This window comes from Euleptes europaea, chromosome 5 (genome assembly GCF_029931775.1).
Source record: "Euleptes europaea isolate rEulEur1 chromosome 5, rEulEur1.hap1, whole genome shotgun sequence".
Lineage (NCBI taxonomy): Eukaryota > Metazoa > Chordata > Lepidosauria > Squamata > Sphaerodactylidae > Euleptes > Euleptes europaea.
In genome coordinates this window covers 9,386,387-9,458,475 of record NC_079316.1, presented here as the reverse complement: position 1 = coordinate 9,458,475, position 72,089 = coordinate 9,386,387, and the positions used below count along the sequence as shown (strand labels likewise).

At 45.1% G+C, this 72,089-nt stretch overlaps 1 protein-coding gene across 1 annotated transcript; it reads right to left on the bottom strand.

Moving 5' to 3' along the window:
- Positions 1–29,704: 29,704 nt before the first annotated feature.
- On the bottom strand, positions 29,705–63,994 carry LOC130477884 (cytochrome P450 2J4-like). The gene is made up of 10 exons (XM_056849966.1): positions 63,985–63,994; positions 59,911–60,068; positions 47,227–47,389; positions 44,642–44,785; positions 38,246–38,406; positions 36,706–36,885; positions 34,664–34,805; positions 33,995–34,182; positions 31,725–31,866; positions 29,705–29,883 (listed from the first exon to the last, which is right to left on the bottom strand). The coding sequence occupies exons 1-10, from the start codon at positions 63,992–63,994 to the stop codon at positions 29,705–29,707; spliced, it is 1,467 nt and encodes a 488-aa protein (XP_056705944.1).
- Between the last annotated feature and the right edge of the window lie 8,095 nt (positions 63,995–72,089).

The following is a 72,089-nucleotide window of genomic DNA, read 5'->3' as shown; positions in this document are numbered from 1 at the left end:
TTTCTGTGAAGCTATGGAGACACTTTTAGATTTGATACCTACCCTTTTAAAATCCTTTTTAAGGTTGCAATTGCTTACTATGTTCTGGCAAAAGCTGTAAATAAATAAGAAGAGTTAATTTTTTATATGCCGACTTTCTCTGCCACTTTAGGGAGAATCAAACCAACTTACAATCACCTTTCCCTCCCCACAACAGACATCTTGTGAGGTAGGTGAGGCTGAGAGAGAGTGACTAGCCCAAGGTCACCCAACTAGCTTCATGTGTAGGAGTGGGGAAACCAACTCGGTTCACCAGATTAGCCTCCACCGCTCATGTGGAGGAGTGGGGAATCAAACCCGGTCCCCCAGATCAGACTCCACCACTCCAACTCTCTGGTAAGCTGGTTTGATTCTTCCTTAAGTGGTAGAGAAAGTGGTAGAGAAAGTCGGCATATAAAAACCAACTCCTTCTTCTTCTTCCAATGCCTTGGAAAGTAAACAGAAATATTTTATTTTAGCCCACAGTCATGCCCAAATATCTCAAAATTAGAACGCTCAGAAAGCTATTTGGGTTCTTTGTTATATTTTATTCTTAGCCATGGGAACAAACGAGAAATCTGGGGCTTTCTTGCATGAGAATGAGAAAGGGGTTAGTTGTTGAGGCCAGATCTCTGGAAGACTTTTTTCGTTCAACCTTCATACCTTAAGCAGAATGAAGGTACAGAGGTTCTTTGTTATATTTTATTCTTAGCCATGGGAACAAACGAGAAATTTGGGGCTTTCTTGCATGAGAATGAGAAAGGGGTTAGTTGTTGAGGCCAGATCTCTGGAAGACTTTTTTCGTTCAACCTTCATACCTTAAGCAGAATGAAGGTACAGACACAAATGTATCGTTTATCATTTAAAAGAGTTGTTGATTATATATGTTGATTATGTATGTTGATTGCATACGTATATAATATATGGGAGCATCGTTTTGTAATTTTGCCCTTCAAAAAAAATGGGCATTTGGCCCTGCTCAAAGACTGCCAGGGATGGGGGTACATTACTTCCCTAGGCAGCTGATTCCACTGCTGAACTACTCTTATACCATTTATGCATAGGAGGTTTTGCCTTGGATTTGCCACTCTTTAGATGCACATTTTCCCCATCCAAATTCTCAAAATTCAACAATAAGCCTCCATGCAGAGTTTTGAGAATTCGGATGGGGAAAATGTGCATCTAAAGAGCGGCAAATCCAAGGCAAAACCTTGGAGGTTTTGGGGGTGGAGTCTGAGGAGGGCTGGGTTTGGGGAGGGGAGGGACTTCAATGCCATAGAGTCCCATTGCCAAAGCGGCCATTTTCTCCAGGTGAACTGATCTCTATCGGCTGGAGATCAGTTGTAATAGCAGATCTCCAGCCACTACTTGGAGGCTGGCAACCCTATAAGCACATCAAGACCAACAATAAGAAACTCTTTGACCATTTATGCATGGAAGGGTTTGGCTTGGGTTGCCTCTCTATAGATGCACATTTTCCCCATCTGAATTCTCATGTCTCTACATGGGGGCTTATTTTTGAGTTTTAAGAATTTGTATGGGGAAAATGTGCATCTGGAGAGCAGCAAATCCAAGGCAAAACCTCCCATGCATAAGTGGCCTTTAAGTACATTAGGGCCATTTATGCAGGGTCAGTTTTGATGCTGGCTCAAAGCTGTTTTTTTTTTTAATGCGGCCTTTAAAATGCCCATTCACGGTCCCGAAGCAAAAGGAGAAATTCCACCCCACTCCCACTCGCCTGCTCCTTTGTTCCTCTTTTTGCATAGCCATTAGTAGTAGCCATTTCAATAGCTAACGCACAGCTGTTACTTTGCATGCTTCTTTGACGGGATTCTTCGCTGTGGGGGCAGAGCAAACACAAAAGGTAGTGTTTAAGGGGCTCTTAAGATATGCGAAGCAGATATGCGCCGGCTTCACAGTGACTGCTGAAAAAACATATGCAGGGCAATTCAGCCTGGAACGCGCTGCTGATTACCAAGCATAACTGGCCTAGGAGTAGGAAACCAGCTAGGGAAGCAGTTGGATCACTGGATGACAATGGGAGCAAAGGAACACCAAGGGAGGGTGAGAGATTCAAAACAGATAAAAGGAAGTATTTTTTCACACAACACATAGTTAAATTGTGGAACTCCCTGCCCCAGGATGTGGTGGTGGCTGCCAGCTTGGAGGGCTTTAAGAGGGGACTGGGCGTATTCATGGCTGTTAGTTAGAATGGATACTAGTCATGCTGCATACATATTCTCTCTAGTATCAGAGGAGCATGCCTATTATTTTGGGTGTGGTGGAACACAGGCAGGATGGTGCTGCTGCAACCGTTTTGTTAGTGGCTTCCTAGAGGCACCTGGTTGGCCACTGTGTGAACAGACTGCTGGACTTGATGGGCCTTGGTCTGATCCAGCAGGGCCTTTCTTATGTTATTATATTCTTATGGAGGATAAAGCGATTGCTGAGAAACTAAATGAATTCTTCTCATCTGTCTTCACTGTTGAAGATGTAGGGCAGATTTCTTCTCCTGAACAGAGGTTTTGGGGAGGGGAGAATGGGGACCTGGGGCAAATAGTGGTAACAAGGTAGGAAGTCCTAGAATGTCTAGACAAACTGCAAACCAACAAGTCACAGATGGCACACATAAACACATGAAGCTGCCTTATACTGAGTCAGACCCTTGATCCATCAAAGTCAGTATTGTCTACTCAGACCAGCAGCAGCTCTCCAGGGTCTCAGGCAGAGGTCTTTCACATCACCTACTTGTCTAGTCCCTTTAACTGGAGATGCCAGGGATTGAACCTGGGACCTTCTGAATGCCAAGCAGAGGCTCTGTCACTGAGCCACAGCCCCTCCTAGAGTTCTTCAAGAACTCAAATGGGAAATTGCTGAACTTCTAACAATGATATGTAACGTGTCCCTTAGATCAGCCTCTGTACTAGAGGACTGGAGAATGGCCAATGTAACACCCATGATAGGGGACACGACATATGGGATTTTGAATTAATCCTTTTCTATTTTAGATTTTGTACTAACCCATGCCATGATTACGCTCTGCCCTACTGGGGTGGAATGTTGTGGGAAAGAATGCTGATAGGGAAGGTTCCTTGAGAAAATGCCAAAGGAAACGTGTGTAAAGAACAGTATATTATGCATAGATAGGGAACGTGAGGCACCAACAGAGATATCTGATGTCCACTGTTTATAGTACAAGGCTAGTACAGGAGTATCTGAAGGGTATGTTAATGGATGTACATCCTGAAGTAATGAATGGCAATCTGACAACCATGCATATCAGTACAATATGCATTTTAAAGAGTGTCCATGTACTTCAAAGAGACTCCAACAGTCAATGCACTCCCAGTCCACATTCCAACATGTTGATTATACTAAGATAGAACTGTCAAGCATATACAAGGGCAAGTTCAGCAGAGCAAAACCCAACATGGCTTCTGTCAAGGTAGGTCCTGTCTCACTAGCCTTGTAGAGTTTTTTGAAAGTGTCAGTAAGCAGGTGGGCAGGAATGAGCCTGTGGACATTGTGCATTTGGATTTAAAAAAAACTTTTGACAAAGTCCCCCACCAAAAGACTGCTAAGCAAACTTCATAGTCATGGGATAAGAGGACAAGTCCTCTTATGGATTGGGAGCTGGCTGAAAAATAGAAAGCAGAGAGTAGGAATCAATGGTCAGTTCTCCCATGGAGAGATGTGAGCAGTGGGGTCCCTCAGGGATCTGTGTTGGGACCGGTGCTTTTCAACCTGTTCATCAATGACCTGGAGTTGGGGGTGAACAGTGAGGTAGCCAATTTTGCAGATGACACCAAATTATTTAGGGTGGTTAAAACAAAAACAGACTGTGAAGAGCTCCAAAAGGATCTCTTCAAACTGGAGGAATGGGCATTAAAATGGCAAATGCGATTCAATGTGAGCAAGTGTAAAGTGATGCATATTGGGGCAAAAAATCCCAACTTCACATATACACTGATGGGATCTGTGCTGGCAGCGACAGACCAAGAAAGGGATCTTGGGGTGGTAGTGGATAGCTCAATGAAGATGTCAACCCAGTGTGCGGCTGCTGTAAAAAAGGCAAATTCCATGCTGGCCATAATTAGACGAGGAATCGAGAATAAAACTGCTGATATCATACTGCCCTTGTACAAATCTATGGTGAGACCACACTTGGAATACTGTGTCCAGTTCTGGTCACCACACCTGAAAAAGGATATTGCAGAGCTTGAGAAGGTGCAGAAAAGAGCAACCAAGTTACCAAAATGATCCGGGGACTAGAGCAACTGCCCTATGAGGAGCGGTTAAAACGCTTAGGGCTTGGAAAGGTGGTGGTTCAGGGGAGACATGATAGAGGTCTATAAAATTATGCATGGTATGGAAAGAGTGGACAGGGAGATGCTTTTCTCCCTCTCTCATAATACTAGAACATGGGGTCATCTGCTGAAGCTGAAGGGTGGGAGATTCAAAACAGATAAAAGGAAGTATTTCTTCACACAAGGCATAGTTAAACTGTGGAACTCCCTGCCCCAGGATTTGGTGATGGCTGCCAACTTGGAAGGCTTGAAGAGGGGAGTGGACGTATTCATGGAGAAGAGGGCTATACATGGCTACTAGTAAAAATGGATTGTCCTACGGGACCTTTGCCTTACCCCCCCTGGGGCTCTCTGGTCTGGGGAGGGACCTTCCTCGGCATCAGATCAGCCCGAGGGGGAATCTGAGCTTTCCCCCCCCCCTCTGTCGTTGCCAGGTTGCCACTCCACTCAGGCAGCCCAGGCAGCCTCTAGCATCCTACCCAGCCTCCGCTCCCCTCTGGCCTCCTATCCTCTCCAGGCCAAAGAGGCTACCCCTTCCCTGCCCATTCCCTGCCCCCTGGAAGTTCATAAATGGGCCTCTGGGTGAGTGCTTCCTGCAGCCCCACGTGGAGAAGCCGGCTGTGCCACACACCCTTGCCCTGTCTTCGCTTTTCCAATGCTCAACTGTTTGATGGGGCAAAGGCCATCTTACGGCGGCAGTCTTCTTTGATCCGAAGCTTTGTGTGGCATTTGAGCCATGACAACGGCAAGGGTGGCCAGACTCCGGGCCCCCTATGAAGTTCCTGGGGGGAAAGAAGGAGCCCATTTTCCCTCGCCTTTTTCCCTGGGCCGCTTCGAGCTCGGCCCGGGAGGTGGCCTGGGATCTTGGTCTGGTGAGTGGCGTGGGTGCCGCGGAGTCTGGGACAGGGGGTTGGGTCCCATCCCAGGACATGGATACTAGCCATGATGCATACTTATTCTCTCCAGGATCAGAGGAGCATGCCTATTATATGAGGTGCCGTGGAACGCAGGCAGGATGGTGCTGCTGCAGTTGTCTTGTTTAGGGGCTTCCTAGTGGTTGGCCACTGTGGGAACAGACTGCTGGACTTGATGGACCTTGGTCTGACACAGCATGGCCTCTCTTATGTTCTCCTCTAAATGACAGCCTCTAAATGACAGAGAGCAATCATGTCCCCCTCTTCTCTCCTTCTTAGAGCCCCTGCTCTACTTTTCCCTCTTGTCATGCTTTCCTCTGTGTACTCCTGGGCCATTTATGCAGGGTCAATTTTGGTGCTTGCTCAAAGCTGCTTCTTTTTTTAAAATGCAACCTTTAAAATGCCTATTCACGGTCCCGACACAAAAGGAGAACTCCCCGCCCCCACTCGCCTGCTCCTTCGTTCCTGTTTACATAGCCATTAGCAACCGCCGTGTGCATAGCTAACGCGTGGCTATGATTTTGCATGCTTCCTTGAGGAGATTCTTCATGGCAGGGACGGAGCAAACACAAAAGGTCGCATTAAAGGAGTTCTTAAGAAATGCGAGGCAGGTATGCGCCGGCTTCACAGTCACTTCCTGGATGACGGTTCAGCATTAAAAACTCAAAAAAATATGCAGGACAATTCAGCCTGGAACGCGCTGCTAATTACCAAGCATAAATGGCCCTGATTTCTCTTTCAGGTATCTGATCAGCCCAACAACAGGCCGCAGACTCCTTCATGGGACAAATATCTGAACACCAACAATGTAATAAACTACAGCTATTAAGATACCACTGATTAATGGAGAGAACTGCTCAATAGAGTTATCTGTTTAATAAAGACACTGGTTCAATTACTTAACCCTACAATTAACCCAGTTGCCAATTCTGTTTCCCCATCTACTCAGAAGATACCATCACACCACCTAACCTGTCATTATTAAAACTATACATGCCATCACAGGTTCATTCACCTGCTCATCCTATCTATCTATCTGTTGATCAATCACGTTTTTATCCAACCTTCCTTCAAGGAAATCAGCACAGCTTATCTATGTACTTGCTGAAAGTTCTGGGTTGGATACCCCATGGTAGTGAAAAGTGCCCTCAAGTCACAGCTGGCTTATGGTGACTCCATAGGGTTTTCAGGGTAAGAGATGAACAGAGGTGGTTTGCCATTGCCTGCCTCCACATGGCGATCCTGGTAGTTCTTGGTGGTCTCCCAGCCAAGTACTAATCAGGGCCAACCCTACTCAGCTTCTTAGGTCTGACAAGATTCGGCTGGTCTAGACTCTAGATCATCCAGGTCAGGGCTGTATGCCCCCATATGTCAATTGAATTCCTCAAAACAAATTTATACAATGAATTCTTCAGTAGTAGTAATTGTTTAGTATCACAATGTGTTGAATGAGACATTAACAATGTGGAGGAAGGAAGAAGAAGGAGCAGAAGGAGAAGCAGAAGCAGAAGAAGAAGAAGAAGAAGAAGAAGAGGAGGAGGAGGAGGAGGAGGAGGAGGAGAAGGAGGAGGAGGAGGAGAAGGAGGAGTTGGGTTTTATACCCTGATTTTTTCTAACGAGTCTCAAACCAGCTTACAACTGCCTTCCCTTCCTCTCCCCACAACAGACACCTTGTGAGGTAGGTGAGGCTGAGAGGATTCTGAGAGAACTGTGACTAGCCCAAGGTCACCCAGCTGGCTTCATGTGTAGGAGTGGGGAAACCAACCCGGTTCACCAGATTAGAGTCTGCCACTCATGTGGAGGAGTGGGGAATCAAACCCAGTTCTCCAAGTTAGAGTCCACCGCTCTTAACAACTACACCACAGTGGCTTATAAAGCCTGCCTGGGGAGGGGCTGTGGCTCAGTGGTAGAGCATCTGCTTGGCATGCAGGAGGTCCCACGTTCAATCCCTGGCATCTCCAGTTAAAGAGACTAGGCAGGTAGGTGATGTGAAAGACCCCTGCCTGAGTTCCTGGAGAGCCGCTGCCGGTCTGAGTAGACAATACTGACTTTGATGGACCAAGGGTCTGATTCCGTATAAGGCATCTTCATGTGTTCATGTGAACATACCAAAGTGTATCCATTGCATTCATTATTTTAGTGAACTTTATACAGAATTATGTATTCAGCTGTTGTAATTGTGCTTATTATTTCTTCATCCTTCCTTTCAGAACATAGTTAATGAGAACAGGTCAATCTGACTAAACAGGAAAGAGAGCCCTATGCTCTACTGAGAAGGAAAATCACAGCCGGCAACTATCTATATCAATATATTTTTACAACTCCTCTGCTTAATTGTAAACTTATCTGTATCGAACAATAAAAACAAAAACTGGCATCCTGTTTATTCAGAGAGAGAATCGTTTGCCTGACCTATGGACTGGTTGAACTCTCTACTTTAAGGTGCTACTGGATTCTTGCTCTTTCCTACTGGAATTTTCAAGGCTCATAAACTATATGCATGGGAAATATGCAGGTTGCCCCTATTCACATAATATGGCAATTATTTGTATTGGTTAGAGATGGTTGATCAGTAACATCTGAAAGTATGCCAAGACTGGGCAATGATGGAGGAAGATTTAAACCGTGTGTCCATAAGAAGTACAAACATTGTCTGTATTTGTACATACAAACTGTCTATCACATACACAATCCCTCTTCCCCCACTGATTTTCCATTTGCGTGTGATGCTCCACCCCTTTTATAAATAAATAAAAAAATCCTCTTTTTTCTTGTAAAGAAAAAAGGTTGTACTATACAACTGCAAACTTAACGTACACTTTAAAGCGGAAAATTCAATTTATATGTATAAGCTTCTGATTGAATATGTATGCTCTATTAAAAGACACACACACACACGCGCACACACACTGCAAAAACAGGTTCCATGCTGTGGTGATGCGGTCACAGCCCTTTACGTATAGGCCATATAGAAGCATATAAGAACATATGCAACAGACGGCTCTGTAGAATTTTCCTATTTGAAGTTCTTTGTAAAAACCATTTAGAGGCTTGATTTCCTTTAAGCTGGACAAGCCTGGACAGGAGACTCATTTTCCTATTCAAGAAATAGGTCAGTGTTGTTCTAGCTTACAGGAAAACTGTTACTACTGTCTTTGTGACTAAACACTGGAAAGTCCCTGAATATGAAATTTAAACAAGGTCGTTGTTAGAGGAGGGGGGTTGTGTTTGCTGCCTCTCTGGAGTAACTTCAAAGCATATCTGTAGACCTTGGAGTGTTACCCTGGATAGGCTACAGGAGACCTGATCAGCTACAAGAGGCTTCGTGATGACCTGCCAAAACATTTGTATTACGTAAATATTATACTGGGTTTAAGATTTAAATATGAAGGAGTTTTAGTAGAATGTTGAAAATGTATTCATTTTTATCGTGTTCTTGAAGAGATGAAGATGTTGGTAAAACTAACCATTATAGATATATAACAAAGTTAAAAAAAAACTAACTGTTTAGTGTATGTGGCTATGGCCAGCAGGTGACCTGCTGGGAGAGGAACTCCATATATGGTAATATTCAAGGAGTATGCTGCTGAAGGAGCATGCGGTTGTTTGCATCTCGGAGTGCATCTCATAGAGCAGATCAGATGAAACCGATCTTGAAAACATATAAAAGAGGGGCAAAAAGGCAGTGAAGTTAGAACTCCCTATCCTAGGGCTTCTCACTTATCTCTCCAGCCCTTGCGTGAGCTGGAGACACAGAGCGTTTCCTGATCCTTGCATGGATTGAGGGTTCTCATAGGCTCTCTCCAATCTTTGCATAGATTGGAGGCTCTTAGAGCTTTTCCAGTCCTTAGATCTTTCCAAGCCTTTGCACAGACATGGAAGTTCTGAAAGCTCCCTATCTCCCTTCTCACAGATCTCTCCATCCCTTGTGTGGGCTGGAGGCACTAAGAACTCCTTGATCCTTGCGTGGATTAAGAAGTTTTCACTAAGATCTATCTAGCCCTTGCTGGAAGTTCTTAGACTTCACTAGCCTCCAAGCTAGGGGGTCTTACACAGAACTCTTTAATCTTTGCATGGATTAAAGGTTCATGGAGCTTTCTAGTTCTTGCATGAACTAGGGGTTCACACACAGATCTCTCTGATGTTTGCATAGATCAGAGGTCTCTCAAACATATGGAGAGGCTCATAGACTCAGTCCTTGCATGAGTTGCATGAACTGAGGATTCTCAGAGATTTCTCTAGTCTTTGCACATACTGGGGATTCTCAGAGACTCCAACAACAAATGGAGGGTCTTAGAGGTCTACCCAGTCTTAGCATGGACTGGGGACTATCAGGTCTCTCTAGTCCTTATGGACTGGAGAGTTTAATGAAAGACCTGATTGGGTAAAGTATGCCTACCTCTTATGATTTTCTAGATACTTTGAATTAAGATACTTTTAACTAAATCAGATCTTATTACTGTTTTAAGGTTTGATACTCTCATATAGAGATATAAAATACAGATTGCTTTAAAGATTGCTTGTAACATGAAACATGTTTAAGACTCATAATGTCTGAACTTTTGTAACATTTAAAGACTTTGTAACCATCTACATGCATACATACTACAGTATGTTAAGACTGTACATACATATACATATTTACATATTTTTGAAGCTATTCAATAAAAAGCTTACTCTTGTAAGAAATTAGTTGAGTCCTGCTTATTAGGTGTCTAACTGAATAAGATAACATACTTCTTCTCAGGAAGGGGTCGATTCTAAGAGCATAGACACTGAAACGCACTGACCTGCTTCAATGCCTTCAGACACAAATGTTTCACATGTATTTGCTCCACTGAATGAAAACAAACTGCAAAATGTTTGGTGTCAATCATAAAACAACTCTGCATAGGGTTGCCAGGTCTGGAGATCAGTTGTAATAGCGAGAGATCTCCAGCTAGTACCTGGAGGTTGGCATCCCTAAGTGGCATCACTGCATCCCCCAAACAGAAGTCTGCCAACCCTAGGGGTGAAATGGGCAAGGATTTGGGATTTTGCTCTTCAGTTCTTGGACGGGCAATCAATTTGTATCATGCATTTGAATATGTCTATACGACGACTCACTTAGTTGCCGGTTATGCTGATTCGGCTGTTCTGTTCGATGTAGTGGTTTTCTAGTAATAGTGTGTTTGTTACTCAATACAACAAGGACGTGACACCAATGGCTCTAGAGGCAAATGTGACTCAGTATGGAGCCACTCTCTAAGAAATAAAGCAAAAGCTTTGAGTTAAGCTATACTGGAGAGCTAGGTGGAAAGCTAGGATAACCAATACATGGAGGGAATGACAGGAATAGATCTTCATGGTCATTTATGCATGGGAGTTTTACCTGAGGTTCATTGCTCACTGGACCCACACTTTCCTGTAGGAAGTCTATGCACCAGCAGTCTCCAAGCTAAAGTCAGGTAGTATCTGAATCCCCACCCCTTGAAATGCTGCTTCATAATTGGCTGTAGTGAGATAAAAGCTCCCTCCCCGCAACCCAATTGCTGCATAAAAAAGCATGTTAAGAATATAAAACAAAAAACGGAGCAATCTGAAAAGAAGGGGGGTCCTTTCTTTAAAAGCCTTTCTTCTGCTCAGAAAGAGGTCCGAGGAAGCAGGAAGCAAGAAGTATTTGAATCCCCGCCTCTTTACACGCTGCTTTGTAATTGGCTGTGAGTGAAACCGAGCTTGTGTGTCCCACGCTTGGCCTTATGCATGGGGATTTCACCTGGGCTGAGCTCATGGGAGAAGGAAGAATCGGGTTAACAGAGGAACAGGACATCCCAGGATTTGTGAGGGCTGGCAGCGAGGTCATCTCTAATGGAGGGAAAACTCATGCATAATTCCAAGGAACAACTAAGGCAGATGGGGGTGGGGGTGAACGTGAGTGAAAGTACCCATGCATAAATGACCTATGAAAGTAAAGGGCTTCTTAAAGATACTTCATGGAAAGAGAAATGACAGAGGTGAACAGATGCCAGGAATCCAAGGGCAAACAGTGCACAGGTTTTCTTTTTTCCTTATTGATTTTATGCCAGCTCACTAACAGCGCATTCCTAACTTGCGCCGGCGCCCCTCACCAAAGTCCTTTGGAGGCCAGCGAAGGCCCACGCCTGTGCAAGGGCCCACAGCGCCGGCATCCGGGAGGCGCACACCGGCGTTTGTGGCCCCAGTGCCGGCATGCAGGGCCGGACACTGGTCTCCAGCCGCTGGCTCAGCAGCACCAGGCTCGGATGCCGCTGGAGCCTGCTGCCAGCATCCAACCGCTGGCAAAGGCCGCAGCTGCAGCCCAGGAGGCATTCCTGGGGCATAACGGCATCCCAGGAGGCGTTCCCAGGCAGTAACAGCATCCCGGGAGGCATTCCCGGCCGTTACCGCGCCAGCTGGGAGGGTGGGGCCGCTCCTGAGCTGTTTCGGCTCGGGAACACCCCCTTTTTCTTCTCCGAGATACGCCACCTTTTAGGATTTTTTGCACCGGGTGGAGGTTGCGTTGCCTCCTAAGCCCGGCGCAAGCATTCCGGTCAGGAATGCACCATAAAGCAAGCATGCAGCGTGAGCAGGCGTATATTTATTACTCATTGTGAGAGCTTATGTATGCCACTTTCTAATAAAGAATTTGGAACGAGTGTTTGAGCTGGGGAAACTTTATGGATCAATTTGTCAGTTGTCAGTAATGTTACGTGGTATGTTTTTTTCAGTGATGCAAATGGGTTTTCTTATATTGGCTCTTTGTTGATCTCCTGTGCTGTATTTTGCTGGTGGCAAAGAGGGACGTGGCAACCCTAATGCCACTTCTGGCACAACCAAGAAGTGAAATCATCATGCCAGGGTGATGCTCTACCATTCGCCCTAGAACTCTATGGTTTAACCATAGTGTTTTGTGTGAATACTAGAGCGTCACTTGGTAAGATGATGTCACTTCTGGGTTGTGCCAGAAACAACATCATCATTCCGGGGATACCGATCGTGCTTCCACCATTTTGTCTGGGTTAGAGCATCTGCTTGGCATGGTGAAGACATCAAATTCAGTCTCTGGCATCTCCAGTTGAACAGATCAGGCACTAGGTGTGAAAGACCTCCTCCTGAGACCCTGGAGACCAACTAGCAGTCTGAATAGACAATACTGACTTTGATGGACCAAGGGTCAGATTCAGTGCGAGGCAGCTTATGTGTTCATAAGAGCCAGCGTGGTGCAGTGGTTAAGAGTGGTGGTTTGGAGCGGTGGAGAACCGGGTTTGATTCCCCACTCCTCCACATGAGCGGCGGAGACTAATCTGGGGAACTGGATTCGTTTCCCCACTCCTACACACAAAACCAGCTGGGTGACCTTGGGCTAGTCACAGCTCTCTCAGCCCCACCCACCTCACAGGGTGTCTGCTGTGGGGAGGGGAAGGGAAGGTGATTATATGCCGGTTTGAGTCTCCCTTAAGTGGTAGAGAAAGTCGGCATATAAAACCAAACTCCAGGAAGCCCACGAACAAGACGACTGAAGCAGCATTGTCCTGCCTGTGCTCCACAGAACCTGATATAATAGGCATGCTCCTCTGCTCCTGGAGAGAATAGGTATGCATCATGACTAGTATCCATTTTTACTAGTAGCCGTGAATACCCTCTCCTCTATGAATATGTCCACTCCTCCGCACGGACGGCGGACTCTAATCTGGTGAACTGGGTTTGTTTCCCCACTTCTCCACATGAAGCCTGCTGGGTGACCTTGGGCTAGTCACAGTTCTCTCCGAACTCTCTCAGCCTCATTGGTTCTTGTAGGTTATCCGGGCTGTGTAACCGTGGTCTTGGAATTTTCTTTCCTGACGTTTCGCCAGCAGCTGTGGCAGGCATCTTCAGAGTAGTAACACTGAAGGACAGTGTCTCAGTGTCAAGTGTGTAGGAAGAGTCAGAGAGGGGTTGGGTTTGAGCTGAGTACTGTCCTGCAGAAGTAATGTGCTAATCATTGTCCTGTAAGTATCAAGATAATGTGCTAATGAGGGTGTGGTATGTTAATATGGAACCATTGTATCCTGAAGTGATCAGTTAATGTGTGAAATCCAAAGCTAATCTGCATGGCTATCTCTCAGCCTCACCTACCATACAAGGTGTCTGTTGAGGGGAGAGGAAGGGAAGGCGATTGTAAGCTGCTTAAGGGTAGAGAAAAGTGGGTTATAAAAACCAACTACTACTCCTCCTCCTCCTCCTTCTTCTCCTTCTCCTTCTCCTTCTTCTTCTTGAGATCTCCTACCCCCCAGAAGGAAGCTGAAAACCATACCCTTGCAATTCTTGCTGCAGCACCACATCCATTTGTGTTATTAATACGGTTAATTTCCCAAACATTCCCTGCCCCAAATCAGTCCCCTTTCAACTGATTAGCAGCTCACCATTATGATCTCCCAGATCCATAGCCCTTCAAGTGATGCCTCCAATTAACCCTTTAAGATCTGTCGCAATTAATTTCTTCCTTTGCTTTCTACTCCCACCCTATGAATGAGAAAATCCTACTGACACACAGGGGAGGTCTCGGCCGCTTCCAGATTGAAGTGTACAACCGCAGGAAAAATCCCCCCCCCTCCTCTCTTCACCTTACGAATTGTCTTCGCTCCAACGCAACCCCCTCCGACAGGTATTTAAACTTGATTGAATATTAGGATGAATTCTAGAATTATTATGCTTCTTATTTTGTTGTTGTATTGTTCTTAAAAATTCTTTTAAAAAAACGGAAGTAGGGGGGAAGGGAAGATTTGGGCGGACGGCCGCCATGGTCTCAGTGGACTCATCCCCAGCTGCTTTCTTCTTCACCAGACGCTGCATCAAGCGTTTTGCTGGCAGTTGGACCCCCGGAGTTGAGCCGGGGGGGGGCTTTATGGAGGGTCTCTCCTATATGGCCCACTCCCCCCAGGCCTGGGGGGGGTCTCCACGGAAGCGGTTGGGAAGCCGCGAAGAAGTTCGCGTCTGGCGAGCTCAGTCTCCGCCCGGAAGTCAGCAATGCTGATTCTATGACCTGAGACAGACGATGAGAAGGAGGGCATCTTGGCCATCTTCTGGGCATGGAGTAGGGATCACTGGGGGTGTGGGTGGGGAGGTAGTTGTGAATTTCCTGCATTGTGCAGGGGGTTGGACTAGATGACCCTGGTGGTCCCTTCCAACTCTATGATTCTATGATTCTAAAAATCTCCCGCCGGTGGTGAAGAGGGATCTGGCAACCCTACCCAAGCAGGAGTTGGCAACTTCAAAGAGGCAAGTTGCTACGTTTCAGTTTAATTGCTGTTTGCTCATATCAGTGTCCCCAACTGGAATGGTACAGTGGCAAAGAGAGACCTGGCAACTCTAATTCTTGGTGATGGCATTTTTGCAGTCTTTGCCAGGCCAAGGGGACTCAGGCTGGCTTTACAATGCCACACAGAAGTAAACAGAGTCGATGCTTATTCTGCTTCACATAAGTGGATGATTAAGCCCACAATTAATGAATCATATCCTATGCCTATAAATGTATAAATAACCAGCCCCTGTCATTAAAGGTCAGTCACAAGCTTTAATAAACACATTCATCCAAATCGATTGATCAGTGTCTAATCATGACTCATGCTTGAACACGAAGCTGCCTTATACTGAATTAGACCCTTGGTCCGTCAGAGTCAGTATTGTCTACTCAGACCGGCAGCGGCGCTCAAGGGTCTCAGGCAGAGGTCTTTCACATCGCCTAGTCCCTTTAACTGGAGATGCCAGGGACTGAACCTGGGATGCCAAGCAGATGCTTCACCACTGAGCCACACAGCTTCATTCAGGCAGCCAGAAAGGTGCATGGAAGAGAAAGATTGCTATTGAAAAATTATTTATAAAGGATTTGAAGGTATGTTTAATACATTTTAATGGTTGGGTAATTTATTGTGCTGTTGGTAGCCATATATTTGAATTGCAATATATATTTTTATTGAAGAAGAAAGAAACTATATAGCTTCTATTTAGCAACACTGCTTTATTATATTATCATAGGAGCAACAGTTTGAGGCCACCGGCTGACAAAGCTGTCTTCGGACGGCAAAAGCATTTAAATCATCCGGCAAACGCTCCAGCAGAGGCGTGCCTCCCCCGATTCTAGGCTCCATTATTGCTTTCTGTTAAAAGAAGAAAGTTGTCAAACAAGTCATTGTACTTACTTTTGCAAACATTTGTCTTCTTCGGGTAGCTTTCAGCTACACATTGTCATTGTGTTATGTTTGTATATGTTCATGATATTTTTGACGCTTGCACTTGTAATAATAGAGCACTTTTTGCATTACTATTGTGAGCTCGATACCTTTGTTTCTCCACAGTTCGCTGTAGGTATCTGTGCTGTATTTTTGCTTAACCCCCTGGAGGTGGGCAACCCTACCTACTGCCTGGTCCATTTTAACCAGCGGTGCTGGGGATTGAACCCAGAACCTTCTGCATGCTGAGCAGATACTCTGCCACTGAGCCGCTGCCCCACCCCATAGGCTTCAACCACGAAACAGAGTCCTCCAATGTGGCGATCCAACTGAGCCTCGTTTTTCGGAATCGTTCAGGATAACACCATAGCTTCTCTCCGTGACTTCCAGCAAAGTGAGGAAAAGGTCAGGATTCCAGACACGAATACGCTTCAGTGCTCGACTGCTGCCTCTCTCTCTTTCAAATGTCCCTGATTCCCATTTCTGAAGACACTTCACCGCTGGTGCCAAACTCTTGTTCCAGCCACACCCGTGGGATGTCTGCCTAAGAGTCATAAATACGGATAGCTGATGCAAATAAGAATTACTCAGCACAGGCATCTAGGCAGTTTTCTCGGCTTGCAGCATCTCAGGAGCAATGCTTTCTAGATTCTCTCTCTGCACTCCGAATGGAAAAAAAATCACCCCCGTCTCTCCAGCGTGGCGTAGTGGCGAAGAGCGGTGGACTCTAATCGGAGGAACCGGGTTTGATTCAGCACTCCTAGACACAAGCGGCGGACTCTAATCTGGTGAACCGGGTTGGTTTCCCCACTCCTACACATGAAGCGTGCTGGGTGATCTTGGGCTACTCACAGCTCTCTCTGAACCCTCTCAGCCCCACCTACAAGGTTGCCAACCACAGGTACTAGCTGGAGATCTCCAGCTATTACAACTGATCTCTAGCCGATAGAGATCAGTTCCCCTGGAGAAAATGGCAGCTTTGGCCATTGGACTCTATGGCATTGAAGTCCCTCACCAAACCCCGCCCTCCTCAGGCTCCACCCCCAAAACCTCCCGCCTGTGGCGAAGAAGGACCTGGCAACCCTGCCCACCTACGTCACAAGGTGTCTGTTGTGGGGAGAGGAAGGGAAGAACATTGTAAGCCAGTTTGATTCTCCTTAAAAGGTAGAGAAAGTCAACATATAATAACCAGCTCTTCTTCTTTCTGTCTCCTTTCAGTGGGGAAGGGAAGAGGGAAACTTGTTTTAAGAATATAAAAACATAAGGAAAGCCATGTTGGATCAGACCAAGTCCCATCAAAGTCCAGCAGTCTATTCACGCAATGGCCAACCAGGTGCCTCTAGGAAGCCCAAAAACAAGGCGACTGCAGCAGCATTACCCTGCCTGTGCTCCACAGCACCTAATATAATAGGCATGCTCATCTGATCCTGGAGAGAATACGTATGCATCATGACCAGTAGCCATGGATCTCCCTCTCCTCCATGAACAACTCAACTCCCCTCTTAAAGCCATCACCACATCCTGGGGCAGGGAGTTCCACAATTTAACTGTGCGTTGTGTGAGGAAATACTTCCTTTTATCAGTTTTGAATCTCTCACCCTCCAGCTTCAGCAGATGACCCTACATTCTAGTATTATGAGAAAGCTTCTCCCTCTCCACTCTCTCCATAGCATGCATAATTTTATAGACCTCTATCATGTCTCCCTTTAACCGCCTTCTTTCCAAGCTAAACTGCCCGAAGCGTTGCAGGCCCTGCAGGTAACTGAAGCAACAGATGTGTAAATGCAGATAGGTGAGGCAAGCAAAAGGCAAATGGCAGGGCTATGGGCTCATTCTATCCTTTCTCCACCCAGTTTAGGTACCAGTTCCTTACACATACTCCCTGATTTACCTTAAATCAGAAATAGTGTGTGTGTGAGAAGGTAGGGGTTTCCCTTCCTCACAATAAGCCCCGTTTCCTTCTGAAGAAAACGGGCAGAATTGTTTCCTTTTGCTCTTCCACAAATACTAAGGCTGTGTTGGTTTTTATATGCCGACTTTCTCTACCACTTAAGGAAGAATCCAACAGGCTTACAATCATCGTCCCTTCACCTCCCCACAACAGACACCCTGTGAGGTAGGTGGGGCTGGGGGAGTGTGACTAGCCCAAGGTCACCCTGCTGACTTCCTGTGTAGGAGTGTGGAATATGGTTGCCAGGTTCCTCTTCGCCACTGGCGGGTGTTTGGGGGGGTGGAGCCTGAGGATGGTGGGGTTTGGGGAGGGGAAGGACTTCAATGCCATAGAGTCCAATTGCCAGAGCAGCCATTTTCTCCAGGTGAACTGATCTCTATCAGCTGGACATCAGTTGTAATAGCAGGAGATCTCCAGCTAGTACCTGGAGGTTGGCAATTCTACCTGCTGCCTACTTTCAGAGGTTTTTGCAACCCATTTTTGGGTCATGGCCTGGGGTTGGGAAACACTGCCTTAGGTGAATGCATTTTTTAGTTTATATCACATGCTACATAATTAATTAATTCAATAAAATATTATTAGGTGACAATAAAATATTTGGTGACATGAGAGGGAGAGCATCTTGGCCATCTTCTGGGCATGTAGGGGTCACTAGGTGTGTGTGTGGGGGGGAGGTAGTTGTGAATTTCCTGCATTGTGCAGTGGGTTGGACTAGATGACCCTGGTGGTCCCTTCCAACTCTATGATTCTATGATCTGCTGGTTTAGAAGACTTTGGGCTTTCCCACATTTTCATTTTCCTTGCTCCTGAGTTCCCGTTTCCTCAGAGGATTTTTTCAGTTTTACACCTGCTTTGCTCCCGCTAGTGGTCAATTCACTACCACACAGCTTTAAATCCAGCAGTATCACCCTGCAGATTTAAACTTCAGGTTTTTACGCCAGATTTAGAACTGTGTGATGTTGAATCGACCGCTAGAAGGAGCAAAACACATATGAAACGGGAGACCCCCCCCCCCAAAAAAAGCAGGAATTTTCAAGCAAGAAAATGAAAATGTGGAAAAGCCCTTCAAAAGGGAATTAGATCCATGGAGGTCCATGAAATGCAATTACCAATGATGTCCAAAGAGAACCTCCATGTTCAGGCACAATAAATTCTTGAATGTCACTTGTAGGGCAACCTTTGGGGGGAGTGTTGCTTTCATTCCCTGCCAATGGGATTCCCAGAAGCATCTGGCTGGCTAACGTGGGAAATAGGACATTGAACTTGAGTAACCTCTGTTGTAATCCGCAAGCATCTTATTTTATTCTTACAAGAAGTATAGGGCATGTAGCTATCCTATCCTCATTTTTATGGAGGGATTTAAAATATTATTCAGTGATCCCATTGCTTCCCACGCATAGTTATATTGTGGAACTCCCTGCCCCAGGTGATGGCTGCCAACTTGGAAGGCTTTAAGAGGGGAGCTACTAGTCAAAATGGATACTAGCCATGATGCATACCTATTCTCTCCAAGATCAGAGGAGCATGCCTATTATTTTGGGTGCGGAGGAACACAGGCAGGATAGATGCTGCTGCAGTCATCTTGCTTGTGGGCTTCTTAGAGGCACCTGGCTGGCCACTGTGTGGACAGACTGTTGGGCTTGATGGGCCAAGGTCTGGTCCAGCATGGTGTTTCTTGTGTTGAAGAAGAAGAAGAGTTGGTTTTTATATGCTAACTTTCTCTACCACTTAAGGGAGACTCACACCAGCTTACAATCCCCTTCCCTTCCCCTCCCCACAACAGACACCCTGTGAGGTAGCTGGGGCTGAGAGAGCTCTAGGAGAGCTGTGACTAGTCCAAGGTCACCCAGCTGGCTTCGTGCAGAGGAGTGGGGAAACAGGTCCAGTTCACCAGATTAGCCTCCGCCGCTCATGTGGAGGAGGGGGGAATCAAACCCGGTTCTCCAAATCAGAGTCCACCACTCCAAACCACCGCTCTCAACCACTACACCACGTTGGCTCTCATGCTGGTTCTTATGTTATCTGCATCTTTAACTGTTGCTAAAGTTTGTGGGAAGAAAGGAGGCTGTGGTTTTTTTAATGTTCAGAAAAAGACATTCTGTGCATGGCCAGAAGCATTTTTCTTCCAGGACTCAGCCTGTGCTGAAAACAAACTCTTAGGCTAAGGCCTAGTGAGATCTTTGTGCAAACTGTGTAACTAGAAAAGATAAATTCTAGAGTCGTAGCCACGTTGGTCTGTTGTGGCAAAATCAAAAAGGAATCTTGTGCCACTAAAAAAAATGTATTGTAGTTCAAGCTTTCCTGGAAATAATCCTTTCATAGGATTCTTCTTTATTACAGTCATTGACCAACATTAACATGGAAAGAATCTGTTTCATCAGATGCAACAAGTGAATTCTCAGTGGCCAGACATTCTACACACGTGGGGGAAAATGGTTGCTAGTAAGGAAGAAAAGCAGTTGTAATTCCCATTACGTGGAGCTATGCTACTTTGCAATTAATTAATATTGTGTGTCAATTTTCTAAAAGCTCATATGCCACAGAAAACAGGGGATAACCTCCACTGACTAAAATGGAACTTACTTCTAAGGATAACTGCTTAGGATTACTCGCAAAAGTTGATACCCCTTTAAAAGCCCTGGCAGATCAAAGAGCCTTACAGTGCATCCAAAAAGCTTCTGAAAACTGTGCTCCCCTGGCTCCTTAGGAAAGTGGGAGGGAAGACAGGAAAGGCAAGGACTCCGGCTGATGCCTGGCAGGCTACCTTCAGCCAGTAGGTGGCCGATTTAGGGTTGCCAACCTCAAATTGTGCTTGGAGATCTCTTGAAGTTAGCAACTAGGGCTGTGCAAAAAAAAAATCCGGTACATTTCGGGTTTAGGTTTATCGGGCCCAAATTTTTTCAGTAAACCCGAAATAAGCCGAATACCCATACCGGTAAATATGGGAATTCAGCTTATTTCCGAGATTACCGGAAGAATTTGGGCCCATTTATGGGAATTTTTTGAAGCTCGGGGGGGGGCATTTTTGGAGGTAGCTTGGAGCATAGCTTGAAGGGACTCTCGTTGCACAACCCCTGAAGTTTGGTGAAAATTAAGTAAGGGGATCCGATTTTATGGGGTCTGGAAGGAGTCACCCCGCCTCCATAGAGAAATATTGCAAATATTGCAATGCTTCTCTATGGAGGGGGGTGACCCCTTCCAGACCCCATAAAATAAGACCCCCGTACCCAATCTTCACCAAACTTCAGGGGTCGTGCAACGAGAGTCCCTTCAAGCTATGCTGCGAGTTTGGAGACTCCGCCTAGAGCATCCCTGACAAGTATTTGTTCAGCCTCTGCTTCAAGACTGCCAGGGAGGGGAAGCTCACCACCTTCCTAGGAAGCTGATTCCACTGTCAAACAACTCTTACTGTAAAAAAAAAAAAAAATCCTAATATCCAGCCAGTATCTTTCCGCCCATTATTGTGAGTTGTATCCTCTTCTGCCAACAGGAACAGCTCCCTGCCCTCCTCTAAATGCTGTTCTCTGTTCTACTTTTGCTCTTGAACGGGAACATGGATTTTCATAGCCACCACAAGATGGCATCCCATTCTGTCTCCTTCCATGATTTCTCCAGGTCCACTCTGATCTTTCTGGAAAGATCAGAGTCAATGTGGAGCTTAGCATATGGATTTCTGAGCCTCTCCAACCACACTGGCACCCTTTCCCCCTCTGTGCTCCCTTGGGCCCACCTGCAACTGCCAGGGGACGTTCTGCCAGCTTCTTCAAAAAATTAGTAGCTGCTATAGCACTATAGCATTATAACGTTATAGCAGTAAAACCACTACCATTTTTAAATGCTAGCATTAAATCCCTCCAGAGACATTTATTCATTTATTCATTAAAACAGTTATATTCTGCCTTTCCTCATGGTTCAAGCTGGCTTACAATAATAGTTGAAAACCTTTTCCGGTTTAAAGCCAAAAAAATAAAATCGCAAATGCAAATCTCTTCCTCCTGACCTCCTTAAAAGATGCCTGCCTATCCAACACCCCCCCCCCCACACACACACACACACCACCCCTGCAAAGGCAGTTAATGCCAAATGGACCACCCTAAGTGGTGGGATGGCTACCTGAAAACTGTAGCTGGCTCACAGGGACATGGGAGAAATGGCTGGCATGAGGGGAATAGCAGGAGTGAGGGAAAGCGGCAGGCAACATAGGGAATACCTACCATGTGGGTTCTCCATTGCCACTGCGAATTTCTCTGCATCTTTGAATACACAACAGAGAATCATATAGAAGCAGTGATGCATGTACAGAATATCTTATGTAACTGTACTGAAGGATGAAGGCAATCGCAACAAGATATTGGCGAAGGCTTTCACGGTCAGAGTTCATTGGTTCTTGTAGGTTATCCGGGCTGTGTGACCGTGGTCTTGGTATTTTCTTTCCTGATGTTTCGCCAGCAGCTGTGGCAGGCATCTTCAGAGGAGTAACACTGAAGGACAGTGTCTCTCAGTGTCAAGTGTGTAGGAAGAGTAATATATAGTCAGAAAGGGGGGGGGGTTGAGCTGAATCATTGTCCTGCAAAAAGTATCAAAGGTAATGTGCTAATCGTTGTCCTGTAAGTATCAAGATAATGTGCTAATGAGGGTGTGGTATGTTAATATGGAACCATTGTATCCTGAAGTGATCTGTTAATGTGTGAAATCCAAAGCTAATCTGCACGGCTATTGTGGACTGTAATCGCTACAAGATCTTCAAAGAAACCATTTAAACCTCTTTTTAAATATATAGCCAGTGACATTGTGAACCACGTTTTTATGTATACGTATTCTTTTAAAATGTTAGCTTGTTTTACATTTATTTTCCTGTTAATGGTCATTTTCATGTGTGATATGTAATTTAGAGAGACAGACACACAGAGAGAGATGATAGATGAGATGCTAGATGGAGGAGGAAGAGGAGGAGGAAGAGAAGGAGAAGGAGAAGGAGAAGAAGAAGAAGAAGAAGAAGAAGAAGAAGAAGAAGAAGAAGAGGAGGAGGAAGAAGAAGAAGAAGAAGAGTTGGTTTTTATACGCCGAATTTCTCTACCTCTTAGGGAGGCTCAAACCGGCTTACAATCACCTTCCCTTCCCCTCCCCGCCACAGACACCTTGTGAGGTAGGTGAGGCTGAGAGAGCTGTGACTTGCCCAAGATCACCCAGCTGGCTTCATGTGTAGGAGTGGGGGGGAATCCAGTTCACCAGATTCGCCTCCGCCGCTCATGTGGAGGAGTGGGGAATCAAACCCTGTTCTTCAGATCAGAGTCTACCACTCCAAACCACCGCTCTTAACCACTACACCTCAGATAGATAGATTCAAGTACAGTAACAACTTAGAGACCAACAAAAATTTTGGGGTGTAAGCTTTTAAGTGTCAAAGCTCCCTTCACATGATCATGGGATAGTTTGGGAAGGTTTGGACTGCACATGAACACATGAAGCTGCCTTCTACCCTTGGTCCATCAAAGTCAGTATTCTCTACTCAGACCGGCAGCAGCTCTCCAGGGTCTCAGGCAGGGGTCTTTCACATCACCTACTTGCCTAGTCCCTATAACTGGAGATGCCGGGGATTGAACCTGGGACCTTCTGCATGCCAAGCAGACGCTCAGCCATTGAGCCACAGCCCTTCTGCAATCTGCAAAGGAAAGAGCTGCAATGCAGAACTTGGCTGGGAAGGGATACAACGAGTTTCCAACCTCCAAGTGGGGTTTTGCGTTCTCCTGTAATTTCAGCTGATCCCCAGACTATACAGGACAGCACCCCTGGGAAAAAATGGCTGCTTTGGAGGTGGAGGGTGTATGCTGAACAATGGCTAAGGCTGCCATGGTGATTTAAGCGTTAGGTGTGAAAATATCCACATTACTCATCCATAAGCACATTCTTACTTGGCATCATTTGCAAGCTGTATCTACTATCTATGACTCTCCTTCCGAATTTGACTGATCACAAGGACGGACTAGTCTCTAGGAAGCTCCACTACGAGTTCCTCCCAGCAGGAACATTTGTTCTTAGGCAACGTCACACACATGGAGCTGCCTTATACTGAATCAGACAGTAAGCCCATGCCAATCTGTATTGTCTATTCAGACCGGCAGCGGCTCTCCAGGGTCTCAGGCAGAGGTCTATCTCATCACCTACCTCCTGGTCCTTTAAGCTGGAGATACGGGGGATAGAACCTGGCTGGGACCTTCTGCATGCCGAGCAGATGCTCTACCACTAACAGTTCAAGCGGTTCCTCAGAGGAACAGGATTCCTCGGGAGGTGGTAAGCATTCCTTCCCTGGATGTTTTTAAGCAGAGGCTAGATGGCCATCTGTCAGCAATGCTGATTCTATTACCTTAGGCAGTTCAGGAGAGGGAGGGCCTCTTGGCCATCTTCTGGGCATGGAGTGGGGAACACTGGGGGGGGTGTGTGGGAGCTAGTTGTGAATTTCCTGCACTGTGCAGGGGGTTGGACTAGATGACCCTGGTGGTCCCTTCCAACTCTATGATCCTCCCCTAATGATCCTTTGACATCATTCTTTGCACCCACTCATTCACCACTTCTTTTTTTAATAAATTTTTATTAATTTTTTATAAAATAAAACAAAACAAACAAATACAATAAAATTAACATAAAAATACAAAAAGAAAATACAAAAGAGTATCTTTATATATTAATTATTACATTCATGATTACTAAATTATAAAATCCAAAAAGATACCCCTTCACCCTCCACCCACCTTAAAAAGTGACCCCTCACCCGACTTCCGAAGAAGTGTCTAAACAGTTTTTATAATAATACTTATTAACAAAATAATATAAAGTTATTAAAACTAGTTTCTATAACTCGCTAAATAATACTGTAAAATCAATTTTTGCCAATTTATCCCAATATGAGGCGGCCTTAAACCATGTTGTTGTTTTTATTCTTCCATGTCCTTTCCATGTAGGAATTCTGTTAATTTGGCCATCCTCATATACATCCATAATTTCTCTCTCCACTCAAAAATTGAAGGTTTATTCACTTGCTTCCAAACTTTAGCTATCACAATTCTTACAGCAGCAAAATTATATTGGCAGATAACCCTGTCATTATTACTCATATTTTTTGGTGGAATTCCCAATAAACAAAATACCGGTTTCCTTTTTACTCTACCATTAATCAAATTATTAGTTTCCCTAAGTACTTTTTTCCAAAAACTTTTAATTTTTTTACATAACCACCATACGTGCATGTATGTACCTCTTTCCTTTCCACATTTCCAACATAATCCTGTGTCTCCTCTATTCATTTTAGATATCATCACAGGGGTTATATGCCATCTATAAAACATTTTATATAGGTTTTCTCTAATTTCATTGGTTATTGTAAATTTAAATTCTCTCTTCCATAAATTTTCCCATATTTCCAACTCAATATTAAATGCTAACTCCTTCATCCATTTTTTAATAACTGGTTTAATTCTTTCTTGTTCTAAATTAGTTTCAATTAATAATTTATACATTCTTCCTATCAATCCTTTATTTCCTTTTATTAATATTTTCTCCAGTTCAGATTTATTTTTATTAAATCCAAGCTGATTATCTTTATTAAATATATCTCTTAACCTATAATACAGAAACCAATCCTTTATATCAAGTTCTTCTCTACTTTTTAGAACCCATTTCCCCTCTTTCCATTCAATAATTTTTCTATACATATCCATTTCTAAATTTAACTGTATTCCACTTCTCATATGAGCTTCTATTGGATTAACCCATCCTGGGGTCTTATTTTCCAAAATCCTTCTATACTTTTTCCAAATTTGAAATAATCCAACTCTAACAATATGAATATTAAACTCTTTATTTACCTTTTCCTTATCATACCATAAGTATGTGTGCCATCCGAAACGTAAATTATAACCCTCTAATTCTAATATTTTAGGATTCTCTAACATAATCCAAGTCTTTAACCAAGCAAAACAGGATGCCTCATAGTACATTTTTAAATCTGGTAACCCTAAGCCTCCTGTTTCCTTTAGTTGAATCAAATTATTATATGCTACTCTATGTTTTCCTTTACTCCACAAAAAATTTAAAATATCTTTTTTCCAAATTTTAAATATTTTGGTTCCTTTTATAATTGGTAAATTTTGAAATAAAAAAAGCATCTTGGGTAAAACCATCATTTTAATTACCGAAATTCTGTCCCATAATGATAAAGGTATTTTTTTCCCAATTTTTCAATTCTATGGTAATTTGCTGCCAAATATTTATATAATTATTTTTAAATAAATTAAAATTATTTGAGGTTAACCAAATACCCAAATATTTTATTTTATGTTCAATAGTAAAACCTGAACATTTTGATAGTTCTTGCTGCTGCAATAGTGTCATGTTCTTAACCAATATTTTCGTTTTATTTTTATTTATTTTAAAACCCGCAAGCTTTCCATAAACCTCAACCATTTTGTTCCAATCTACAATTTGACTAATAGGGTTAGTTAAAAAAACAAACTAAATCATCCGCATAAGCTTTAACCTTAAAATGATTTCTCCCAATTTTACAACCTATAATATTTATATTATTTCTAATCTTTCTCAATAAAATAATAAACAATAAAGGTGAAAGAGGACAGCCTTGTCTAGTACCCTTTTGAATTTCAAATTGTGATGTTAAATTCCCATTGATCAACAACCTAGCCATTTGATAAGTATAAATATTTCCAATAGCTAATTGAAAATTCTTTCCAAAATCCATATATTCTAATGCTTTTTTCATAAATTTCCAATTTACATTATCAAACGCTTTTTCTGCATCCAAAAATATCATTGCAAAAGGTGTAATACTAAATTCTTCATATTCTAGAAGATCTAATACTACTCTAACATTTTGACTAATCAATCTTCCTGGAAGAAAACCTGCCTGATCTTCATGTATAACCTGATTCAATACAGTTTTCAATCTATTTGCTAAAATAGCTACAAAAAGTTTACAATCATTATTTAGTAACAAGCATTATACCAATCCACTTACAATAGAAGGTACCTCGGTGAGGTTAATGAAGGAGATCCTGGGAAGACTACTGAGGAAAAGAAAAGATTTTGCAGAGATTGTGGAAAGGCTGAGACACAATGGAATACAACACAGATGGGAATATCCTCAAGGAATCTCTTTTATCTTCAAAGCAAAAAGGTTTAAGATTACAGACACTGTCAAAGCTGAACAGTTCCTAAGAAGATATGAAGGAGATCTACGCAAACCACCACACCATCCATCTAAAGAATTAGCTGGAAAGGATCTCACTGAAGAAGAAAAGGCAGCAGAAGCAAGTGGGGGGGCAAAACCATCATTGTCGGATGAGGAAGAAGATGGCTGAACTATATATAAGGGAAATGAAAAGGGATAGGGGGAGGGGGTGAGAATAGAATAGATTTGGGGAAAAATAACTAAACATGGGTTATTATTAAATATTAAAATGTTACAAATTTTGTCATGGAATGTTAATGGTTTGAATTCTCCTAATAAGAGGAAGAAAATATTTTATCATTTATAAAAATCTAAAGCTAACATTTATTGTTTACAGGAGACGCATATGTTAACAAAGGATGTTATAAGGTTGGAGCAAACAAAATTGGGTAAATTATTTACATGATGCAACGAAAAGAAAAAAGTTAATGGAATAGCTATGTATATCCCTTCAACATTAGAGCCCAAGACTTTGTATAAAGATAAGGATGGGAGGATTTTGATGGTAGAAAAAAAAATTTTTTAATATATAAATTGGGTTTTATACTAGAAATTTTCCATTGCATTAAACAACATCTATGACAATATAAAGTTTCAATTCTAACCTAAAGTTGTTATAATTCCATAACATATAATAAAGAAAAGGAAAAAAAAAGAAATGGAAAATTTTTGACTTCCCCTTCACCTCTATCTTCCTCTTAATAAAAAGTTCATCCCGTCGTAGTTAATCTAATCTTAATAAACTATCAATACCATATATAAAAAACAACCATAATCTGTTAGTAAATATAATTATGCTTTTGGTCTTTTTGATGGTAGAAATTTTGAGTGGTTTTCAAAAAATAATTTTAGTTGGTATCTATGCACCTAATACTAATCATAAACTGTTTTATACTAATCTAGCATCAATATTAGCTGAATATGCTAACGAAAAAATTATTTGGATGGGATATTTTAACGGTGTAATGGACCCAAGGTTGGATAGATCCGCAAAGAAGAAAAAGGGTAAATGTGAGGGTAAATTACCAGGTATTTTTAATCATATTATAGAACAGTGGGAAATGTTTGATTTATGGAGACTGGTAAATGGTAACAAAAAGGGATATACTTTTTATTCATCGAGACATTGTTCTCGTTCAAGAATAGATATGCTTTGGTTGTCCAAAGATATTACAGGTCTGTCGGACAATCTTGAAATTTTACCTAAGGTGTTATCCGATCATAATGCGATTTTGCTTAAGATTAATATGGGGAATAAGAGAAATAAACCTTGGTTTATCAATGAATATCTACTGAAAAATAAGAAGATAGTAGATAAGTTAAAAATAGATATACAGAATTATTTTTTGGAAAATGTTGATAAAGGGACCCCGGATGAGATCGTATGGGATGCGGGTAAAGCAGTAATAAGAGGTTTATTAATACAACAAAATTCGAGATGGTTTAGAGAGAGAGAGTGGGAAAAGAAGAAGATTTTAGAGGAAATTAAACAGGGAGAGAGACAGTTAAGAAGAGCACAAAGTAAACCACTTAAACAAGAACAGATGGATAGGATAAAAAATTTACAATACCAATATGAATTTTTAATAACTTTAGAATTAGAAAAAAAAGAATAATGTTTAATAAGCAAAAAAAAATTGAACATGCAAATAAACCGGGTAAATTGTTAGCTTGGCAACTTAAACATAAAGAGAAGAAATTACCTATCTTAAAAATAAAGAGGGATGGTAAAGTCACAACAGATAAACAAAAAATTATGGAAACTTTTATAGATTATTATTCAAATCTTTATAGACAAAGAGTTGTTTCTGAGAAGGAAATAGAGGTGTATTTAAATCAATTTGAATGGGAAGGAATTTTACAAGAACATAAAGATTTATTAGATTCTAATATAACTATGGAGGAATTAAAAGCAGTAATAGGGAAAAGTAAATTAAATAAATCACCAGGCGAAGATGGATTTACAGCATTTTATTACAAAATTTTCATAGAACAATTATCTCCATATTTATTAAAAGTAATGAATTGTTGTTTGCAGAATGGATCCATCCCAAATACCTGGAAACAAGCAAACATAGTATTAATTCCTAAACCAAATTCAGATTTACTGGATGTAAAAAACTATAGACCAATCTCATTCACCACTTCTAAGAGCGCGCATAATCTGTGGGAGGTCCGGGGCTCCCCCCCTTGGCCCCCCCGGCCTTCCCTTCCGTCACCCCTCGCAGGAGAGGGGCTTCCTCGGCCTCAGATTGCTCCGTTGGGGTTTCTGGGCTGTCTTCCCCGCTGGAGTCCGCCAGCGTTCTGAGCTTTCCCTTCAGCCCAGTCGCAGCAGCCTCCTCATTGGCCTCCACCCGCCTCCTATTTAGGGGATCGCGTCTCGGCCAAACCCCGCCCCCGAGCCCATAAGTTCCTGCTCTTTCGGTCCGCCGCGGGAGAAGCCGTGTTCTCCGGCCAGCCCCGCCCTCTCCCAGCTCTGGCCCGACCGCCTCTCAGCTGTTCCCTGGGCGCACCCTGCTCCGGCGATTCTCCGTCTCGCCCATCGCCTCCTCTGCTGTCGCCCCGCCCCGCCTGCCTCTTACTGCCGGCTTCTCTGCCGGGCTGCCTTCCCGAGGGGACGGGAGAGGGACCCGGTAAGCCTGTGGCACCTCCCCCGAGACTCCTCTCAACCCTGGCGCCGCCGAGCGTCTCTCCGGCGCCCCTGGGCCCGCCGTCTTCCTCCCCGCAGGGGGGCCATGTACCCCCCTCCAAGCCCGCGACCCCTGCCTGAGGCTCTGTCGCGGGACACACTCCATAACCAGTCAGTAAATGTTATCAAAGATAGATAGATAGATAGATAGATAGATAGATAGATAGATAGATAGATAGATAGATAGATAGAGAGATAGAGAGATAGAGAGAGAGAGAGAGAGAGAGAGATTAAAACAGTAGATACAATGAGCATCTTCCAGTCTGAGGAGTGGGGAATCAAACCCGGTTCACTAGATCAGACTCCACCGCTCCAAACCACCACTCTTAACCACGACACCAAGCTGGTTCTCAACTGTTTCATTAGCCTGTGATGCCCTCTAGCGCGGAACAGCACAGATCTTGAAAGGCCGGGGAAGGGTGGTCAGCCCGATGATCGGCTTCCGGTCTATTTCTTTTACTCCTTTCGGCAGCTGGAACTGGAATGCTCGCATCAGGCTGGTGAAGAAAACAAAAAGCTCAATCCGTGCCAGCTGCTCCCCGACGCACGCTCGGGCGCCTGCAAAGGAAACAAGGGGAAAGAAGCCGGTGTGTGTCGCTTCCTCCTTTTCTCCCTGGTCAACAGCTGGTTTTGATTTGAAAGAGGGAGTTTGGGTGGTGAGCTGGGGAATTTAGACCCACCTCTCTCACAGGGTGTTTGGAGGCTGTAGTTGGAGCAGAACACTGAGGCTAGACTGCTGATTGGGGCCAGCTACCAGGACCCTGTGACCCCGATATTAAAGCAATTACACTGGCTACCGAGCAACTACTGAGCCCAATCCAAGGTGTTGGTTTTGACCTTTAAGAACATAAGAAAGGCCATGATGGATCAGGCCAAGGTCCATCAATTCCAACAGTCTGTTCGCACAGTGGCCAACCAGGTGCCTCTAGGAAGCCCTCAAGCAAGACGACTGCAGCAGCATTGTCCTGCCTGTGTTCCACAGCGCCTAATATAATAGACATGCTCCTCTGATCCTGGAGAGAATAGGTATGCATCATGACCAGTATCCATTTTGACTAGTAGCCGCCATGAACATGTCCACTCCCCTCTTAAAGGCTTCCAAGTTGGCAGCCATCACCACATCCTGGGGCAGGGAGTTCCACAATTTAACTAAAGCCCTACATGGCTTGGGAATGGATTTTCTGAAGGACCGTCTTCTCTGCCTGGGAATTAAGATCACAGGGAGAGGCCCTCTCGATCATCTCTTCAATCCAAGACTCTTGCTAGGTGGGTACACGTGTTTCATCTATGTTTGTGAGGAAGAAGGAGGAGGAGGAGAGGAGGAGGAGAGGACCAAACCAGCACACTTAACCACTACACCACACTGGCTAATGAATGCTGGGGAGAGGCGGGATATAAAGAAATAAATAAACAAACTACAGTGGCCTATCATTGCACCCACTGTTCCCTCTGTACCATTTCTGATCTTTGGGTTGACATGTCTCTGGAGGATGAGTTTGGGTTAGGAGATATTGTAAAATGTACTAGATACACCTCTAGTATATATGGTTTCAAAAACAATGCTATATAATCGGGGGGGGGGGGTCTTAGACACAGGGCATCCAGGGCATCTGCCTGATATTCTGTTCTGGGGGCCCATAATGGGAGCTTCCATTGACCTGCAGCCAGCTGCCCTGAATCATAGAATCATACGGTTGGAAGGGGCCATACAGGGGCCATCTAGTCCCACCCCCTGCTCAATGCAGGATGTGCCCAAAGCATCCCTGACAAGTGTTCGTCCAGCCTCTGCTTGAAGACTGCCAGAGAGGGGGAGCTCACCACCTCCCTAGGCAGCTGATTCTACTGCTGAACTACTCTCACTGAAGAAAACTGTTTCCTAATTTCCAGCTGGTACCTTTCCACCTGTAACTTAAACCCAGGAATGATCAGGGGCCTGGAGACCAAGCCCTATGAAGAAAGGCTGAGAGACTAGGGAATGCTCAGTCTGGAGAAGAGGAGGTTGAGGGGGGACATGATTGCTCTCTTGAAGCATTTGAAGGGCTGTCACTTAGAGGAGGGCAGGGAGCTGTTCCTGTTGGCAGCAGAGGACAGGATTCGCAATAATGAGTTTAACTTACGAGTGGAAAGGTACCAGCTGGATATCGGGGGTGGGATTTACAGGAGTAATTCAGCAGTGGAATTGGCTGCCTAGGAAGGCCGGCTCTTCCTCACTGGCTATCTTCAAGCAGTGGCTGGATGAACCCTTGTCAGGGCTGATCCTGCAATAGGCTGATCTTGCATTGAGTAGGGGGCTGGACTATTCGGCCCTTTCCAACTCTATGATTCTGTGTTATTTCTCCGTTGATTGATTCAGCACACTTCAATTTCAAACCTAAACTAGTCTGGACTTCTCAATATACCTGCACCAAATGGCATAAATTCTTCTCTAGCCACAAAATTGCCATCTTTGTCCAAGAAATGATTGGGGTTGAACTCCTCAGGTGTCTCCCAGCGCTCTGGATCCAGTAGAACAGAACGTAGGTCTGGAACAACAATGGCCCCCTGCAAAGAAGCAAATGGTGAGTTAGGATGTATCCAGATCAGAACATTTCGCTCTGTCCCAGAAATAATCTCTGCATGACTCCCATGCACATTTCACCCTCCTGGAATTCAGGGAACATGTTTTCTTTCTTCAATAAATGTTGACTTTGTACACTTCCTGATAAATCTGATGCAATTTGCAAAAACAAAAAGTGTGTTCAGGGGAGAGAACAGTTTGTATAGCCCTAAGGAATAGCTATCACATTATATTTACGTACAGAGGGTTACTACGTTTGAACACATGGCATTATTGCCGAATTCCAAAACATCAACGTTTTTGCATCTGTGGAACGTCTGCTCTGGAGGACTTATACCACTACTTATTTGAATGTCCTCTATATGTAGAGCCCATGGCTAAATCTCTTGCTGGGTTGGTTTCTGGCCTAAATACTTGTCCTAGTGCTGAGAAATTAGTATTTTTGTTAAAAGACACCGATGGGTTTGTTTCTCATAGGACTTCCCTGTATGCTCTGGCGGCAAAGAAAATAAGGTCCAATATGGTTGCTAAGAGAGCTGAATCTTCGGGTTGGTTTTAATGGTTGCTAGGTCCCATTGGCAGATTGGGACACCGCCACAATTTTTAATTATTTCTCTGAATACATTGATTTTAGCATAATTTTATTATGTATATTTCAGCACAGTTTTATTGTATATATATTTATTACCAATCCAGAATTTTATTAACTTCCTATTTCCTTTACTATGTATCTGAGGTATCCTTGACAGGTTGGTAATGGCCTATGGCTAAATGCAAATACAACTATTCATTCAAACATTTGAACGCAGCAAACCCATTTAGTCGGTGCGCCAAATAGCCATTGATAGTAGCCATCACTACATCTATTGGCAGGGAATTCCACAATTAATCTTTGAGTGAACAACTGCTTCCTTTTGTCCATCCTTTTGGCTGTATCAGTGATACGCACGCCTAAAAGACCCAGGCCCTAAATAAAGGTTCAGACCCTCATACTGGATGAAGGTCAGAATAAAGGTTCAGACCCTCCTACTGGATTAAGCTCAGAAGTGCATAGCAAAAAGGCCTGACTGTAACAACATTTCGATGTGTCTAGCGTTCACAGATAACAAGAGGAACATCTGGAGTTTCATCAACACTGCTAAGATCACAAAAAGCTCAGGTCAACTTTGTAAAGTGACCAGGAGTTACTTAGTGACGTCAATGTGGCCAGAACACACCTCTTATCTCTAAGTGGTCCTCCTCCAAAGATGGCTGCGCAATCGCAGTGTGAGTTTATTTACACAAGATAGTAAGCTATACGCATGCTTGAATAATAATGAGTAGATGTACCAATTAGTAACATGCTTTCCAAATATGTATAACAGAAGGAGGAAATGAGATGCTATATATTGTCTGTGATTGGGAGCGACGGTGTGCTTCTCTCCTCAACGGCCCCTTGAGCTGACGGGGGGCACCTTATTTGTGTGTACAGAAATAAACTTTTATTCCTTTCACCCCTTTGGTGCGGATTATTGACCCTACAGCACCAGGATCAAACCTGTTTAGGGTAACACCAGCGTTCAGTTCTCCGCCACCTCCAAAGTCCAGGACTTCAGAGGTGGCAGGTGACATGGAACTGAACACTGAGCCCAGCCGAACCCAGCGCTCAGCCTTGCGCTGCTGCCTCCAAAGTCCACATGAATGGCGGCGAACTAAACACTAGGCTCCACGCCACGTATTTTTCAGGTTCAGATTTAATGAACTCAAACATTTTTGATTATCCATAAAAAAGCCAATATAAGGATTTGACTTTTTTCGGGGGGGTTGAAAAATTCCAGGTTTATTAAACCTGAACCCGAAAAATACAAGGAAAAAATGGTACACAGTCCTACTTTGGATATCCACCTACTGAAAGCCACACAAGACGTATGCAAAGGCTACAGTGATAGATATACACCAATCCCTATTCAATGTGGTATTTTTTGCTTTTGTTAAGAGGTGGAGGGAGGGGGACTTCTCACATGCAGTACATGTTTCGCACTATACATTAAGTTTCTATAGAGACACATCTCTTAAATCACCATGATCCAATGACTGTTGACACAGAAGTGCAGTTATAACAATGATGCATACCTTTGGAATGAAAAAACCCAGAACATTCACATCCTTCACACATTGTCTAGGGACTCCAAATAGTAACATAAATTCGGCACGCTGAGTTTCATGAATCACAGCGTTGGTGTAGGGCAGATTTTTCCGATCTTGATAGCAGATGGAGTGAGCGGAGCCAAAAAACTCGTTCATCTCCTTGTAGACGTTCTCTGGAGAAAATGGTGGAAAGGGAAGCTTTATTCTGGATGTGTTTCTAAGGGAAGGCAAGCCACCCCAGGGAGAAATGTATGGCAAATGAAACTATTCCATAGGGTTCCATTAAAGAAGCTTCAATATCAGTAGGCATTGAGAGGTGAATGGAGGATCTTGACGTTAAGGAAGACTCGTTGGACCAGTGCTAAGAGTAAACTAGAAATTAAAAAGTTCACCCAGCTGGCTTCATGTGTAGGAGTGGGAAAACCAACCCGGTTCACCAGATTAGCGTCGGCCCCAGGCAATGGCAAACCACCTCTGTTCATCTCTTGCCTTGAAAACCCTATGGGGTCGGCATACGTCCTCTGCAGCTTGACAGCATTTTTCATTCTGTGTTTGTGTGTGTATCTTTAAAGAATTGCAACCCATTACTAAAATAATCAACAAATTAATGTGGATCAAGCAGGCTCTTGTCTCCACTGGGGAAAAGCTTCTCACCTTGGATGTCTGGATAATTTGCCATGAGAACCAGTGCCCATTGCAGAGAAGTCGCCGTCGTCTCTGACCCTGCGATGAACAGGTCAAAAATGCACTGAGCCAGGTTCTCTTCATTGTATGTAGTGTCAGGATCAAGTTTGCTCTGTTTTGACAAGACAGAAGCTGCAATGTAGTTCACGACGTCGCATTTTGCGGTTTTTAACCAAAGCACCACCCAATCCCTGGACAAAATGGCCACTTCCAAGATGGTTTGAAGAGAGTGGACAGGGAGAAGTTTTTCTCCCTCTCCCATAAAACTAGAACGTGAAGTTATCTGTTGAAGCTGGAGGGTGACAGATTCAAAACAAATAAAAGGAAGTATTTTTTTCACACAACGCATAGTTAAATTGTGGAACTCCCTGCCCCAGGATGTGGTGATGGCTGCCAACTTGGAAGGCTTTAAGAGGGGAGTGGACATGTTCGTGGAGGAAAGGGGTATTCATGGCTACTAGTAAAAATGGATACTAGTCATGATGCCTACCTCTTCTCTCTAGTATCAGAGGAGCATGCCTATTATATGAGGTGCTGTGGATCACAGACAGGATGGTGCTGCTGCAGTCGTCTTGTTAGTGGCTTCCTAGAGGCACCTGGTTGGCCACTGTGTGAACAGACTGCTGGACTTTATGGGCCTGGGTCTGACCCAGCAGGGCCTCTCTTCTGTTCTTCTGTTCTTAAGATCTGACCAGATTGGGCTATGCCGCACTGCTTGCCTTTTCCCTTGTACTAACTATGCTTTGTGTGAAGGGTCCCGGGTAGGGTTCTTCCATACCACCTACTACCAGATCCTTTTTAACTGGACATGCCAAGGATTGAATCTGGGACCTTCTCAGTGCAAAGCTGTCCCACGGAGCCGCAGCCCATCCCCAACCGCTACCCAAGTTTAGTGACTAATATGGGGAAAGCATTGAGTGGGCAGAACCCTGTGGGTGGCCCTCCAGATGATGCCACTCAACCATTACAGGAATTGTAATAATTAGAGTTGCCAGGTCCCTCTTCACCACCAGTGGGAGGTTTTGGGGCAGAGCATGAAAAGGGTGAGGTTTGGGGAGGGGAGTGACTTCAATGCCATAGAATCCAATTGCCAAAGTGGCCGTTTTCTCCAGGTGAACTGACCTCTATTGGCTGGAGATAAGATGTAATAACAGGAGACTTCCACCGACTACCTCAGTCATGTTTATTGTGCATGGCCATAGGCCTTTCCAATCAAGACAATATTGCAACAACTTAAAATAGATAAAAAACCATTAAAAGTCGTAAGATTAAAAAACACCAATATGGCTCCTTTTCTCATTTGATGGCTTTCTTTGCCCTGATTTTCCTGGCCACAAGGCCATAAAATGCCATTTTCCGGGAAACAAAAGGGTCAGTATCGGAAAGCCAGAAAATTAGTTTATTGGCATCAAATAATAAGTGGAAAGTGGAAAGAATATTTGCCAGGAACCTATTCCAAGGCTCGATGTAGATAGGGCAGGGCAGGATGTAACGGAGTCGATCTTCCACTGAGCTACCACATATACAGATACATTGAGCCCAGGGGTTTGTTTGTTTTTTTGAAAAACGACCGGCAAGAAGCTCCATGGGCATAGTTTGAAATCGCAGTGATGTGAGAGCTGCTCTAAGACTATAAGTTCCGGGTAAATTAGTGGAAAGCATTATTAAAGATAGAATTGTCAAGCATATAGGTGTTTGGGAGCTGGGAGGCGCAGATCTGTTTAAAGGGCCCCCCGCGCGTCTTCAGGGAAGCCCCGTGAAGGCGCGCGGGGGGGGGGGAGCTGAACCCCGAATTTGCCGAATTTATTCGCCGAACCCCCAAAGTCAGCAAAGTCGGCTCCCGAACCGGAAACCGCCAAATCGGGGGAAATTCGGCGGTTTTTCGGTTCGGAACAAACTGAATCGACAGCCCTACTAGTAATAACAACTCAGAGGAGCCAAACTGATGTATTTATTGTTCACTGATTTATTTGGAAAATGTGTGTCCCCCCCTTTCCAGAGCAGGCACCTACCTTCTCCATCTGAAACAGATAGTAATCAATGTAATCCTGTGGCTCGTGCATTGTCTGCTGCTGCTGCTTATGGATTTCTATCTCCTTTTTTGCAAAGGAACGCACAGCCTCCGTGCAGGCCAGCACCGTCTGGTGAGGCCCCGGAAGATGTTTCATAAGCCAGGGGAGAATTTCATACAGCTGCAGAAAAGATGAAAGCAAAATTCAGTCACTATCACGAGGGGGGTTAATAAAATGGCCCGTGCACCTTTGATTCCCATTTCAGCATTGTACAGGATTAGATGCTACCAGAGGCCTAGCAGATCCGTTCCAACGTCATTGAGGGAATGGTGGGACTCACCACTGCGTGATGATGCAATGGAAGAAGAAGAGGAGGAGGATTTGTGTTTTATATGACGATTTTCTCTACTTTTTCATAGAATCATAGAGTTGGAAGGGGCCATACAGGCCACCTAGCCCAACAATTTTAAGGAGAATCAAATCAGCTTACAATCTCCTTCCCTTCCTCTCCCCACAACAGACACCTTGTGAGGTAGGTGAGACAGAGAGCTTGAAGAGAACAGTGACTAGCCCAAGGTCACCCAGCTGGCTTCATGAGCAGGAGTAGGGAAACCAGCCAAGTTCACCAGATTAGAGTCTGCCGCTCATGTGGAGGAGTGGGGAATCAAACCCAGCTCTCCAGATTAGAGTCCACCGCTCTTAACCACCGCACCACACTGGAGACATGAGAACAGACTCAAGGTTGCCGATCTCCAAGCAAGGGCTGGAGTTCTCCGAGACTGATCTCCAGATTAGAGGTCAATTCCCTCAGATAAAATGGCAGTTTCAGAGGGTGGATTGTATAGCATCACATCCCTGCAGAACTCATTCCACTCCATAAACTCTGTGCTCCCCAAGCTCTGCCTCCCAGGTAGGGTTGCCAACCTCCAGGGGGTACCTAGAGATCTCCCGCCATTACATCTCCAGCCAAAAGCGATCAGTTCCCCTGAAGAAAACAGCTGCTTTGGAGGCTGGACTCTATGGCATTCTACCCTGCTGAGGTCCTCTTTAGGAATCGCTGAAAACTCTATGGTTCTACCATATAGTGTTTGGCTATTCCTAGAGAAGACTGCCGTTACTTTCCCAAAAGTGACATCACACTGCCACTGACAGTATCTCTCCTACGTCTCTATCCCCTTGACTCCAGCCAGTTGCAGGGCTTGGACTGGCTACCCTAGGTAAACTCAGCCTACCCTACATCACAGGGGCATTGTGAGGATAAAATGGAGAGGAAGAAATCGAGGTGAGCTGCTTTAGGGGGGGGGAAGCAGGAAATAAATGAAGGAAATAAATAAATTTATCTTTGTCCAGTGATTGTGGCAAAGCTTCATTGGCCCCTCTGGAAAGAAAGAGATTAGCCCCACTGTCTCAGCAGCCCAATTCCAATTAAGGGGAAGTTTATTTATGTTGTCACAAGACCCATGTACACTGAGCGCCATTAAAGGTGCTGTGTAGGGTAGAGGGACAGGGACTATAATCACCCTTCTGGCAAATTACTCACCCCATGAAAGAAACTGGCTGCAAAACTCAAGCTGTAAGCAACAGCATTGATCAACTTGATGAATTCTTCATCGTCCAGAGAAAACCGGTGTCCGAAAGCCACAGCACACATCACGTTGGAGACGGAGTTTCTGATGAGCAACGAAGGGTCAGTCGGCTGCCCTGATAATAAAGGTTGTGCAGTCCTGTTTAGATCCATTCTGCTTCGCTGTTAGAGGGGTTTCATTGGTGAGAGCAAGGGAGGCCACTGAGAACTCTGAGTCTTTCTTTAACGAACAGAAGACGTACGTGAAAACAGACTTTCAGTTCCAGAATGTACAAATCATTCCACCCCAAACCTGCCACTCTAGTAGGGTTGCCAGGTCCCTCTTTGCCACCAGCAGGAGGTTTTTGGAATGGAGCCTGAGGAGGGCGAGGTTTGGGGAGGGGAGGGACCAACACCATAGAGTCCAATTGCCAAAGTGGCCATTTTCTCTAGGTGGACGGATGTCTATCGGCTGGAGATCAGTCGTAATAGCAGGAGGTCTCCAGCTAGTATCTGGAGGTTGGCAACCATATGCTTGAGGGTTGCCAGCTTCCAGGTGGGCCTGAAGTTGTCACAGAATTACAACTGATCTCCAGCTTGCAGGGATCAGTTCCTCTGGAAAAAAAATATGGAAGTTTCAGATGAGATCCTCTAAGGCATCACATCCCTGCTGAGTTCTTTCCTTCCACAAACTCTGCTTCCCCAGACTTTGACCCCAAATCTCCAGGAGTTTCCCAGCCTTGTATCTGCCTTTCCGATAATGGGCTTTTCCACATTCTCAGTTTCCTCGCTTGTTATGTTCCTGGTTTTTTTGGGGGGGGGGGCATTCAGTTCTGCATGTATTTTGATCCCTCTAGTGCAGTGGTGGTGAACCTATGGCACAAGTGCCAGAGGTGGCACTCAGAGCCTTCTCTGTGGGCAGGCGAGCCGTCACCCCAGCACAGAGTTTGCCTGAGTTCATTCTCCCAGCTGAGGAAGCTGGGGACCAGCGGTGCCTTCCCGGCTCCTCCGGGAAGCGCCAGGCTCCTTCCCAGTGCCTTCTCCGCAGTCGCCGGCTGCGCGCTCCAGAAGTGAAGACAACGACGAGCCTTCTGCTGAGGACTGGAAGAGGCGGAGCCGGGATGGGGCTGGACAGGGAGTGGGACGCCTGGGCGGCCGTCTGCTGCGGGCTGGTTGGTGACTACAGGGCAGGGGGTTGGCGGTGAGGGCTGAACGGGGGCCCGCCTGGCGTTTGTGCTGGAGCCAAGCCCTTCGCTTAGCTCAGGTTTTCACTCTGCTCGTTCATGCAACCGAAGGTGCCTCTGAGCGCATGCAGAGGGCTGTCCCCACCATCAGCCCCCCCCCTGCATAACAGTCTTTTAAAATTCGTATGAAGATAACAGTTGGAAAAAGAACCAAACTGAAGGGTGGGGGCTATGCTCCACCTGCTTTCCTTCCCCTGCTTGGCCGCCCATGCAGGGTTGCCAACCTTCAGGTAGTAGCAGGAGATCTGCTATTTCAGTTCACCTGGAGAAAATGGCCGCTTTGGCAATTGGACTCTATGGCATTGGTCTCTCCCCAAACCCCACCATCCTCAGGCTCTGCCCTAAAAACCTCCCGCAGGTGGCAAAGAGGGACCTGGCAACCCCTAGCCCCATGTGGGCTTCTAGCTGTGTTGGCACTTCGCGATAAATAAGTGGGTTTTGGGTTGCAGTTTGGGCACTCGGTCTCTAAGAGGTTCGCCATCACTGCTCTAGTGGTTGATTTGATATCAAACATCACCCGGCAGATGTAAAATGCAGGTTCTTACGCTGGACATAAAGCTTCGTGGTAGCGAATTGACCACTAGAGGGAGCAAAACACGTTCAGAACAGGAAAAAAAAACCCAAAGAAACAGGAACTTACAAGCGAGGAAACTGAAAATATGGAAAAGCCCAATGTTTAAGCTGCAAGGGAGTTGTAGGCTAATAGCAACTCAGTGGGGGCAAAGAGGCCGCCAGAAGTTTCCATTCCAGTTGGGAACACTGATATGAGCAAACAGCAATTAAACTGAAAAGTAGCAACTTCCCTCTTTAAAGTTGCCAACTCTAGCTTGGGAAATTCCTGGAGATTTGGTGGTGGAGTAGAATCTAGTAGGGGAAGGAGTAGTAGAATCTAGAAAGGGGAGAGAGTTCAGCAGAGGTGTGACACAATACAGCCCATTCTCCAAAGCTTCAATTTCCACCAGGGCAGCTGATCTCTATAGTCTGGAGACAGGTTTGCCAACCCCGGGTTGGGAAACACCTGGAGATTTTTGGGTGGAGCCTGAAGAGGGTGGGGTTTGGGGAGAGGAGGGACTTCAATGCCATAGAGTCCAATGGCCAAAGTGGCCATTTTCTCCAGGTGAACTGATCTCTATCGGCTGGAGATCCATTGTAATAGCAGATCTCCAGCTAGTACCTGGAGGTTATGCAAAAAATACTCACAATACTAGTAACAACAAGTATAGCAAAAAAGAACTAGCACGACTCAATCAAGAAATTGAACAATTCATTAAAGTGCTAAACATGAAACCACCACAAGTGTGCAATACATACAATATAAACACTATAAACAAAAGAATATTAGGAACAAATGGAAAAAAGTCCAAAGTCCAAAGGTCTTATCCTATTCCATCATCTTCTGATCCAAAAGTAGGCACAAAGTCCACGTAAGTCCAAAAAGTTGTATCAAGACAACGGAGGGAGGAAACGCTATTCCGGATATCTTAGCGCTTTCACCAAAGCACAGCTTTATCAGCCTATAAAATTTATATAATAATTTTCATAATATTTTACATTTTCATTTTTTAATCTATGAATAATCAATGGTAAGTATAAGGATAGACAACAATAATATTATACAATAGCTTACCTCTTAGTGTGTTAGAAGGCATACTCATTGGGAGGAATATAATCCATATGGTTTAATTTTCTCTCTTTTTTTGTTATTCAAACGTATTAGTTTCTTATAATATGCTATTTTTGCAATTTTTTATTAGTTTTTATGCTCCCAAAAAAAGGGCTGCTAAACCTTCCGGTCCTAAGTTAGATTGTGATAGACTGCGTGAGCAGATATATAGCTAATGGGTCACATGCTGCTATTGTTACTAGATTCTTAAAGGCGCAGTGTCAAAAACGAAGTAGCTCAAATCATAGAAAACAGGACAAATCAAATTCATTGTTTAACCCGTTGGGGGCCAAGGTGTTAAATAAATGTATAAAGCGCATTTCATTTTGGAGGAGCACTTTCTGTACATCCCTATGATCGTGTGGATGATCACGGTAAACCCACAATACAAAAAATCTCATATCGGTTTCAGAATGTTTATATTTCACAAAGTGGCTCGTTAGTGGAGCCTCAAAGTTCAAAGAGCGCAATCTCGATCTGTGTTCTCCTATACGCAGCCGAACTGGGCGCATGGTGCTGCCAATGTATAATTTAGAACATTTGCATGTGACTGCGTAAATTACGCGGCTTGTGGCACAATTTGAGAAGTGTCTTAATTGGAATCTGAAATCTGAAGTTGCTGAGCGGAATTCCTTGACAGGAAGACTCAGCGGGCACACGGAGCATTTCCCGCATTTAAAATGGCCGACGGCCGAAACGTGTGGCACAGATTTTTTAAGAAAGTCAGAATGTACTAGACGGTCCCTAAGAGCTTGAGTCTTACGCATTCCAAAAATTGGTGGAACATTACATCCAGGAATGTCTTGGATAATGTGCCAATGTCTTCTAATGGCTTGTTTAATTACAAAAGAATGTTTACTATAAGTTAGAGAGCAGTACACATTCTGTTTTAAAGTTGGTGCTTTTTTGGAGAACAGAGATTGACGTTCTTTCTCATTAGCTCTATTCCAGGCTTGAGAGACAACCTGAGGTGGGTAACCTCTTTTTGTTAAGGAGACAGTCATTTTTTCCGAGGCTTTTTTGAAATCAACAGCACAGGTTGCATTTCTTTTTAATCTAAGAAAATTACTAAAGGGAAGATTATTTTTAAGATGAATCGGGGGATTGGAAGCATAATGCAGTCCAGAATCTTTAGACATACTTTTTTTATAAGGTCTTACAGCTAGCTTTCTATCAAATCTAACGAAAACTTCCAAATCTAAAAAAGGTATACTTACAGGGTCACATTGGCCGGTAAAAGTCAGATGTTCATTAATGGTATTTAACCACGTGGCAAATTTATCAAATGTCTCAGGGCAATCAAAGAGAAAAAATAAATCACCAACATACCGTTTATAAATAAATAAATGTGATGCAAAAGGATTATTATTAATAATGTGAGCCAATTCAAAATCAATCATGAAAAGATTCGCGATTGCAGGGGCACACGCAGCGCCCATTGCTACGCCTTTTGTCTGCAAGAAAAATTGGGATCCAAATCTAAAAAAATTGTTTTCAAACATAAGATCAACTAACTGTAACAAATATTGTGTAGGAGGGGAAGGGTCAGATCTTGAATCTAGTCTGTCTGCAATAATATTCCTAGCATCTTCTAAAGGAACGTTAGTATATAACGCACTAACATCAAGTGTAGCCATTACTCCTCCAATTGGCAAAAAATAATCCTCAACATGTTGTATAAAGTCTCTAGAGTCTAAAACATAGGAAGGGGTCAAAGTAACAAATGGTTGTAAATAATAATCAAGAAATTTAGATATAGGCTCAAGTAAGGATCCGCATGATGACACAATGGGTCTCCCCAAGACCGGCCGGGTGTCTTTATGGATTTTAGGGAGAGTATAAAAAGTCGGAACCTTGGGAAACGAAACGGTAAGAAAATCTGCCACCTGCTGGTTTATATAGCCAAGACTCAAACCTTCAGTAATTACTACATGAATCAATTTGGAAAGTTTATTAGTAATGTTACCTGAGATTTTAGTATATGTACTGCTCTCTAACTTATAGTAAACATTCTTTTGCAATTAAACAAGCCATTAGAAGACATTGGCACATTATCCAAGACATTCCTGGATGTAATGTTCCACCAATTTTTGGAATGCATAAGACTCAAGCTCTTAGGGACCGTCTAGTACATTCTGACTTTCTTAAAAAATCTGTGCCACACGTTTCGGCCGTCGGCCATTTTAAATGCGGGAAATGCTCCGTGTGCCCGCTGAGTCTTCCTGTCAAGGAATTCCGCTCAGCAACTTTAGATTTCAGATTCCAATTAAGACACTTCTCAAATTGTGCCACAAGCCGCGTAATTTACGCGGTCACATGCAAATGTTCTAAATTATACATTGGCAGCACCATGCGCCCAGTTCGGCTGCGTATAGGAGAACACAGATCGAGATTGCGCTCTTTGAACTTTGAGGCTCCACTAACGAGCCACTTTGTGAAATATAAACATTCTGAAACCGATATGAGATTTTTTGTATTGTGGGTTTACCGTGATCATCCACACGATCATAGGGATGTACAGAAAGTGCTCCTCCAAAATGAAATGCGCTTTATACATTTATTTAACACCTTGGCCCCCAACGGGTTAAACAATGAATTTGATTTGTCCTGTTTTCTATGATTTGAGCTACTTCGTTTTTGACACTGCGCCTTTAAGAATCTAGTAACAATAGCAGCATGTGACCCATTAGCTATATATCTGCTCACGCAGTCTATCACAATCTAACTTAGGACCGGAAGGTTTAGCAGCCCTTTTTTTGGGAGCATAAAAACTAATAAAAAATTGCAAAAATAGCATATTATAAGAAACTAATACGTTTGAATAACAAAAAAAGAGAGAAAATTAAACCATATGGATTATATTCCTCCCAATGAGTATGCCTTCTAACACACTAAGAGGTAAGCTATTGTATAATATTATTGTTGTCTATCCTTATACTTACCATTGATTATTTATAGATTAAAAAATGAAAATGTAAGATATTATGAAAATTATTATATAAATTTTATAGGCTGATGAAGCTGTGTTTTGGTGAAAGCGCTAAGATATCCGGAATAGCGTTTCCTCCCTCCGTTGTCTTGATACAACTTTTTGGACTTACGTGGACTTTGTGCCTACTTTTGGATCAGAAGATGATGGAATAGGATAAGACCTTTGGACTTTGGACTTTTTTCCATTTGTTCCTAATATTCTTTTGTTTATAGTGTTTATATTGTATGTATTGCACACTTGTGGTGGTTTCATGTTTAGCACTTTAATGAATTGTTCAATTTCTTGATTGAGTCGTGCTAGTTCTTTTTTGCAGTACCTGGAGGTTGGCAACCCTAGGCTCCACCCCAATGCTGGAAGATCTGTAGGCTCCACCTGGAGGTTGGCAACTGTACCAATGAGTAATATAAAACAGTCCACACAAAGATTTCTGCAGACAGAACTATGTGCCCACATAATCTCCTAGTGTCACAAACCGTTCGCCTTTGCAAACATCTCGACAAGCTGCTGGGCCTCATCGGCAATCTGTTGCTCTTTCTTCCCCAGGCCCAGCTTCCGCATGGTAACCTGCCCAAACTTCTTCTGCTGCTTCCAGGTGTGACCGTTGGAGAAGACAATACCTGAGGCAATTGAGATTGAATGAGTAATGGCTTGTTTAAAATTAAAACATTTAGATTAACAGCCTCCAAACTGCCAGATCTGATGAACTTCCCGCCTCCGCATTTAAGACCGACTAGTTCTATAAAAGCTGTGTTGCTGGCAGATAACAGTGCTTCTTTGGTTGTTTGCAAAAACTTTGTCCCGCCTTTCTGCCCTTGCAAGGGCCACCAAGGCAGCTAACAATTTAAAACAATTTAAATAGAAGAAGAAGAGTTGGTTTTTATACCCTGATTTTCTCTACCTTTAAGGAGTCTCAGAGTGGCTTACAATCGCCTCTCCTTCTCTCCACAACAGACACCTTGTGAGGTGGGCGGGACTGAGAGAGTTTGGAGAGAACTGTGACTAGCCCAAGGTCACCCAGCTGGCTTCACATGGAGAAGTGGGGAATCGACCCTGGCTCTCCGGAAGAGAGTCCGCCACTCATGTGGAGGAGCAGGGAATCAAACCCAGTTCTCCAGATTAGAGTCCACTGCTCATAACCACTATATCACATTGACTCTCCAATAGTAATGTGAAGTCAAATGTCCCTCGGCTCCCTCCCCAAATCCCCAGGAATTTCCCAACCTCAGCTCCACCCCTTGTGCCTTCTGCCAATCTGCTTTTTATGCATTCAAGGGCTGTGTGTGTGTTTTAAGGTTCATTATGCATGAGTACTTTCACTCCCATTTGCCCATGGTCAGTCTTGGTTGTTCCTTGGAGTTATGCATGAGTTTTCCCTCCATCAGAGATGACCTCGCTGCCAGCCCTCACAAATCCCAGGACTTCCCATTTTTCTGTTAACCTGCTTCTTCCCTCTCCCCTGAGCCCAGTCCGGGTGAAATCCCCATGTGTAAGGCAAAGCGCGGGACATGCAAGCTCGGTTTCTCTCACAGCCAATTACAAAGTAGGGTGTAAAGAGGTAGAGATTCAAATGTCTCCTGGCAGCTCTTTTTGAGCAGGCTTTTTAAAACCGAGGCTTGGATTTTTCCCTCCCCCTCCTTTGAGATTGCTCCATTTTTTTTTTTTTTTTTTTTGTTCTTAAAATGATTTTTTATGCATCAATTGGGTTTGGGGGGCGGATTTTCTCTCTACAAAGTAAGCCAATTACAAAGCAGCTTTTCAAGGGGCTTGGACTTGGCTTGAGCTTGGAGACTGCTGGTGCATAGACTCCCAATAGGAAAGTGTGGGTCCAGCGAGCAACGGACCTCAAGTAAAATTCCCATGCATAAATGACCCAAGACAGCAGGAAAACTTCCCCTTTCATCATTTCCTCAAATCCACCTCATCCCAAAACACCTTTCTTAGGGCCTAACTATACAGTAGATTCTCTGGATATGACTTGCTGCCCCTTGTACCATCAGGGGACTCATCATACAAACTGCTCATCACTCAGAGCAGCTCTGAGAGCTGCCAAGGGGAAGGAGGGGCATCTGCCTTCCTTCCAGCACCATTTTCTCTAATGGAAATGTGTGAACAGCCCACCCACCCCCGGCCATTTCCGCTAGGGAAAACAAGCCAGGAGGAAAGGCAGAAGTCCCTCCTTTTCCCTCACAGCTAGGGTTCTCAACTCTGGCTTTAGCGTTGCCAACCTCCAGGCACTAGCTGGAGATCTTCTGCTGACCTCCAGCCAACAGAGATCAGTTCCCCTGGAGAAAATGGCCGCTTTGGCAATTGGACTCTATGGCATTGAAGTCCCTCCCCTCCCCAAACCCCGCCCTCCTCAGGCTCCACCCCAAAAACCTCCTGCTGGTGGCAAAGAAGGACCTGGCAACCCTATCCGGCTTGGAGATTTGGGGGTGGAGCCTGAGAAGGGCAGGGTTTGGGGATAGAAGGGATCTCAGCGGAGTATAATGCCATAGAATCTACCCTCCAAAGCAGCCATTTTCTCCAGGGGAATTGATCTGTGTGGTCTGGAGATCAGTTATAATTCCAGGAAATCTCTATGTGGTAAATAACATGCCATCAAACCTCTATTGAAAGGATAGGACATTCTTTTCTCCAGCCAGTTGGCAACTATACTAACCAGTTACGTAAGCCCAAGGCCACAGATAATAAAGATGGAGCAATTTCTATTAGCAAGTTGAGAAGTCACCAGCCAACTGAAATTTTTGTCATATTAGCTGTGTTGACCAATTTCCTGTATTGGGGAGAGGCTGTGGCTCAGTGGTAGAGCATCTGCTTGGCATGAAGGTCCCAGGTTCAATCCCCAGTATCTCCAGTTAAAGGGACCAGGCAAGTAGGTGATGGGAAAGACCTCTACCTGAGACCCTGGAGAGCCACTGACGGTCTGAGTAGACTATACTGACTCCGATGGACCAAGGGTCTGATTCAGTATAAGGCAGCTTCATGTGTTCATATGTGTGTTCTGTACCATTTCTCTGGGGGGAAAGGTCAGTCGTATCTGTGACTTTCCAGAACTTACCCTTTTCTCTTGTTATAAGTTTCAGGAGAGGAGTCATTGGTCTGTCAACAAAGTATTCCGAATAGGTTACCAGCCCTTCTTTCACGGCTTCATATCCAGAAAATACCACTGCAGGTACAGGTCCGATCCATATAGTGTAGATGTTTCCATATTGCCTGGCCAGCTGCCATTTGAATCAAAAGAGAGGATTATAGCCCAGCAAGTCTCAATTGGTCACACAGCCTATCTATTGAGACTTCACAGGGAAATGTATCTTAAATGGAAGGAGGGGCCCAGAACCAAGGGTGTAGCCCAAACCTGTAAGGATGTTGTCAAACAGATGAAAACACACAAGCTGAAGATGGTGAAATTTTAGCAGGTGACAGAGACGAGGTGTAACTACTTAACTCCTATTTTGCCTTGGTCTTCTCCCATAAGGGGAATTGTGTCCTAAGAATATAAGAAAGGCCCTGCTATATCAGACCAAGGTCCATCAAGTCCAGCAGTCTGTTCACACAGTGGCCAACCAGGTGCCTCTAGGAAGCCCACAAGCAAGATGACTGCAGCAGCATTATCCTCCCTGTGTTCCACTGCACCTGATATAATAGGCATGTGTCTCTGATCCTGGAGAGAATAGACATGCTCATAAGAACATAAGGAAAGCCCTGCTGGATCAGGCCAAGGCCCATCAAGTCCAGCCATCTGTTCACCAGTGGCCAACCAGGTGCCTCTAGGAAGCCCACAAACAAGACGACTGCAGCAGCATTATCCTGCCTGTTTTCCACAACACCTAATATAAAAGGTATACTCCTCTGTTCCTGGAAAGAACAGGTATGCATCATGACTAGTATCCATTTTTACTAGTTACCCCTCTCCTTCATGAACATGACCCCTCCCCGCTTCAAGCCTTCCAAGTTGGCAGCCATCACCACATCCTGGGGCAGGTCCTACCTGGGGAAAGCAGAATAATCAACATGAGGAGCTACTTGCAGCCCAGGACAGGTAAGGAGATAATTAGACAACACTTCACTACTGGGGAGGGGCTATAGCTCAGTGGTAGAGCATCTGCTTGGCATGCAGAAGGTGACAGGTTCAATCCCTGGCATCTCCAGTTTAAAGAAACTGACAGTGGGCAATGTGAAAGACCTCTGCATAAGACCCTGGAGAGCTAGTCTGAGTAGGCAATACTGAACTTGATCGGCCAAGGGTCTGATTTAATATAAGGCAGCTTCATGTGTTCATTTGTACTTTCAATGAGGAAGACTTGAGACTTGAAACGAACGTATCCCTATTCCACCCCTTCTTCTTCAAGACTTCTACCTTGGATTGAATGTTACTGTATATGTATTTAGACACTTGTATATAATATATGTATGAAGTTCATATTCATTACACTTTTGTTACATTGTTATAGCATTGCCTGTTTTCTGAACCTCCAGGTGGTGGCTGGATATCTCTCGCTATTACAATTGATCTCCAGGTGACAGAGATCAGTTCCCCTGGAGAAAATGGCTGCATTTGAAGGTGGACTCTATGGCATTATGCCCCATTGAAAACCCTCCTTTCGCCAAACCCTGCCCTCCTCAGTCTCCACCTCCAAAATCTCCAGGTATTTCTCAACCTCGAGGTGGCAGTCCTAATCACAGGACTGGCTGTTCCCTCTGTTCCACATAGGCTTGTTTTTCTGATTTAAACCAAGTTAGGATAGCAAGCGTGGGCACAGTGTGGGCACAGAGCTCAGGCTTTGTAGGCCGGGCAGTGACAAAGGAATCTCCGTGGAAGGTATTTGCAAAGCTGAAACCTGGCTATTAGTGTCAACAGTGAGGAAGCATTACTGCTTGGGTTGGGATGCCAGACAAGATGCAGACGTGGGCAGGGCAGCTTGTTTTTCTGGGCAGCCCGATGCCCGTCTTGCTCTGGCCAATTAGCTTGTTAATCTCTAGATCTGGGAGAGTTCAGAGGCCACAAAAATGGGCCAGTTGTTATATAACTGATGTTTACCAAGTGGTCCTCCATGCAGTCATTAGAAGAAAAAAGAGGGGAATAAAACCCAACCTAGAAAACAGAAGCTGGTTACCCAGTGTTGGGTAGAATGAAATAGATAGATAGACAGATAGACAGATAGACAGATAGACAGATAATGGAATTTCCTAAGGTTGATATCTATAACCACATGCCGGACACGTTTTGGCCTGTTTGGCCTTCATCAGTGGTCAATTGAAACCCATGTAAAGCCTGCACACGTTTACAGAAATATATACATATACCAACAGTTTAAATCAAACCAGGCATGTATATAGGTTGTCTGAAAAAGTAATGTGCTACATTACTTTTGCAGGACAGTACTCAGCTTAAACCCAACCCCTTTCTGACTATATATTACTCTTCCTACACACTTGACACTGAGAGACACTGTCCTTCAGTGTTAATCCTCTGAAGATGCCTGCCACAGTTGCTGGCGAAACGTCAGGAAAGAAAATTCCAAAACCATGGTTACAGCCCGGATAACCTACAAGAACCAGTCTGGTAAGATTGATTCTAGTTGTAATACTGTAAAACCTTGCCGGCTGCTTCTCATCTGCTTCGTCAAAATTCAAGTCCCTAACTTCCACCATCTCCATCCCTATGTGGAACAGTTGTTGGAGACTATAACCCTGTGTGTGTGTGTGTGTGTGTGTGTGTGTGTGTGTGTGTGTGTGTTAAGTGCCGCCAAGTCGCTTCTGACTCATGGCGACCCTATGAATCAATGTCCTCCAACTTTTCCTAGCATAACTGTCTTTTCCAGTGACTCTTGTCTTCTCATAATGTGACCAAAATACGATAGCCTCAGTTTAGTCATTTTAGCTTCCAGGATCAGTTCAGGCTTGATTTGATCTAGAACCCACTGATTTGTTTTTTTAGCAGTCCAGGGTATCCGTAACACTCTCCTCCAACACCACATTTCAAAGGAATCTACTTTCTTCCTATCAGCTTTCTTCAATGTCCAGCTTTCATACCCATACATAGTAATAGGGAATACGATGGCTTGAATTAACCTGATCTTGGGGGCCAGTGACACATCCTTACACTTCAGATTCTTTTCTAGCTCCTTCATGGCTGCCCTTCCCAGTCTCAATCTCCTGCTGATTTCTTGGCTGCAGTCTCCCTTCTGGTTGATGATGGAGCCAAGGAATAGAAAGTCTTCAACTATTTCAATTTCCTCATTGTCAACCTTAAAGTTGTGTAAGTATCCTGAAGTCATTACTTTTGTCTTCTTGGTGTTCAGCTGTAGTCCTGATTTGGCACTTTCTCTTTTAAGTTTCAGCAGTATAACCCTAACCCTCACCAAAACAGAATGGAAGGAAAGAGCCAGAGTGGTGTAGCTAGGGTTGCCAATAGGGTTGCCTGGTCCCTATTTGCCACTGGCAGGTTTTGGCAGCCCTAGAAATAGGGTTGCCAACCTCCAGGTAGTAGCTGGAGATCTCCTGCTATTACAACTGATCTCCAGGCGACAGAGATCAGTTCCCCTGGAGAAAATGGCAGCTTTGACAATTGGACTCTATGGCATCGAAGTCCCTCCCCTCCTCAAACCCCAGCCTCCTCAGGCTCCGCCCCAAAACCTTCCCACTGGTGACAAAGAGGGACCTGGCAACCCTAGTGGCCCCTTGCTTACTTATTTGATGGCCGCTTCTGCAGGGACCTGCTTGAGGCAACATGTAACTAAAACAACACCAAGAAACCACAAAGCCAATAAAACAAGCTAGAACATTAAAAAATCAATTGAAACAACCCAGAGCATTTAAAAGTAATTAAAAGCTATTAAAACAGGCCAGAACATAAATAATAAGCCATTTAAGAAGATAAGGTCATAAGAGTTGCCAGGTCCCTCTTCGCCAGCAGCAGGAGGTTTTGGGGCGGAGCCTAAGGAGGGTGGGGTATGGGGAGGGGAGGGAGTCCAATTGCCAAAGTGGCCATTTTCTCCAGGGGAACTGACCTCTATCCACTGGAGATCAGTTGTAATTGTGGGAGATCTCCAGCCACCATCTGGAGGCTGGCAATCCTAGCAGTCAGGGCAGGGTAGTATTGGTGGTGAAAATTGCCGCCAAGTCATGGCCAACTTATGGCAGCCCCATAAGAGTTTTCAAGTCAAGAGGCAAACACTCTGCATAGCAAGGCTTCCTTAGTGGTCTCCCATCCAAATACTAACCAGTGTCAACCCTGCTTAGCTTCTGAGAGCTGATGAGATCATGCTAGCCTGGGATCAGGGCAGGGTAATATTGGTGATGGAAAGTGCTGGCAAGTCACAGCCGATTTATGACAACCCTGTAGGGTTTTCAAGGTGAGAGACAAGCAGAGTTAGTTTGCCATTGCAGAGTGGTCTCCTTAGTGGTCTCCCATCCAAGTACTAACCAGGGTCCACCCTGCTTAGCAACCACACTCTGACAAGATCAGGCTAGCTGGGCCATCCCGATCTGGGCTTTTCCCAACTTTTTACTACCTACATTCATGTAGCAGTTCCCCCAGCTGCCTCCAAAGCAAGATTCCCTGTGCTTTGTTTAGAACAGCTTGCAAGCCAGATGTGCCTGTGAGCACTGACTGCAAGCATCTCTTGGAAACAGTGCAGGGTTAAGTAGGCTCGATATTATAGTGCATTTGCACTATAATTGCACTGTTCTTTGTTTAGAACAGCTTGCAAGCCAGATGTGCCTGTGAGCACTGACTGCAAGCATCTCTTGGAAACAGTGCGGGGTTAAGTAGGCTCGATATTATAGTGCATTTGCATCTATGTAGGCGATATTGCACCATCCCATAAATTATGCCTTGAACGGGCCCGGTGGTGAGAGCAAAGAGATGGATGTTTATTTCTCGTTTGCTGCAATTAACTGTGTTTACACCTGCTGGGTTGGCATGAGATGGGTGTGGACTGATAAGACTACTTAAAGGGGATGTACTTTGCAAGTCATTCTTAGGAAATGAGGAAGCAATAAGGCTTTGCAAGCAGTTGATGCAGCAGATCTTAAGGAAATTTGCTTACAGACTTGCTGCTTAAGGTATTATGCCACATTGCTGGATGTCACCCAGGGAGGTGGTGGGCTCCTCCTCTCTGGCAGTCTTCAAGCAGCGGCTGGACAAAACACTTGGCAGGGATGCTCTAGGCCAGGGTTGTCCAATCTTTTGGCTTCCCTGGGCCACATTGAAAGAAGAAGAATTGTCTTGGGCCACACGTAAAATAAACTAACACTAACGATAGCTGATGAGCAAAAAAAAAAAAGGTCTGTGCATAATTTTCGTGATATTGGCCACCGATTCATTTTACGCGACATTGCAACCGAGTCCTCTTGCTCTTTATTTTATTAGTTAATTTTAACAGTTTTTAATTTCTTCTGGCTGAACTGTTTGCAATTGTAATGCAAATTACGGATAATACTCCGATATTTGTGGACGTCACATACTCTGATTATTCCGTTCCATTCTGTTGTCGTCTACAAAGTTCGCGCTCGAGTTTAAAAAAAAATCACAAAAAATCTCAGAATGTTTTGAGTAAGTTTACGATTTTGTGTTGGGCTGCATTCATAGCTGTCCTGGGCCGCATGGAGCCCAGAGGGCATGGGCTGGACAAGCCTGCTCTAGGCTGATCCTGCTGCCGGTCTGAGTAGACAATACTGACTTTGATGGACCAAGGGTCTGACTCAGTATAAGGCAGCTTCATGGGTTCATGTGTGTTCATGCACTGAGCAGGGGGTGGACTAGATGGCCTGTATGTCCCCTTTTAAATCTATGATTCTATGTTCTGGGCAATTTAGAGATTACCACCTCAAATATTGTTAATTACAGAGCCATTTGAATTTTTTAAATTTCTGTTTTTCAGAATTTGTGGAGGGAAAGATAATCTCATTTGCCCCTGCTGGTTTCCTTCCCCACACTGGCTTGGTTTGCCCCCACTTCCCCTCTTGGCATTAATTTACTTTAAAAATATATTTGTTGCCTTCTCTAAAGATAGGGTTGCCAATCTCCCACTATTACAAATGATCTCAAGGCAACAGGGATCCGTTCACCTGGAGAAACTGCCCACTGTGGCAATTGGACTCTATGGCATTGAAGTCCCTTCCCTTCCAAACCCCGCCCTCCTCAGGCTCCGCTCCCCAAATCTCCAGGTATTTCCCAACCCGGAGCTGACCTGTTCAAGGAGGCTCACAAATAAAAACTGTACAATAAATTCCTTAAAAACAACACAAATTATCAATATTAAAATAAACCATGACAAGCAGCATAAAATAACACTAAGCATCCTTAAAAATAGCTAGAACTGAATCATTTTGTTAAAAGCCTAGGGTTCTCTAGTAGGGTTGCCAACCGCCAGGTAGCATGAACACATGCCATCTCTCCATGCTTTGAAAATGGCCAACCAAACCATCAATTAAAATAAAACATCTTAACACCACAGAAACCAAGGGCGCACGAAAAAATGCAACCACAATTACTCATGGACTGCAGATCATAAAAAAATAGCATCATAACTCCAAAGGCAAATGCTTTCTGAAACAGGACTGTCTTATTTTGTCCATGGGAGGTTAGTCGGAAGGAGCCCTACCGTCCTTCAGGAAGCCCACTAAACAAGATAGGCAAATAATGATATTTTATTGATTTTATGTGGTTTTATTGTATCTTTGTACTGATATAGAGTACCATGTTGTGAGCTGCCCTGAAGCCCGACTGCAGCCAGGGAGTGAGGGCGGGATATAGAACAAACAAATAAATAAATAAAGACAGAAAATGCACTCAGCCTTGCAGGGGAGATTCGTGCCTGACAAACCAAGGCAAAAATAAATGAAGTTACTCTAAAGTTAGGGCAGGGTTGCCAAGTGCCCGGTGGTGGCAGGCAAAATCCCGCCAATCCACCCGGCTGCCCGCCGACCAGCTGAGGGTCAGTGGGCAACACATGCACGCGCACCCACACGCATGGAGTTTCGGCGGAGATTGCTAGAGCCCCCACGTCGCTTCTGGGTAAACCCAGAAGTGACAAAGGCATGGCATGCGGGGGGCTCACCTCGCGCCAGGTGCGTGCGCATCTCGCATACCCTAGCCACTCCCTCCCGAAAAGCTCCCGCTGGGGGAGCTAAGGGACCTGGCAACCCTAGGTTAGGATTGCCAACCTCCTGGTACTAGCTGAAGGTCTCCTGCTATTACAACTGATCTCCAGCCGATAGATATCAGTTCACCTGGAGAAAATGGCCGCTTTGGCAATTGGACTCAATGGCATTGAAGTCCCTCCCCTCCCCAAACCCTGCCCTCTTTAGGCGCCGTCCCAAAAAACCTCCCGCCGATGGCGAAGAGGGACCCAACAACCCTATCCAAGGCCCTAATCAGGTATGTAGGTTTATATAAAGAGAGGTGCTACTTAACGTCTTTGAGTTCTCGATTGTGATGTAACAGTGTGCTTTAAGTAAGTGGGTTAAGAGTCATGGCGTGTCAGAGTGAACGATAAACAATGATAGGAGAAACTGGATGAAACTGCAACTGTACTGCGCCGCCTCCATGTCTGTAGTGCAGTGTTTCCCAACCTTTTTTTGACCAGGGACCACTAGGACTTTTTTGTTCAGTGCAGGGACCCCAAGGTTCAAAATAAAAATTCCGAGAATTTGAAAATAAACTTTAATCATAACTGTTAGTTAAACTTTAAACTTAGAATAATTTTTGAATATATATATTTTATAATAGAGAACTTATAATTGAGAATATTAATTTAATATGGGTTTATAACTTTGTTTCACGGACCTTAATTTAGTTCTCGTGGACCCCTGGGGGTCCCCGGACCCCTAGTTGGGAACCAGTGCTGTAGTGCTATCAGCTTTACCCTGAATGTTGATGGGTTGTCATATCTTGCATTTGGATAAATATCCCTTCCTCAGTATGATCGGGACTCAGGGATTTCTGCCCATTAGGGCCTCTGGGTCGCGGCTGCCAGAATAAAAAGTTTTCTTGAAACAACGGTTCGGGTCTCTCTTTCCCCCACGAACCCCCATTTACCACAACAGTGGAAACGAGTATGTTGAAAAAAGCTAGGAACCGAGCCGACTGCTAATGAACTGGGTTGCCAAGCAGGGCCTGGAAACTGATGGGAGGGTTGTCGGGGGGGAGCAGAGTCCCAGGAGGAAAAAATTAAAAAGCAAAATAAAGCCTTGGCTACTGACTGGAAGGTCAGACCATAGAGTTCCTAATGATTCCTAGAGCTGCCCAGAAGCAACAACTGTAGCTCTAGCAATCGCTAGAGTCTTTATGGTAAGAATACCGTGGAGTTTCCGGTGATTGCTAGAGCGACCCTTATCCCTTCTGGGTAGCTCTAGGAATCATCAGGAACTCTATGGTCAGAATTTCCTGTAAGTAGATATGGACTTAGGAGCCCCGTGGCGCAGAGTGGTCAGCTGCAGTACTGCAGTCAAAAGCTCTGCTCACGTCCTGAGTTCGATCCCGACGGAAGTCGGTTTCAGGTCGCCGGCTCAAGGTTGACTCCACCTTCCATCCTTCCGAGGTCGGTGAAATGAGGACCCAGCTTGCTGGGGGTAAAGGGAAGACGACTGGGGAAAGCACTGGCAAACCACCCCGCAAACAAAAGTCTGCCTAGAAAACGTCGGGATGTGACGTCACCCCATGGGTCAGGAATGACCCGGTGCTTGCACAGGGGACCTTTACCTTTTACCTTAGATATGGACTTATTTTTGCTTTTTAATTTTTCTTACCGGGTGGGTTGTGCTCTCCCTTTGGCCCCCATTTCTGTCTGCTGATTAGCTGAGCATCAGTGGGCAAGGGCTACCATTGGCGGGAGGTTTCCTGCCATAAAGGGGCAAATGGGAAGGCCACCAACAAAGGGTAGTTTTTTTTTTTTTCCAGAACCAGCAACACGTGCTCACAGCTGTCCACACCAAGTAACAATCAGGCGGTTGTGTTTTGCACCAACGGAAGTGTCTGAGTAACCTTCAAGGCACAGTGCCATGTATTGTAATACTGACAACAAACCCTACAATGCAGATGAGCTCCACCATGCGCTACTGAAAACAAAGAGGCGTACAGCTATCTTTGTGAGTGAGCACCCAGCCATCTGCTCCACCCATTAGCACTGCTGGTCAAATGCACATGACTCATTATCCCCACAGGATATGAGCTCAGGCACCTGAAGCCGAACAAACAGAAACCGGAGAAAGAATTCCTCCATTGGTTGGGTGAGTTTTGTCTTGATGACTATATTGTCTTCTCTTCCCCCAGAACCGACTCCCAGATGTCACCATCAGGGGGACTGCCAACGTGAAAGTGGGGAGCTAGACTCCATCATGCTCTTACTTTTCCATCACTGACTACCACATTTACAATGTTCATCCCTATTTTCCCTCTCAGTTTTCGCCACCACCTTACAGTAACCTCCAGGTCTGCTAGTTTGATCTCCTTTGTAGGTAGGGTTGCCAACCTCCAGCTACTAGCTGGAGATCTTCTGCTATTACAACTGATCTCCAGCTGATAGAGATCACTTCCCCTGGAGAAAATGGCCACTTTGGCAATTGCACTCTATGGCATTGAAGTCCCACCCCTTCCCAAACCCTGCCCACCTCAGGCTCCACCCCAAAACCTCCTACCGGTGGCAAAGAGGGACCTGGCAACCCTATTTGTAGGATTTAGTCCCTAGCTCAGGTACAGATAGGATTGGCAGCTCCAGGTTGCGAAATATCTGGAGATTTTTGGGGTGGGGCCTGAGAAAGGTGGGGTTTGGGGAGGGGAGGGATTTCAATGGGGTCCACCCTCCAAAGCTGCCATTTTCTCCAGGAAAACTGATCTCTGTCAGCTGTAGATCAGTTGTAATTGCAGGAGATCTCCAGCCACCATCTGGAGGTTGGCAACCCTAGCCACAGATTCTGATTAGTCAGGCTCTGGTGGAAACAGCAATGCTTTGGGACCATTCCCAAGACCAGCACACTGGGGTTAATATAATTGGATCATCCAAACTTATGCTTTACCCCATCTTTGTTGCTTCCATATCACCTTATCGTATCTATGGCTCCAGACCCCACAATTCCGCTGAAACACTGAGATGCTCTCTTTGAACAAAAGTAGAGTTCTGCCTTAACTATGCCACTGAATCCAACAGCCAACCTTCCTCAATGGTATAGGATATTAGTCATCTTTCTTCAGCCCTTAAGTTACGGCTCTTCTGCACAAAGGTGCCATAGAGCCAATTTCAAGACTGTGGGCTTTTCCCAGGACTTCATTCAGAGAGCCAGCATGATTTAGTGGTTAAGGTGTCAGACTAGGACCTGGGAAACCAGGTTCAAATCTCCACTCATGCTATGGAAGCTTGCTGGGTGACCTTGGGCCAGTCACACACTCTCAGCCCTGACCCTTGTTAGGATTTGGATGGGAGACCTCCAAGGAATACCATGGTTGTGACATGGAGGCAGGTAATGGCAAACCACCTCTGAAGGTCTCCTGCTTTGAAAACCCTACAGTATTGCCATAAGTCCACTGTGACTTGATGGCAAAAATAGGAGTGGTCGCATTTACTCAGTCTCCTTTCTTTACAAAATCCAGATGGTTTCAGATATCCAGCTGTTGGTTGGGTTTATCTTAATCACACTCAGACTGCTTCAAAATATATCTTATGAACGACCCTCCTCTGCTTTTGGAAGAGTAGTTCTTTAGAGCCTGTTTTCCTAAGGCAGCCTGCACCCCTATTATTTATATAACTCACCAGTCACCTATATGTTGACTATGTGGAGACTATGAAAAGCAAAACAGGTCGCATATTTGTGGTTGATGTTCTTTGAGTGGTCATTTGGTAAAGTCCAACGACTAATCAACCCTTCCCTGCAGCAGGTTTTCTGTAGGTGTCCTTGCTTACTTTGATTTGGGCATTTAAGGGATGGTCCATAAAGAAACTAATCATGAAGAGCATCACCCCTCCCTTTGCAGCATGCACAGACGTCTCCTTGAGATAAAGAATCGGGGGAGGGGCTGTGGCTCAGTGGTAGAGCCTCTGCTTGGCGTGCAAAAGGTCCCAATCCCCAGCATCTCCAGTTAAAGGGACTAGGCAAGTAGCTGATGTGAAAGACCTCTTCCTGAGACCCTGGAAAGCCGCTGTCGGTTTGAGCAGACAATACTGACTTTGATGGACCAAGGGTCTGATTCAGTATAAGGCAGCTTTATGTGTTCATATGTTCAATACTAGTGTGTGTTAAGTGCCGTCAAGTGGCTTCCGACTCATGGTGACCCTATGAATCCATGCCCTCCAAAATGTCCTATCTTTTACATCCTTGCTCCGATCTTGCCAATTGAGGGCTCTGGCTTCCTTCATTGAGTCAATCCATCTCTTGTTGGGTCTTCCTCTTTTCCTGCTGCCTTCAACTTTTCTTAGCATGATTGTCTTTTCCAGTGACTCTTGTCTTTTCATAATGTGACCAAAATACGATAGCCGCAGTTTAGTCATTTTAGCTTCTAGGGTCAGTTCAGGCTTGATTTGATTTATAACCCACTGATTTGTTTTTTTGGCCGTCCATGGTATCTGTAACACTCTCCTCCAACACCACATTTCAAAGGAATCTCCTTTCTTTCTATCAGTTCAATACTTACTCGGTTCTAAAAACTCTAGAATGCTCTGAAACTCAGAACCCCTGTTATTACTTAACAGTTGACTATATGAAGGATATCAAGTTGGCAGCCTATTTTCTAAAAGACTTATATTAAAGCACCGGAGAGATAAATGCCCACCTCCTGTAAATCAATGGAGTGAGGACCTTACCACTATATCCATATGTGAATGCATGGCATACAGACGACAATTGCATATGGACATTTTAAGACATTTGGAAACCTTTTATAGAAACTTATGTGTAGATCCGCCATCACTGTTGCTATATTTTTGTTTCTCCTTTGTAAATACTTCCCCCCCCCTTTTATCAGTTTTTGGATTCCCCCCCTTGTTTTCTTTTTCTTTTCTTTTTTTAAAAAAAGAAAAGAAGAGGAGGAGGAGGTGTTGGTTTATATATGCCAATTTTCTCTACCCCTTAAAGGAGAATCAAACCGTCTTACAATCACCTTCCCTTCCCCTCCTCACAACAGACATCCTGTGAGGTAAGTGAGGCTGAGAGAGCTCTAAGAGAACTGTGACTTGCCCAAGGTCACCCAGCTGGCTTCGTGTATAGGCAGGGTCGGTGCCAGTCTTTTTTGAGCCCTAGGCAAGGCTAACTACTTGTGCCCCCACCATTGCTAACCAATTTTCAAAAACAGATGTCTTGTAGAAAAAATAAAAGCCTGATGCATTCCTACAAAACTTTTTATAAGACGTTATAATTAATTATTTTCCATAGCACTGTTGTGGTACTTAACTTAAAATAAAAAATAAAAATTGTCAGTTGCATTTTTTCCAAGAAACAAATCTGATCAAAACTGTGCTCCTCAGGCCAGTTCTGCACCCCTCTGAGGTCTGTGCCCGAGGCGACCGCCTAGTTCGCCTTAATGGTAGCACCGGCCCTGTATGAGTGGGAAAACAAATCCAGTTCACCAGATTAGCCTCCGTTGCTCATGTGGAGGAGAAGGGAATCAAACCCGGTACTCCAGATCAGAGTCCACCGCTCCAAACCACTACACCACGCTGGCAACCTATTTTTCCCCATAGGAAGAAAACAACTAAAAACTCTTCCCCCCTCTGCCTCCTTGCCTTAAGAAATATTTAGGGAGACGTACCTTCAGGAAAGTATCTTTGGAAAGCATGACCCCAAACCGCCACATGCCTCCAACAATCGGTAGCCGAAGTGGTCCGGGGGGGTAGGACTTTCGTGACCAGAGCCATTTCCAAAAGCGCAGGATCAGAAGGAATATCGTCACAGTGATCAACATTGAATCTGCCTGGTACGCCTGGGTGCGCTGAATGCTCTTCTACCAATGGCTTTGGCTTCTTCCCTCATTGAGGCTGACACGGCTCTCTGCCGTTTCGGGGACACCCTTTTATATACTATGCTTATTAAAGGTACATAAACAAGCCGCCTGACATCATAACTGAGTAGTATAAGAATGTGGTTCTCTAGGCATAGTATCACAGGTCGTAATCATGATGGCTCATCCCAATATGTGTTACTCAAATAATTGAGGGGAAGAGAGTTTAATATGTGAGGCCAGGATAGCCCAGCCCATGGCTAGCACAGAGCCAACTTCGCGCGACATATATTCTGGAAATCTCTTCCTATCTAATTATGAATGATACATAAGAACATAAGAAAAGCCCTGCTGGATCGGACCCAGCCCCATCAGGTCCAGCAGTCTGTTCACACAGTGGCCCAACCAGGGGCCTCAAGGAAGCCCCCAAACAAGACGACTGCAGCAGCACCATCCTGCCTGTGTTCCACAGCACCTAATATAATAGGCGTGCTCCTCTGATCCTGGAGAGAATAGGTATGCATCATCATGACTAGTATCCATTTTTTACTAGTAGCCATGGATAGCCCTCTCCTCCATGAACATGCCCACTCCCCTCTTAAAGCCTTCCAAGTTGACAGCCACCACCACATCCTGGGGCAGGGAGTTCCACAGTTTAACACTGCGTCGTGTGAAAAAATACTTCCTTTTATCTGTTTTGAATCTCTCACCATCCAGCTTCAGCAGTTCTAGTATACATGGGAGAGGGATCCACAAAACATAGCCCTGTGTTTCTGCTGAGTTTCCCACTTTTCCTCCTTCTCCATGCTGTCATGTATCTCTGGAAGTACTGTAGGGATATCCTTGCTTCCCTGAACCTCTGTGCATTTGGAACTCTTTGTTCTCGCACACATGGATACACACACGAACCTGCCTTGGGCTGTATCAGACCCTTGGTTAAGGTTGCCAACCTCCAGGTATTAGTTGGAGACCTCCTGCTATTACAACTGATCTCCAGCTGATAGTAGGGTGGAGATCAGTTGTAATAGTGGGAGATCTCCAGCTACTACCTGGAGGTTAAGCAACCAAAATAAACACCTCTGTACTACTACCACAGGTAAGGAACTAAGTACAGGAAGGGCTAATGATAATCAATCACAAGCTTACAAAAACAAGGTGTATTAAGTGCAGTGAATGAACACACAGTGAATGCAGTGAATGAACACACAAATACAACACACAAATCTATATACAATCCTATGTCAACAGTCCTAAAGGGTACAAGTCTCAAAGGTTCCACTATGAGTAATCTTCATAGCAGAATGGCGAGGGAATATGGTATAGACAGTCCCATACAGGTACAAGTATCCAAAAATGAACTGCAATGAATCTTCATAGAAGAGTAGCAAGGGGGACGATCATTTCTGTTCTTCCTCAGCCCCGTTTAGTCAAAGCCAATTTGTATGCATTCAAAATTCTCATATTATTTCCTTTCTCCCATAGGGATGAGAAAAGCAGCTATGCCAAATGTATATTGTAGTGTTCCCCTAAGGGATACTTCATTTTTGATGCATAGTTGCACAGATGCTTATAACCGTTCCCAAAGGGATACAAAAAGTTGCAACTTTTTGTATCCCTTTGAGCAACTTTTTGGATCCCTTTGGGAACGGTTATAAGCCATTGGCCATCTTCTGGGCATGAAGAAGAAGAAGAAGAGTTGGTCTTTATGTGCCGACTTTTCTACCACTTAAGGGAGACTCAAACCGACTTCCAATCACCTTCCCTTCCCCTCCCCACAACAGACACTCTGTGAGGTGGGTGGGGCTGACAGAGCTGCAACTAGCCCAAGGTCACCCAGCTGGCTTCATGTGTAGGAGTGGGGAAACAAATCCAGTTCCCCAGATTAGTCTCCGCTGCTCACGTGGAGGAGCAGGGAATCAAACCCGGTTCTCCAGATCAGACTCCACCATTCCAAACCACTGCTCTTAACCACTACACCGCGCTGTTGTGGGGAGGGGAAGGGAAGGTGATTGTAATCCAGTTTGATTCTTCCTTAAGTGGTAGAGAAATTGGCATATAAAAACCAACTCTTCTTCTTCTTCTTCTTCTTCTTCTTCTTCTTCTTCTTCTTCTTCTTCTTCTTTTAGGCAGAGGTCTTTCACATCATCTACTGGCTAACTTTTTCCACTATAGACTGAACCAGGGCCTTCTGCATGCAAAGTTAGGGTTGCCAGGTGCCTCTTTGCCACTGGCGGGAGGTGTTTGGGGCGGAGCCTGAGGAAGGCGGGGTTTGGGGAGGGGAGGGACTTTAGTGCCATAGAGTTCAATGGCCAAAGCAGCCATTTTCTCGAGGTGAACTGATCTCTATCAGCTGGAGATCACTTGTAATAGTGGGAGATCTCCAGCTAATACCTGGTGACCCTATGCAAATCCGAGGCTCTTCCACTGCGCCATGGCTCCTCTTCCTTTTGATTAAACTGGAATGGTAAAAGACTGCCACTGGGGGAGAGAGGACACCCTTCTACAGCTCTGACCATTCGAGTTGGTGAGAAAGCACATGACACAAATCCCCCATTAGATAATATTTATCAAAGTATCTAATAAACGTGGGAACAGCCTGAATGCTTCCATGCTGGATTCTGCTGTTACATAGGGTTGGGAGGTCTTAGGAGCTAAGGAGGGGCCGTGGCTCAGTGGTAGAGCCTCTGCTTGGCATGCAGAAGGTTCCAGGTTCAATCCCTGGCATCACCAGTTAATAGGGTTGCCAACCTCCAGGTACTACCTGGAGATCTCCTGCTATTACAACTGATCTCCAGCCGTTAGAGATCAGTTTACCTGGAGAAAATTGCTGCTTTGCCAATTGGATTCTGTAGTATTGAAGTCCCCGCCCTCCTCAGGCTCCGCCCCAAAAACCTCCCGCAGGTGGCGAAGAGGGACCTGGCAACCCTACCAGTTAAAGGGACTAGGCAAGTAAGTGATGTGAAAGACCTCAGCCTGAGGCCCTGGAGAGCCGCTGCCGGCCTGAGTGGACAATATTGACTTCGATGGACCAAGGGTCTGATTCAGTATAAGGCAGCTTCATGTGTTCGTGGACTGTTTTGAATGGTAGCATCCGATTCCTGCAAGTACTTACCCAGTTTTGTAAATGGAAGAAACCAGGCCACTGCATCAAAGTTTCATTTTGTTAATTGCAGAAACTTATTCTAGAAGCATATTTGCTTCTTGGCGTTGTTGTGGTTTTCAGAGTCTAGTTTTTGGAAGGTGTGCAATTGCAAAGATGATGCTGATGATGGAACAAGAAAGCCCGTGGAGAACAATGATAGTCATCTCAGAGGAAGAATGTTTATTTGTAATTTAATCCCTGGTCTCATCCTTAAGAGTAAGGGCTTTTCAAAAGCAAAAACTTTGACAAACGTGAAATCAGCTATGTTTTATTGCATAGTAATGATGAGGTAATTTTTTTACAGTGATGTGAGCTTAATAAAGGTTATAAGAAATTTTATAGCTCTTATTAATAACCCTCCCGCCAAAATGGCCACTCTCTATGAAAAGCTCTGATGGATTTCAGAAAGAGCAGAGAATTTTTTGAAAGGATATTACAGCCTGAATCAGATATTGGTTCTAGTAGCCTGTACAGAAAATAGGGTTGCCAACCTGCAGGTACCTGCAGGTACTAGCTGGAGATCTCCTGCTATTACAACTGATCTCCAGCCAATACAGATCAGTTCACCTGGAGAAAATGGCCGCGGTGGCAATTGGACTCTATAGCATTGAAGCCCCTCCCCAAACCCCAGCCTCCTCAGGCTCTGCCCCCAAAACCTCCCACCCGTGGCGAAGAGGGACCTGGCACCTCTAACAGGAAAGTATGATAGAATGGGTCCCTATCTTAACTCCCTTGTAACAGACAAATAACCATTTAGCAAAGGTTGAGCTCTCTTGAATGTCAGGGGAGGGGCTGTGGCTCAGTGGAAGCAGTAGGTGATGTGAAAGACCTCTGCCTGAGACCCTAGAGATCCACTGCCTGTCTGAGTAGCCAATACTGAACCTGATGGGCCAAGGTTTTTATTCAGTATTAGGCAGCTTCATAGAATCATAAAATCACAGAGTTGGAAGGGACCACCAGGGTCACTTAGTCCAACCCCGTGCACAATGCAGGAAATTCACAACTACCTCCCCTTAGACCCCCAGTGACCCCTACTCCATGACCAGAAGATGGCAGAAAACCACCAATCTGGCCTGCAGGAAGATGGCCTCCTGACCCCAAAGTGGCGATGGGCATGTAAGAAAGGGCCACGAGAGCCAAACACTGACGCAGCCCTTCCTGCCCTCCCTCTCATGATCGGCCCAACCAAGTTCACAGATGTGATGTGTGTGTTCATATGTGAATGCAAGAGGTTTCCTACTACTGAGTCAGATCATAGTCATTTTTGTCTCTTTCAATTTACAGTGGTTCTCCAGGGTTCCAGGTGGAGGTCTTTCCCATTACCTACTATCTGACCCTTTTAACTAGAAACTCTGGGGATTGAACGTGGGACCTTCTTCATGCAAAGCTGCAGCTCTACCACTAAGCCAAAGCCCTTCCCGTTACTGTCTCCCGTTGGCTTCTAGACAGACTTCAGGTTTTTTTTTAATGGAAGAACCACACTTGACTTTGGAAAGTCATGAAAGCCCTTCGTAATGAATGATGAGCCATTCGACCTACCTCAGTGCCATGACCATATAAACCAATTACATGCTATAATTAACGTGTGTGCATATAATTCATAATAATAAGTATGCTTATGTCGCTGTCACAACACTTCAGAGCGTAGTGAATTTTATGGATCTGCTTGGATCAAGAACGAAGCTTGAAATAATCCTGGAGGAAAGGGCCGGGAATTGTTTATCTTGCGCAATGGCCGTGGGGGCTACCGTTTCATTCTCCATTTGCCCCTGGACTTCCTGCTCGTGAAAACTGGGGCCATTAACGCATGGCGAGCTTTTGCCATTATTTTGCCCCTCCCCTGTCACTCACGTCTCGATCACGCATTCAAAAAATTGAACGCATGGTCGAGAAGGCCAACTGGGGTCGCCCAGCAGAGAGGGGGGAGGAGGGGGAGGAGGAGGGCATGGAGAGAGAGAGAGAGGCGCAGGCTCCGGCGCTCTTCCATTGTCGATGGAGGCAGTGGCGGCGAGTTGCCAAGCGGAGGGAGGAGGAGGGCGGGGGGGAGAGAGAAGCGCGGGCTCCGCGCTCTTCCTCTCCTGCCACCTCTCTTCCTCTAGGCCACTTCACCCTCTTGCCTTCTCCTCCTCCTTCTCCTCCTCCCGCGGCACTGGGTGCTTCGGCAGCGGAAGGAAGGGGAGTCAAATGTGCGCACGTACACGCACCAGAGAACTCTCACGATGGTATCGGTTTTTTTAAATCCGCAAAAAGGCAGGGTTAGGAAAACCCTGTTAAGTTTCGGGGGGAGGTGGGTTGATCCCACGGGAGGGAGGCAACCATGTATGTAGACTCCCGCAATTCGCACGACAAAATGGCCATACATTAATGACCTAGGTATGTACGGTAGTCAACAAATGAAGCCGACCAGAATTACATGTATATAGTTTCTTCCCCAAAGCTGCTGGATTGGTTGTCACAAATACCCGATGGGAGACATCACAGATCGTTGCGGCAATAACAACCATCGGTCTCTTTGCTCCTTCTTGTGTCTCACATTTTTGGGGTCTCTGAGTCATGTCATCAGATGGATAGCCATCGTCGTTAGGGTTGCCAGGTCCCTCTGCTCCACAGGCAGGAGCTTTGTGGGGACATGGTACATCAAGTGGGTCGCGCACGCATCGTGTGCCTCCCCCTGACCAACTGAGGGGGGGCAGGCAGCCTAGTTAGGGTTGCCAACCTCCAGGTACTAGCTGGAGATCTCCTACTATTACAATTGACCTCCAGCTGATAGAGATCAGTTCCCTGGACAAAATGGCCACTTTGGCAATTGGCATTGAAGTCCCTCCCCTCCCCAAACCCCGCCTTCCTCAGGCTCTCCCCCAAAAACCTCCCACCGGTGGCGAAGAAGGACCTGGCAGGGTGTCTGTTGTGGGGAGGGGGAGGGAAGGTGATTGTAGGCCAGTTTGATTCTCCCTTAAGGGGTAGAAAAAGTCGGCATATAAAAACCAACTCTTCTTCTTCAACCTTTCCTCGGATTCCTTTCATTCAGTCACCAGGCAGGAAGCTACGAGTATGATTAAGAAACATTTATTTAGGTGTGATTACAACAGCACGATCTGTAGAGCACGACGTGTCTGTTCTACTCAATTTGTTGGTATTCTTCCATCTGGCCAGCTTCCGGACTATTGTTCACAGTTGACTATTCTTCAATATAGGCAAGCCTTTATGTTGGCATGCCTAAATGCCTTGCTGTCTAGAGTATTGCAAGAGAGGCATCTTAAGATCCCGCAGGCCCTGTAAAACGGAACTGTTCCACCAGGCATATAACTGAGGGCAGCTGCAAGTTTTTTTTCCACTGGCCTCCCCATCCTCCCCCCCAAAAAAATTAGTTTATGAGGGTTTCACTGCCTGACCAGGTTTCCAGTGGCTACCATTCGTGACTAGGGTTGCCAGCCTCCAGGTACTAGCTGGAGATCTCCTGCTATTACAACCGATCTCCAGCCAATAGAGACCAGTTCACCTGGAGAAAATGGCTGCTTTGGCAATTGGACTCTATGGCATTGAAGTCCCTCCCCAAACCCCGCCCTCCTCAGGATCCACCCCAGAAACCTCCCACTGGTGGTGAAGAGGGACCTGGCAACGCTATTCGTGACTAATGAACGCCATCTTATTTTATTGTATTGTATTGAGAATGTAGTTTTAAAGTACGTTTTAACTTATTTTCTAGGGTTACAATGTTGTGACCCACTTTGAGCCCAGCTACATAGATAGACAGACACACAGACAGACAGATGGCAGAGGGACTGATTTCCATCAGTGCAGCTGAGTGGAGATGGCAGGGTTAACTTCTCTCTCCCTTTCCTACATGGCCCTGAGCAAACTGAGGCTTCATGAGTTTGCAGCTTGCGTTTTCTGGACAGATCCAGGAGTATGATCGTCATCGTGACTGTCTGAGCCCTGAGTTGCAGATCTGCTCCTATCAGGCAAGGTTTGGACTCCATGCACACTGGTGAAGCTCACCGTAGGGAGTAATTCCCCTTGTAGAGGCTGGTGCACAACCTGCTTTGCCAGTTCGTCGCCTTTTGGGAGTGCCACGCTCCCACTCAGATCGGATCGTTTCTGCTTTTGACTGGGTCTTGTGTTCATTTCATTTCCATCGCATTGGCGTCATGGAACTTGTCTACCTTTCGGCTTGCTGAGCCTTCTGGCCTCGATTTGCAATGATCCCTACCTCCCTGTGAGGGCAAAATGGAGGGGAGATCAATCTTAGCCATTTGGGGTCCCCGTCGGGGAGAAAGGCAGGATAGAAACGAAGCAACTAAACCCATAAATCAACTCCTGCATGCTCCTTTAGGCAGAAAAGAAGCAAGGCAGAAGGAAGCACGGTCTGCTGACTGCAGCGTTTCCCACAACAGGAAGTGGGAGCTTATTCCGAATCAGAATCCGATTTATTAGTACGGCATATGCCAGTAAAACATTTGTATCATCTATAAATGAGATAAAAGACTCCATAGATTTTAAAAAAGACAATATCTGGCTAAAATTCTTGACTAACATTTAAGAAACGAAAATTCACTAAATATTAAAAGAAAAATTAAAAAAAAAAACAATCTAGTTGCCATGACCCAATTTTAAGCAGCAGACTTTATAATCAGATTTATGAATACGGCGGTGGGTGGCTTCACTTCGTGGGAACCTTCGTGTGACCACCGCCTTATATGAACACTTACCTTTTGGACTGTATATGTTTGCTCTTGACCATTCAGGTTCCTTTAGGTTGTACACTTGTGATGTTATTTGTTGGTGTGACTCGTTGTGATTTGCCTATTTGTGTAGCTTTATAAATTTTGCTCTTTGTTGAATCTTTTCGCATCTATGCTGATTTCCAAACCCAAGTGCTAGCATAGAGGTGCCTATTTCCTACAACCTCCAGGTGGTGGCTGGAGATCTCCCACTATTACAGTTGCTCTGCAGGCGGTAGAAATAGTTTCCCCTGGAGAAAAAGGATGCTTTGGCAATTGGACTCTATGGCACTGAAGTCCCTCCTCTCTCCAAACCCCGCCCTCCTCAGGCTCCACACCCCAAATCTCCAGGGATTTCCCGGCCTGGAGCTGGCAACCCTAGAGCTTCTCCTGTGGGAGGGAGGCGGGGGAAGGAAGCACCCGAGTTCATTTTAGACCTGCCAGCCTAAATAAAAGAATGAGGGAGAGGCGCTCTACTCCTTCCTCGGAGGGAGGGAGGATTTGGGTGTACGGATGATTAAATCAGGTGACTGAAGAGCGGGTGGTGATTTAAAGATGTTTAAAGGTCACTTAGGAGCACGGAGGTGTGATCTGAGTTTGCCTAAATTCACACTCAGATTTCTGTCCTTGGTAGGGTTGCCAGCTCTGGGTTGGGGAATACCTGGAGATTTGGGGGGTAGGGTTGCCAACCTCCAGGTACTAGGTCCCTCGCCCCTCCGAGCTCCACCCCCAAATCTCCAGGAATTTCCCATCCTGGCAGTTGCCAATCCTAAGGATCCACTGGTACAGCCTAGGCTTATGGCCTCTCCTGCTCCATCCTTTCCTGCCAATAGGGTTGCCAACCTCCAGGTACTAGCTCAAGATCTCCTGCTATTACAACTGATCTCCTGCCGACAGAGATCAGTTCACCTGGAGAAAATGGCCACTTTGGCCATTGGCATTGAAGTCCCTCCCCTCCCCAAACCCCGCCCTCCTCAGGCTCCACCCCCCAAAAACCTCCTGCCAGTAGCGAAGATGGACCTGGCAACCCTATTTGGGGGTGGAGCCTAAGGAGGGCAGGCAGGGTTGCCAACCTGCAAGTACTAGCTGGAGATCTCCTTGCTATTACAACTGATAGAGATCAGTTCACCTGGAGAAAATGGCTGCTTTGGCAATTGGACTCTACGGCATTGAAGTCCCACCCCTCCCCAAACCCCACCCTTCTCAGGCTCCCCCCCAAAAAAAAAAAACCTCCAGGTATTTCCCAACCCAGAGCTGGCAACCCTGAGGGCGGTGTTTGGGGAGGTACTTCAGTGGAGTGTGAGGCCATTGACTCCACCTTCCAAAGTGTCCATTTTCTCCAGGGGAAGTGATCTCTGTCACCTCGAGATCAGTAGTAATAGCAAGAGATCTCCAGCCCTTACCTGGAGATTGGCAACCCTACCCCTTGGTGTCCCAAAGGCTTTAATGTGTTTTATGGTTTAACAAATCTGCCATTCAGCTCCTCTCATTTTAATGTGGCTTTTAACTGGAGAGATGGCAAGGACTGAACCTGAGGCCCTCTGCATGCAAAGCAGTGGCTCCTTCCACTACCCACAGCCCCGCTCTTGCCATGGTCCAACCTCTCTTCGCTCTGTGTTTACTCCACAAAACGTTACCACCTGACAAGCAAATCATCCATATTCACTAGGCTTGCCGACCTCAAAAATACCCAGACAATCTTGTTGGCTTCCAAGGTCCTACTGGACTCAAATCTAGCTGTTCTATTGCCGACCAACACAGCTACCTGTTAGGGCTGCCAGGTCCCTCTTCGCTACTGGTGGAAGGTTTTTGGGGGCAGAGCCTGAGGTCCCTCCCCTGAGGAGCAGGGTTTGGGGAGGGGAGGGATTTCAATGCCATAGAGTCCAGTTGCCAAAGCGGCCATTTTCTCCAGGGGAAGTGATCTCTATCAGTTGTAATAGCAAGGAGATCTCCAGCTAGTACTTGCAGGTTGGCAACCCTGCCCGCCCTCCTGAGATAAGGGGCCCTTACACCATCACAGGTGGCCTCCACGCTGGCACTGGGACGCAACATGGCTGTGCGGGGCTCGGGCGCCAGCTCTGCCTCCTGGCAGCATTCCAGCAGAACAAGTCCTAACTGTAGTAGCAACTTTTCTTCTTTTGATCAGATTACTCTTTTCCTCTCCATTAAGCAATATTACATTAATCACACTTGTAAATCTTGGAACAAGAGGCTAGCAAATTGTGTATAATAGCAGGCATTTATTTCCAGTAATAATAACTATAAAACTTTTGTATGATTTGCCTCTCCTCCTAAGTGGGTAATAAACTGTGCATAGATCTTGAAAGGAAGTTGAAGCTCAGCTATACATACTGGGGAGGGTGGAGCAGCAAAGCAAATACCTTGCTGCTTTATGAGGGGCATGCTTATTCTTAACATGGAGTTTAATGCAACAGCTTCACTCTGAAACTTTTAGAGATAAGCAATTAACATAGCAAAACATTGGTGGTAGAAAGTGCTCCAGGATGTGGGGATGGCTGCCAACTTGGAAGGCTTTAAGAGGGGAGTGGACATGTTCATGGAGGAGAGGGCTATTCATGGCTACTAGTAAAAATGGATACTAGTCATGATGCATGCCTATTCTCTCCAGGATCAGAGAAGTAGAAGAAGATCAAGAAGAGTTGGCTTTTATGTGCCGACTTTCTCTACCACTTAAGGGAGACTCAAACCGGCTTGCAATCACCTTCCCTTCCCCTCCCCACAACAGACACCCTGTGAGGTAGGTGAGGCAGAGAGAGCATGACTTGCCCAAGGTCACCCAGCTGGCTTCATGTGGAGGAGTGGGGAAACAAATCCAGTTCGCCAGATTAGCCTCCGCCGCTCATATGGAGGAGTGGGGAATCAAACCCGGTTCTCCAGATCAGACTCCACTGCTCCAAGCCACCGTTCTAAACCACTACACCATGCTGTAGAGGAGCAGGCCTATTATCTTAGGTACTCTGAAACACAGGCAGGACCATGCTGCTGCAGTCGTCTTGTTTGTGGGCTTTCTAGAGGCCCCTGGTTGGCCACTGTGTGAACAGACTGCTGGACTTGATGGGCCTGGGTCTCATCCAGCATGGCCTTTCTGATGTTGTTAAGTCACAGCTGACTTACAGCAACTCCATAGGGTTTTCAGGCAAGAGATGTTCAGAGGTGGTTTGCCATTGCCTGCCTCCATGTAGCAACCCTGGACTTCCTTGGTGGTCTCCCATCCAAGTACTGACCAGGGCTGACCCTGCTTAACTTCCAAGATATGGCAAGATCAGGCTAGCCTGGGCTATCCAGGTCAGGGCAGCCAGACATTAACTACCATGTATTTTCACAGTTTCCTTTGAAAGGAAGATAAAATTAGATTGTTTGGACTGAAACAACATTCGGTCACTGCTTGAGAGCAAGATTGGAAGAAGATGGTGCTGATGGTTGGGGGGAAACGGGCTGCGCGTCTGTTTTTCTAAATTTCAGTTCCTTGCGCTCTCTGGTTTTCCTGGACCCATTATACGGTTTCTTGTAGTCGACCAAGTTGGTGTCCTCATCATTTTCATGTTCAGATAGGCCAGCTGGTTGCGGAACATTCAGCTCGGATGACATTGCTCTTGATGGCTCCTGAGCAGCTGCTGCCCACCTATGTCATCCTTTGTGAAAAATCAGTCTGATGAGACTAAGGTTGGCAGTGGCAGGTCTTCACATTCCTGGAGATGAGGGGCTGGATAAGGGATGCCAGCCTCCAGGTGGGACCTGGAGATGACGACGAAGACGAAGAGGAGGAGGAGGAGGTTTTTATACCCCACTTTTCTCCACCCTTAAGCAGCTTACAATTGCCTTCCCTTCCTCTCCTCACAATAGACACCTTGTATGGTAGGTGAGGCTGAGTTCAGAGAGAACTGTGACTAGCCCAAGGTCACCCAGCAGGCTTCATGTGGAGAAGTGGGGGAAAAAACCCGGTTCACCAGATTAGAGTCCGCCGTCCATGTGGAGGAGTGGACATATTCATGGAGGAGAGGGTATTCACGGCTACTAGTAAAAATGGCTTCTAGTCATGATGCATACCTATTCTCTCCAGGATCAGAGGAGCATGCTGAATATATTAGGTGCTGTGAAACACAGGC

Coding starts and splice junctions, on each gene's coding strand:
- LOC130477884 (XM_056849966.1), bottom strand. Junction 34,806..36,705: donor ATCTGTTTCAGATGGAGAAG/GTAGGTGCCTGC, acceptor TTGTCAAAACAG/AGCAAACTTGATCCTGACAC. Junction 31,867..33,994: donor TGGGTTTTTTCATTCCAAAG/GTATGCATCATT, acceptor GCTTCTTTGCAG/GGGGCCATTGTTGTTCCAGA.